The following is a 72,089-nucleotide window of genomic DNA, read 5'->3' on the forward strand; positions in this document are numbered from 1 at the left end:
TTCACGTTGGCCGAATATTTGCTTGTAGATCGGAGGGATGGTTAATTGGCACTGGAGTCCAATTAGTCCGATTAGGACGGCGTGTGGGAGAGGAACATCCTACATCTAATTTATTTTCAGAACGAAGCAGCGTAATGAAAAACATTATCGGCATTATAACAATGCGATGTCGACCCTTTTTTTGTAAACTATAGCGTAGTGTATACGTTGCTTTTAGCAATCATTTTTCACGTCTAAAGCAATTGACTGATTGTCGTGTACATGCAAATACCCAATGCTAATTTGTATGGTTTAAAATTTGAAAGAAAATTTTGGAAAAAAATTGGCAGAAATGTTCTCTGACCATCAGACTTCAAGATGTAAAAATGAAAAATAAAAAAGAAACTGAATAAAAAAATGTATTGTCACAATTTATGCTTCACTTAAGTATGATGCTATTCATACACTGTAAAAACTGCGGTGTTAAAACTGACACCAATTGGTGTTAATAGAGGACCACACTATGAGGTGTTAAAATTACAGCCTAGAGATTAAACATAACACCAAAGAGTGTAAATGTAACAACAAAAGGTGTTGTAATAACTTCCATATGTGTAAAACTAACACCACCAGTTTAACACCAGTGTAAAATAACTGGTGTGGTCCTCTATGGACACCAGTTAACACCACAGCTTTTGCTGTGTACAATACACTACCCTCACCTCATCAAATAGTTGTAAAACAAAAAGGAGAAATAGAAATATTATCACGACGGAACCATAAAAATCAGACAATAATTTTGAAACTTGAGTAAAACATGCTCTGGGCGTGTCGGTGTTGCATGTCATGTTTGCCAAGGTTAAAAAACGCCGTCCTGATTTTAATAAGGTCGTAAATAATGTGTCTTCTGATGTAAATGGGAGAGACAAATTCTCGAAGTCGTAATTTCATGATCTCGAGTTTCCCTCCATAAATCTTGTCGGGAAAAATATTAAACTTCACTTCACCTATGAAATTAAACTAAGAGATTGATTGGAGAGCAATATCACCAATCTTGAAATATATTTAAGCTTGGGTTATCTTATGCTGTGCTATCAACGCTCCATTAAAAGTAAAATTTATATTGGTCTCTACACAGTAATATTCGATACATAATTGCAGATTAACCATGTTAATCATGGGATGTTGCAAGAAACTTACGATTAATTGCTAGTAGAAAGAGATGGTCCCTAAGTCATGTGCCTTGCGAGTTTGTCGTTGATTGTTGCTCTGTTCTTTTCAACACAGAGTGTAGTCCGAGTTCCTACAACTAAAATTGATCAATAATTGAAAAATTGCAAGATTTGCGATTGATTGCAAATATTTTCTTGCAACACCCCTTTAGAGAGAGGTAATTATAGGTGCCATGTGTTACATGCTTAAAATTTTACAACGCCATGAATTTAATTTTTTGTTAGCTTTTAATGGGATGTCAATTCACGCAATTATGGAATAACCAGTTTCCTTTCATGCACGGATTCTGATATTCTGGTCATTTTATTGTATTGCTCTTCATTTTTTAGGTAAATTTATTAATCCTATACCTGTATATGGATTTTTATTACGCATTAAAAAAAACAATGATTAGGCAATAGGCCTAGGCCTATTTCTTTGAGAATCTTGGAGTAACTGAATCGTGAGCTCAAACTTTTGGACATTTTATGTAAAAAGACATGAAAATCAGACACTCCGAGCAGTTTTTGTAATCATAAAAAAGATGAGTATTCAACTAAAAAAATAATGCGAGATCGAAGTGCGAGCTGATACATAAAACCAATCGAATAATGTGAGCGCGAAACGCGACACTGAAGTTTGTGATATTCCGCCCTGATAACTGAACATTCTAAGCATGTTTTGTAACGAGGAACAAGATGAGTATCTTACCAAACATTGATTGATACGAGCTCGAAACGCGGTCAAAAAGAATGTGATTTTCTAACTTAAAATGTATTTTGTTTTACCTTAAATGGACACATTTTGAAAAAAGGGATTTTTTTTCCTACAGGGATTTTTTTTGTGTGTGCTCCCCCTCCCGATTCCGCCGCCCCCTGCCCTCTGTCTTATTATTAACCTTTACCCCGGTTAGGCATCCAACCACTTGTCTTTCGGTAATCTCCCATTATTACTGGGGAAAAAATGACAAGAAGAATATGATAAGCACAATAGTGGTAGGTAAGACGAGTCAGAATGTCCGGAGTATTAACTACGAAATGGGGGAACAAATTTGGCTCGGTCTGGGAGGGACGGCCCCCTGCTGGTTAATTAGTGTACTCTCAACGGAGAGAGATCCATTTCAATTTGTTAATTGCTTTTCAATAATTTACGGCGAGGATTCAGCGATAGATACGCCTCCCATCCAGGGTCCACGGCTGTCCTCTCATGTACGTTATGACTATAAACAAAAAATCGGAATGAAATTTATCGTTGCGTTATTCATGGGCTCATTTCGGAGAGTGCATTTGTCATCTTTCATTTTGCATGTTTGAGTCACCGCAGTATCTACATAATTTGACAAGAATTTGTGTAGTTGTTAAAAAGAAATCCTCGGTGTTGTTAACAACAGTGCTCGATAAAGTCATTAGAAGTAGCATTATCTGCGGGAGAGGGCAACCCCCCCCCCCACCGCCTCTGTCGCTACTGAGAATTTCCCATTTTGAAACGAGATGTTTCGTGTAGATTATAGGGGAAAGAATAACGTGATAGAAAGACCATGTGTCATCTGCCTGTGTATAACAAGTAAGATATAAGACTATAGTATACGAAGAAAAAAAATACAAATTTCACTTTAAATTACGTTTAGATGGAAATGAAAAGGAATAAACTATCATGAAAAAGGATGCCTTCATTCAAGTTCAGTTTCAAATTGTGTTTCATGTAGTAATTGAGCAGGTGAAATAATACTACTACTAATAATATCCTGTTAAGAACAATCAAGTTTCCCCTTATTGTTTGTTTTTATTTTTCTGTTTTATTCATTCGAACACAACACACTTCTATGCTGATGGGGGAAATTCAGTTCAACTTGAATCAAATTTCAATTTAATTTGATATTTTTATTGAATTCTCAATCCAACGAAACCAAATTCTAACATATACCAGAACAATGTGGACATAAATAATGATTTCTTTGAGTTAAACAATTTACAAGTGGAATATCTGTCCCACGAAAATGGAAAATATATCGCATATCTAGGCCAGAAGATCACTATAAAGGGAACAGGTCAAACTACTTCTGTCTTGGAACAGAAAAAAAACTGAGCCCAGAAAAAATCCAGATCTCGCTCCAGTTTTTTGGCAATGAAAAATTGTTTTCATATCTGGGTTTTAAGAGGAACTGCGGGATGATGGACCGTTGCCTAGCAACAAGATGCTTAAACAATATCTTTCTTTTATTGTTTGGTGGTATTGGGTTTCGCCTCAAGCAGCAGGCGACAACGTATAACATTTTTGTTGGGGATTTCATGAGGAAGGAGATATGGGCTTTGTATATATAATACTAAAAGAAAAGGGAAAGTCGAGAAAGTTGTCATTTTCCGATATGCATGAAAAAAGTACAAATTGATATGTGGCTACGTATTTTGCGGTTTATGGCATGCGTGAGAGGGGTAAAGTATGAATATATTATGTTTGGTTTGTTTAGGAATTCGCTTGATATAAATCCTTCGGGTAAAATGAAATTATTCATGACTTGTGGATTAAGTCCATATTAGCAACAAATCGGTTTGAAAAAATGGCAAAAATCTTAACTAAAATAAAAAAGTGAAATTGTCATCAAAATCCGATGTAAGAAAATAATGTCATTCAACTTTTGCTTATCTGTATTACACAATATGGGTTATATGCAAAAGAGAGAGCTGAGGCCATCACACATTAACTATTTCCTTTCATTGCATGCAGTGGCGTACAGATGGGGGACTTGGGGCGCTTGCCAACCCCCCCCCCCCAAAAAAAAAATGAAAGAGAGAATGGTAATACTATTTTGATATCATTTTCTGAATATCATGTCAAAATCTATCACGAAATTTGATTTTTGTAAATGTCGAAATTTTCGCTCGCTTGCTTCGCTCGATCGCCTCAATCGCAAATCTTTTGGGGGTAAATTTTGCCCTATACGCAATATCTGGCCCCTCAAATTTTTGTTTGGCTAGAATATTACATGAACTAATAATTTATGCATTTCATCATGTAGCTCCGATCAGTTTGGAATTTCTTATGTTGGTATGACCAATACATTAATGTGACCCTTGCTAAGGTGGAAGTGAGCGATTTTATCATGAAACTGAAACTGAAACTATGATTTAGAAATAGAAACACTTTCAAAATACACTTGCATTTGAGAATTACAGGACGAGTGTCGAGTTCACGTAGACGACAGTGTCCTGGTGATACTTGGATCGAGGAGTGGGGGTGGGGTATTTCCATATAGCAACTGCACTACCCTTTTGGCATCTTCTTCCATCGCTCCTCTCATCCAATCTTACCAATCAGCAAGGAGTCACCCTTAAAAAAAATCATATCAGAGATGGTTATTAATACCATCTGGCTGGATGCGACGACAAGGAGTAAGAGCTCGGAAAAATAAACCGAGGTGCCCCCGCGGGGCGCAGCTCTCACTCCACTCCTCATTGGGGAATAAGCCCCCCCCCCCGCTCCCTATATACCACTTGTCAGATAAGTATATAGGGTAAGTGGTTGGGGAAAGATGGAAGAAGGGAATGAGAGAGATGGGAAGGGGAAGTGTGAGAGTAGGGGGATAGGTGGGGTCAAGGGAGAAAGAATAATAGAGAAAATAGGAGAAGGGGAAAAGAGAGGGAGAGAGGAAAGAGAGAAAACGGAGAAGAGGCATGGAGTGATGGGGGCTTTATGTAGGATGGGGCAGAAACGGGACAAAGTGAAGGAAGAGGATTGGTGGGTTTTTTGTGGGGGGGGGTCAGTGGGAAGGACTTAGGATCAAACAGGGAGGGAGAGAAAGAGAACGAGAGAAGGGGAGAGAGAGAGTGGAGATATGAAATAGAGATGACGACAGACCAGTGAATAACAATGTCATGGTTGAATTTTTGCAATTCGTCATCGCTTCCGATTCCAATATTCCTCCTTCCTCACTTCTCCTCCCTCCTCCTGTGAGCAACCCTCCCTCTCATCCTCATCTTTAGAACACGACGTACCTCATAACACGCATTAAGACTCTTACTCATCCTCTTTAACATGCCTAATGTCTGTCTCAACTAGGGTTAATAAAGTCCAGCCGACTTAAAATACCCATCATGCACCATATTCTGATTAGATTCATAATCTAATTCAGTTCAGGTAGGTTGTTGTTTTCGGATCTCCGGTCGTAATGTACATTAGGGAGTATTTGCTCCGCGATGAACGACAGATTCAAAAACACAGTAAATGTATTGGAAATCCGTCGAAATAATGACAAAGAACAGCTGGGAGGTCTTTGTTGAAAATTGATGAACAGGAACAGCAGTTTCGTCTTAAGTTTTGGAGCTGACGAATAATTGCAAGAGACCAGGACGAAACTCTGTTTTGATTCACCAATTTTCGACAATGACTTCTGGGTTGTTCTTTGTCAAGAAGGGCATTTGTTATTTGTTCTTGAATCAGTCTCACATCGTGGAGAGAAATTGTCCTATAATATGTATGTTTTAAACCCTTGTTACACTTTTTCCATTCTAAACTAATTTGGGAAGATTCTGTACTATTGGCAGATTAGGAAAATGTCCAATTGAACAATTATTTCTCAGTGGATTTGTGACGGAGTATATAGTCACTTTTGCATACATTTACTTTTGAATATTTTTGTCAGGGTCTAAAAGTAAAATTACTGTAAGAGTGTATGATGATAGATGATGCTCTTTGAATTATCAATTTTTCTCAAACATGTCAAAATGTTACAATGTATCTTTAGTCCGAGGGTCATCTTTTATATATTTACACACGTTTATCATGTTTATCATGTTTATGATAAACGATTCTGTATGGATTATGATAGAAAATATGACATTTTGTGAAAATGGAAGAAAATAAATGTTTTTTTGAATCGAAGTGAAATCACAAAGAAACTAATCAAAGTAACCTGTTTCACCCGACCTATATCATCTCATTCCTATAAATAATATCATATCACAACACCTGTCAATGCTCATGTTGTGCCTCTAAAAATCATAAGAAAAAGAAAATCATTCTTCATTTCACTCTCCCTTCACCAAAAAAGGATTGTCGTCTATCTTCATTCCCTGAAGAAGCTCAAAAACAATGTGCTATCTTCAATTCGATCTCCCAAGTCCGTTGTTTTCCCGCTGTTGTTAATTTCCGTCTTCCCCGCCCAGTTCCTGGTTGTATTTTAGTGATGAGAGATACCCCACAACGTGTTGAAAATGGAAATATATAGTCAGAGCCAGGAACAAGAGACATAATCAAAGGAATAAAAGGAGAAATGCACTTGTTTTTTTTAAAGGGAATTGAAACCTTTGGAACAAGTAGGCTTGTGTCGAAACAGAAAAATCAAAGAATAAGAACAAAGAAAGTTTGAGAAAAATCGGACAAACAATGAGAAAGTTATGAGAATTTGAATATTGCAATCACTAATGCTATGGAGATCCTCCCATTGGCAATGTGACAAGGATGTGTGATGTCACGTGTGAACAACTTTCCCTTTGATGGACTCTAAAATACCCTCAAAATGTCTCTTTTTGCTTTTTCTTATGGTGATAAAAACTCTTTATCCATGAAAGATATATAAAGATGCATGTTATCCTAAAGATGCAATATCATTGTAATGTTTCATTTTTGTGAGTTGCAAAGGAAAAATAGAAATGAATTTGAATTTGGAATATGAACAATTTAAGTATACATGAATAAATGGAGAAGATATAGCAGAATATGAAATGAAATTAAAGGTGAACATCAAAGAAGAAATGTCAATAGCCCCCAAACCCTCCCCTTGATAACAGTCCAATGAACCGGACAGATTCTCGTAGAACCTAAAGCATAAAACATAAATTATGTTTTTAAACAATGTCTTGCTTGCTTTTTATGCTCACAATAATGTGATGAAAACTGGTGGGTATGGTTGTTGCTGTTTTCGTCATTGTTCTTGTTGTTGGTAGGGGTGCTGGGGTGGTGCTGGTGGTACTGGTTACGGTGTTGTTGTAGTTGTTTGTGGTGGTGTTTTGCAAATTCGTCAATTCTGACTAGCACTGCCTTCTGCTTTTTAATATAAAAAGGGCAATGAAATTAACAGGATTTGGGGGAGGGGAATACAAGGGATTGTCAAGAAAAAAATTATGAGATGAAGAAAGGAAAATGAACAAAGAAAGAAAGTATGCAAGCAAAAAATATACAAGTGCGAATTTAATGAATAATACATGAAAACCGTAAAGAAACGGACATTTAAAAACCATGAAGAACAAAACGCGAGGCACAGCATTGGGACTAAGAAAGAAGTATACTTCCGCTTTGAGGACATAACTGAGAAATGAAATGAAATCATCGATATACTGTCATGATTGGGGGGAATGCAAATAGTACAAGCGGATGCGTAATTGCTCTAAAATAGAAAGATAATAGGAAAGAACAAATAAGGAGGACTGAGATCTAATTTCAAAGATTATTATCTTCAAATTGATGAGGTTGCCATAGCAACTGAAGATCTCTCAATAGACTGGTTGATTAAAATCATTATGATAGAATGACTTGTGTCTTGATAATTGAAAGCAGATGCCATAGTCGTTTGTCATATTTGTTCAGTATGATATATAACTCGTATGTTGTACATTCAAGGATTGGTGCTGTTGTATTTTTATGAGATACGAAATACGATATAACCATGACAACGTGGACGTGAATATAAATTGTCATCAAATTTATTAAGGCATGATATTTTTCTGTTGTTTCATTTATTTTTTTTTATTTATGTGGTCAAAACTTCAAATAATAAATGTATGAAATGTGTTAATATACAACATACAAAAAAAGCATAAATAATGATAAGTATGTATAGTCTGCACATTACAAATTTTCAAGAAACGAAAGGACTGTGGGGTCAGGTAGAATGTTAATATACAGTTTTTCATAATTCTGTTTTTATTGAAAAAAATCCAGAAAATCGCAATATTAATATAAAAATTATTGCATGATTAATGTACAAAATCAAGGAAACAAGAAAAAATCAACAAAATAATGAAACATAGCAGGACAAAGACTAAAAAGGGTGAGTTCCGTATTGGATTTAAGCCCTAAATAAAAAAATACACCTCCCTTTCTTTGGTGTGCACAACCTATTTGAAACAGATGTTAATATAAAGTTCAAAATTGATACACACAATGAATTTGAACAAACCAAACGGTATGAATGTCATACAACCTCCATGACCTTGTTCACTATTATTAAAGTTATTGTTTAACTTTGTGAGCAGCCGATTCAAAAAATTCTCAAACCAAGATGTGTACAAGTGCATGTATTAGAACTAATAAACCCTGAAAACAACTATTATTTAGAATGAAAAGCTAAAACTACAAGGCAAACCCCGATTTTATAAATAGGCTTCTTATAGACGCCTAAATAGTACACATAAGTGTATGTGATGAAATTAAGATGGTGTTTCCGGTCACTTTATATTTCAATCTTTGAAGCCTTGAATAATTATTTTTGAACGCAATTTTTTCTGGGCTTCATTTTTGTAATATCACAGACACAGGTGACAAGTGTGACCTTCTAGCTCAGATTTAAAAAAGTCAAACCAATGTTACCAATCACTTTAAGTGGTCAGTTATCAAACAACGATTTTAATATCTGAACAGGAATATTCAACTTCTGATAAGAGCCCAAGAGTAAAAAAAACCCAATAAATGTAAGAACATGGCGCTACTACCAGCTCCATGGTAAGATATTGAGTGTCAAAATTATGTTTAAAATATAAAAATACCTGATGGGTTCACATAAAAAACAAGGGTTTATAAAGAGTTTCAATGTGGAGCATCTCCGTTACACAAAACAGCTTCCACTATCCATGGTATATCATGTAGTATCAAGCATGCCCAGTAGACAGAAATAGAAGCAGTAAAATGATCATTGAAAAGGTTTAAAATTCATTATCGTCATTTCCGATTTGGATATCATTATATTTGTCTTGATCGAGTTATATGTCAAGTGAATTCTGCAAGAAATATGAATAATAAAAAAAAAAACTTCCATCCGAATACTGGTTTCATGACATTTTCTCCTGCGATAATTGCTCCGCTATGAATTCCATATACACATAAACGGAATGACCAACTTCACAATCCTGGATTGAACATTTTACCCTATCCTAAACCTATAACCCTATAACATAAATCCCTATTGCAACCCTAACTCTCTAACGAAATAAAGCCCGGAGGAATTGTCGCCAGAGCAAATGTCGTGTCACCCCGTATACTGCCCCCCTCCCTCCCGCACACACACACACACGAAAAAAAAAGTTGCAAAACAACAACTTGGAATATTTTCTTCAAAATACCAATCCCATCTCCATGATCTCTTGGAATGTTTACCCCCCCCATGCACAGTCTGACAGTGTATCTCATCTACAAGCCCGCCCTCACCCCCCCCCCTCTCTTCCACTCGCGTCGATTGCTTGCATGCCTCTGGAAGTACCCATCGTCCCCATGGCGTCTTGAACTTGATAATTCCGACTGTCACCCGTAAATTTATGTTGCTGATGCTTTTGTAAATAAATGATATTATCACAGGTGCTGGTGGATCGTGCGAGGCGAGGTGCCTCCGAGATCCTTCCAAACATGTCAAAATTTGGAATGGAGGTCTCTCCTTCTCTTTTCCCTCCCATTGTGATGGATGAGTGATCCCAGTGGGGGCGTCGATCCTCAAAGACCCCCCCCCCTCCCCTCATCCGTATACACGATCGATGGTGTGATGCTCATTCTGTAAATATTTTAGAAGCATATTTTGCCTGTATATGTTTATCATTGCAAACCTACACTCGAAGGAAAAATTATGGAAAAAAAAGCCAGATACTTTGAATTCGTAAAAAAGATTGGATCACGGACCTTGAACCGCCATTGGAGGGTTTAACATGTTTAAAAGTAGAGTATAAAATACACAAGAGTGAGGTCCCGAATCTACCATGTCTATATATGATGGGATGAGAACGTAAACATGGTAAAAGATCGGAACGGACTAAAGCTGCAAGAGTGCATCAGCATGACCAGAGAATAGGCCTACAGGCCAATCTTCTGAACTCGGGTTTAACCAGAGAACGCCCTGGTTTTAATTTAAAACTCTGATCTAGCCTAACCAAAAGTGGTACAAATCACGAACAGTAGACATTGTAGACGTGAAATTTGTCAGCCCGTTTGACACCCAAATCATTCGTCTGGGAACAATAACCAAAACAGTTTTCTTCATCAAGCGTGAAGAATGAACATCGTAGATATTTAAAGGAAACATAACATTTTCACAATTTCGGCTTTCAGTAATTTTAACACAGAGGTATACATCATCAATTATTAGATCATGGCCTATCATGCCCAAGTTAAAGGACAAGTCCATCCCAACAAAAAGTTGATTTGAATAAAAAGAGAAAAATCAACCAAGCATAACACTGAAAATGTCATTAAAAAATCGGATGTAAAGTAAGAAAGTTATGTCATCTTTAAGTTTCTTTTTATTTCACAAATCAGTGACAAGCACATCGTGGTTGGAATGCAAATGATGAGACTGATGACGTCGTCCAATCACTTATTTCTTTTGTATTCTATTCATATGAAAATATAAAATGTTCTAATTTTATCCTTATTGTCAAATAAAAAAAAAACAATCGATTCCTCCATTAACATGTGGAATTAGCATTGTTGGAAGCTATGTGGTTCAGTCAAGAAGTTGGTCCTTATTGTCAAATCTTTAAAAAATAAAATGTTGTGTAATTCAAACAATAGAAAACAAAAGAAATAGTGAGTGAGGAACATCGTCGACTGTCGTCTCATTTACATGTCACTGACTTGTGCGTATCTGGTTATGTGAAAAATAAGCGAAACTTTAGTACGTCATAACTTTCGTATTTTACATGAAATTTTCAATGTTATGCTAATTTCATTGTTTCTGAACTTCAGAACAAGGGCACAATGATGCACAAGAATGACAGGATTAAACTTTAATCATAGCAAGCAACATCTGAATCGGAAGAAGGTATTTTGGAGAAGTTTTTTTTATCGGAGTCTCATTTCGTCTATTTTATTTCTGCTGGTAACCGTTTTATATTATATCCCTAAAATTGTTTTCATACCTGTCATTCATCAGTTCGAATCTGTCTGCCAGCGTTTAATAAACTTTCGTATTTTCAAATAGTTGCTGGTTCCATATACGCATTCGTCGGTACTTATCACCTAGATAAGTTCTTATTCCATGCACCAGTGACGAATTTAGGATGGGGGTATTTCCGGCCAGGGTCGACCCCCACACCTTGTTATAAAAATTAGTGTGGTAATATTGTGTTTTTGTTTTTGTTGTTTATTACAATTAAGTGCGGTCTGACGCACGTTCCTCAATGCTCTCCTTCAGTCTTCCATTTTTTTGGAGAGAGAGAGGGGGGGGGGGGGGTGGCTGGCTTCGTTACTGTCCGTTCACTGTGGCCTAGTGGTCCAAGACGCCTGACTGGACATTCGAAAGTCCGGGGCTCGATCCCCGGCCGTGGTACCTGTATGCCCGTGAGCGAGACATTTAGTCGACAGTGCTCCGTTTTCTTGCATTCAAATAAATGGAAATGCTATGAACATTCTTGGTAACCTAGGTGTGCACTTGTTACTAATAAGTAAAGGTGCCATGGCCGAATGGTCTAAAGCGTCTGACTACACATTTGAAAGTCCGGGGTTCGATCCCCGGTCACGGCACCTCTGCCCCTGAGCAAGGAATTTGGTCGACAGTTCCCCTTTATCATGTATTTCAATGAATTTAAATGCTACATGCGTTCTTGATAATTAGGTGTCACTTGCTCTTCTTTTTCTTTTAAGAAAGAAAAAAAATCGGGGTATGGATAACGCTATATGCCAATAAAATAACAACAAATCCAGTGATTTCATGTCCCCTACCGCACAAATAAATTATTATCAGCTAAAGCTCTTGTGGTAAAAGAGTGTATCTTTCAAAATGCTTATTTTCAGATTTCCAGACGTTTCTCTTAATATTTTTGTCAGATGGCAAACATGTTTACAAAGTCTCTGTCATTACCTCTCTCTGACGGAAAGCAGATTTTATTTTCTTCGATTTGAACCTGCCTGCCAGGCTGGCAGCCATCAATACGTGGTCTTGGACTTGACGCCTCGGGATCATAATTTGACACAATGACAGGCCACGAAAATATTAGGATTTCGATGTCAAATGAAAAGGGATAGGGTCTGGGCGATTTCTTTCTTCTTTTTCTCAATTAAGTTAATTTCAATTCTTTATTTCATTTCCAAATCAAATGTATAATAAAAGTAAAATAAATCAGATACAAATTAACGGATTGGTGTTTTAAAAAAAGCAGTATAAAAATAGAGCATATCGAAATGTAAATGAGGGGGGTCCACTAAAAGTAATTCTTGTAAAGTGTGGATCCCCCTTGAAAAAAAATTACTTGGTACATAATTATAGTGCTTCCTATTATAGCAAAGTTAACCTTAGTTTGTATACGAAAAATGCATAAGCGGAATGTGATACGACACTTTTTTTGGTACTTATGTTTTTCATTAATCGACCATTTTATCAATTCATTAAGTTATTCATTTAATTAATTAATTTATCTATTTTGTTCATTTATTTGTTCGTATTCCTTTGTGCAACTTGTTATTGATTTATTTTCATCTTTTGCCAGGGGAGCCCATTCACCAAAAGTGATCCTCCCTTATAACCCCGACCCAAAATCGACTTTTCCCTGAACATGCCGGACCTCTCTTTTACCATAAATCACGGAAAATATAGCTTCTCCGGCGCGAGATAGAAACGTTCAACTTCTGTTTATATATACTTCGATTTGGACCATTTTGTAGCTAATAATTGAAATGTTTGGAAGATTTTCGCCAGAAGAGAGTTCAACCATGTCGACGCATTTCTGTTGTTAGTTAAGGTGGGTTTATAGTGAGGAGGAGGGATGATGGAGAACATAAAGAATATGTAAAATGTGAAGATGTAATAATGGGTATTCATTATTTTTTATGATGTCAATGGTAATGTGTCTCATCGTCACATAATCTTGTCGAATAAAATTGTACCCACGTTGATACTATCTCTACAGATCGAATTCCCATAGGTCTATTATGTTTCTAAGGATAATGACGGCGGCATAACATGTAGCTACCAGGAGTTACACTATCATTGTCAGAGGCACTAAGCACTCATGTACACGTTCACATGATCGAATATTGCAAACATAGCCTGGCGTGATATCTCATTTTTACAAACATGTTTATTGCATGGTTCAATTGCAATCCCCCAACCCTCACACTGTCTTGTTCGAAGGTAGCAGCTTCTCATCGTCGGGAAGTCGCCCGAGGTCCGCCCACGGTAATCGCGCTGAAACAGCCCTCTTCTTTGTTTCATCTCCCCCCATCTTCAAGATCATCTTTCTCCGAAATAAGGGAACAGGTTGCAGAGGAAAATGAAACAAACAAACGAACACAGCATGACATACTTTTTAGCCCGAGAGATGCAGCGAATCCACTCCCGCGGAAAAATCAGTAATTTCATTATGATCATAATCATATGAGAGTAGACGGATGGTAGGCGTTAGAGCGGGATGCGCGCTGAGGAGTAATTCGCTCGCAAGCAAGGACGTCGGAGTGTTAAGGTGGGACTAGAGTATACATTTCAGTCTGACTGGAACAAAATATTTGAATATGAAAATAAATGAGAGAACAAAATATATATTCAAATTGATGAGTAATCTGTGTTTCCGCCCGTTTTTTATATGAGAAACATACAAACTACACAGATAAGTAATAAATACTGAAAAAAAATTTTTTTACAATATTTTTATATATAATCATGTACAGGTCAATTAGCAAATTTATGAAGAAGTAGGCCTATGTTACTTGCATTGTTATATGCAGATGTTTCCATTTTAGAACGAAATCGAATCGTAGTTTTTAGTTGTTATTTGCATTTTAAGAGTGGAGAGGAATATCGGCTGAAACTAAATAATTTTAGATTAAAAAGAACACACCAAACGATAGAGCTGGCTCGTTTTAGAAAAGAAGATGCCTTAAAAATACGACGTATATACGTTTTGGCATTTACTGACTTCACTGAATTCACTTTATAAGTTTTGCTTAATTTCACAAACAGTTATATGTACATCCAGATCCTGGTCGGTATATACGGAAATGAGGAGACTGATGACATCATCCAATCACTATTTCTTTTGTATTTCATTATATGAAATATCTTAATGTTTTCAACCAGCCTGAACATGTGGAATTGCCATTTTATGATTCAGTCAAGTTTGTCGTTATTGTCAAACTTGTAAAAGATTGAAATATTGTATACATAATTCAAACCATAAGAAACAACAGAAATAGTGAGTAAGAGGCACCATGAACTATTTAATTTGCATATCACTGAGTTTTAAGTAAAACTTTAAAATATCATAATTTTCTTATTTTACATCCAGTTTGAGGAAATTTTCAACGTTATCATGGTTATGCTTGTTTGATTTTTGTCTATTGATTCAAATCAACATTTATTTTTCTGGGGTGGGCCTTTAATATATTTCTCTATTTTGGGGGGATTTTATCAAGAGCACCATGTAGCAAAGATTAGCCCCCCCCCCCCCCCCCAGCATGGTGAGAACGATATGCATATAATCATAATAGCATTGAAAGTACTGGTAATCATGATAACGCTTGCTATTGAAAAAAAATGAGTGAATTCAGAAGTTAATGATACCAGGAGATGGAATATGGTCAGAAAATTTTCAAGGAATTTCCTTCTTTAATTGCCTTTAAAATGCTGGGCACGGTCACCTTGTTACACAATGGAAGATAGCTTGCTATAGCATTTGATGGTAAGGCTTGCTATTATGCGGGCAACACATTCCGAAACTCCTACATGCTCATACACTCTAACATAGTGAATAAAAATGCTCTATGAGCTGATGAGGGTATTTATGTGTCCAACCAACATTTGAATTTTCTTTGGGGCATTTATCCAATGTGATGAAAATTTTGCACATTCTACAGTAATTGCTGCATATTTTTTAACCTTACTGGATTCCGCATTGGGCATGTTGGGCAAAAATATGAATTTAAGTTTAATTTTTCTTCCATATTCGTCAGATTTCCTTTGTCAGATGTGTTAAATGACAAACTTCCGTTGGCATGGTTGGGACATGGGCACGATGGTGTAAATTCAGATATAGCTCCTTTCGGTAATCATGCTGCACTGCAAAAACTCCGGTGTTGATTTAACACCAGCCCGGAATCTATATGTCCACACCAGAGAAGTGTTAAACAACATCGGTTTTGGTATTAGTCTAACACCAGATAGGTTTTATACAACATCAATTAGTATCAAAACACCATCAGTTTGATTCCAAACTGAGTCGTTTCAATACTTCTCTGGTGTGGACATATAGATTCCGGGCTGGTGTTAAATCAACACCAGAGTTTTTGCAGTGTAATATGTACAGACAGTGTTTCATTATCGAATTATTTATTATTTCGTACGATTTTTCCACAATTATCCTTATTAGTTATAATGGATGATACTTCTCTAAAAAATTGTATTGTGTTTATCATTTAGGAGAATTGTCAATCAACTTAATTTGATTGATTAATTGATTGTATTTATTCTTTTTCATTCCAAATCTCAACAAAAGTCACAATGTAAGGCAAAACACTAAAGTATGATATACAGAAATGAAAAAAGGGAACCAACTGGAAAGCAAAGCTTGTTAGTAGGGGTTCCCTGCGATAAATAGTTAATTAAAGTATATATTTGATCAATGAAAATTCAAATCGTGAATTAAAAAGGTTTGTACAATGAAAATTTCAATTGAAAGACAGAAATGATAATTATTGGAATTTACTAATAATCTTTGAAATATTACAATACAAATAACAAAATGTTTGAATTAATATAAATGCATTAAGAATGTTGGTATACCCATATTTTCAAGTATATGCCAGCTATACATGCAGAATATGAACTTAAAGTAATGAAAATGAGCAGATCTCTCGTACGCCTGTAGAAGTAAGAAGAAAAATTAAGAAATCAGAGAATTATGAAATAATTCACTGCAATTACGATGGAATATTAGCCGAAGCAAAGCAGCTGGGTTGAATGCTTGGCATTTAGAGACTGGCTAGTAGATGAACTTGAAATAAGAACTATTAATATACCAATTCGACAAATGATTGACGTTTCATTATCATCAATAATGACATAAGCGGAAAGTACAATTATGGTCATGCTTTCTTGATGTTTATGCTGCTCGGCATGTGGAAAATATTCGACTTTTGTGATATTGCGTTCCTCTGTCTCTCCCTCTCTGTCTCTCTTCCTCTCTCTGCTACCACTCTCTCTCTATCTCCTTATTCTTTATTGTTCCCTCTTTATAGTGTCTTTGAATCAGAAGCAGAAACAATATAACGGTGATGATGGATGATGGTTATGATGAATGAATGGATGAATTATGATAAAGGAGAAGAATATATAGTAAACGCAGAAGTCTTACAGTTGGCTATATCTGTCCTATTCATACCTTCCATTTACATTTTACAATAGGAGTTTCAATTGACCAGTTGACCGAGACTGTACGTTGTTAGCTATCCTCTCATGAACATGATGACGATGCCCCTCCCCCTTTTCGTTGTCTATTTTGGTAAATTCGATTCGATTTGATTTGATTTGAAGACAAAAATGAAAAATAGAACATGACATTTTAATAAACGTAACATGTTTCGAGGTGTTGCACCTCATCCTCAGCCTGAAAATTATAAACAGAGTCATTGGTATTTATACAGTTAGGATGTCAAGTAAAATTTCAAAAATGTAGTTACATAAGATTACAAGGTGTGAATTCAATGTTAAATGGAGTGAAGTAAAAATTTGATTTCATTTACACATTTCAAGAATATAGCATTTTATATAAGAATGTTTTTGTCAGCATTTCGCAACAATAAACATAATGATAACATAATGATTAACATGATATTATTGTTCCAAGACAGAAACAAATCATACATGGACATTTTTGTCTTTTAAAAATGTTGAAACATGTATATAAACTATTTAAAAAACTCATACATTATCGCAAAAATTAAAATGTGGGAAGCGGCCATCTTAAGCTTGGAGCCCCTAAATCGTCTGTCACCGTTCCAATTCATATCATATAGATGTCTGATAATCTCTTAATCAGTAGTATTGTGCATGATAAGGATAAAACATGATAACAATATCTGCGTGTTTTTTCCTCTTTGATGTAGAACTAATTCTAGAGCATGCAATATGCACATGATAGGACAGATGAACATACTATAAGGTCATTATGTTTATTCATCAGTAGCTTTCTGAAATCCAGTTACCAATTGTGTAATGGTCAAAAAGCCCCTGGTAAAAGAAAAACAACGATTTTATATAGAGGGAGTGTGCTAGATATGAAAAAGTTCGAAATTCAAACATTCATAATGGCATGCACTGAGCTAGATATCTTCAAATCCAATAAAGGTTAAAAGAAGAAAGAAGAATGAGGAGGAGAGGAAGAAGAAGAAGAACAACAAGAACAACAAGAAGGAGGAGGAAGAGGAGGAGGAGAAGAAGAAGAAGTAGTAGTAGCAATTGATAGAGCTCATGGAATGAAATATAAAAATGAATAAAAGTAGATAGCATTTATGAAATATTGATATACATATCACATCATTTTATTTGACAGAGCGATGATAAAATAAAATTTGATATTGGAAATGATCGCTGTGGAATCTAAGATAGGATCAGTGTCGGATTTTCAGTAAGCCGAGGAAATTACTTTCATTAAATTACAAATTCTTCTTGCCGTTTTAAATTCAATCTTCCTGGCTTGGATAGAGAGTAGAGCCATTTCCCAAAGCTTGCAGAAGCACTAAATACATGATATACATATAGTTTACATTCTGACCGCAGCACGAAACTGACATATTGTAGAACTTTATATATCGTTTTTCGGTGGATGAAATGTAAAAAAAAATGTGAAAACGAATTGTAATGACTATAAGATTACGCAAAATGTACTGTGATGTGCCTGAATGACAAATTAAGGCATTGTAGCAACATGCATTCTTCATGGTATATATTGCTTTATTATGTTTTATATATGACATTAGAAGAATCGGCTTCGCAAATTATCATCATTACATGGTTGTAATCTAGCTTACACGATTCTGAAAGACAAGGGAATCAAAAGAAGAATGAATTTTACCCAGCATGGGGGTAATTATCCGCCCAACTAATTTGGGGTGATATTTTACCCAATGCGGGAAGCATATTGTCCAACAAGGAAAAAAAGAAATAAGCAGCAATTATTACTTTGGAATGGGCAAAATTATCATCACACTGAATAGATTGGAATGCCCTAAAAAATGCCCTATGTTTGTTGGAGACATAAGTACTCTCATGGAGCATTCATAGCCAATATTTTTAGAGTGAAGGAGAAGAAGAAGAAGGAGACGAAAAAGAAGAAGAAGAAGAAGAAGGAGGAGGAGGAGGAGGAGGAGAATACAAAAGAAGAAGAAGAAGAGGGGACGGAGAACGAGGTCGAGAAAGGGAGTAAGGCAATAGATAAGGTCACAAAATGGAAAATGTAAAAAAATTGATAATGCCTCATATTATCATGATTATTTTGAAACGATGTGGTCCATGCGAGCGAAATATAGTCTGATATATAGGCCTCCATGTCTGACCAAGATCGGGGAGAGGGTGGGGGATTCTACTCCCTCATTCCATCGCGCAAATCATCTTGACCTTAACCTTGACCTTTGAACTTGACATGCGCCATTCGTTGAAAGGTCATAAATTGATCTTAGGATCGAGCACCGCCTTAGATCCCTGGGTATGCGATTTATGGGTGCAATTTGGTCTTCGAGGGGTGAGAGTACTTTGAGCTTCGTTCGTATATGAGCCAAGCAATCTTGGAATGGATTTGGGGATTTCATACTACAGAGTGTACCTTAAAAATGATCAGTTATCTTTATGATCATGAACGAAAATCCACAGTAGCAAATGTCAATGAATATTTATTTCAGTTTTGTTGAATGAGCTTTCGAAACAATGAAGTAGTGATTGCTTTTAAACAACCTAAAACAAATCTGCTCATAATCTGTAATGTATAGTTACATGCAGGCCTATATATCATGTATATAAGCGTGGGGATCATTTTATAAAAAAAACAAAATTTTCTCTCCGAAAAGACAATTACTGTATACTGTTATCTAAACGATAACAGTATACAGTACTTGAGTTGAATGGATTTACTCAAATTTAAATACTTACCTTACAGGACAAAAAAAAGTTGTTTTTTTTGCAAAATTTTCTTGTCCTTTAAACAATAGAATCTATTCATTCTGACAAGGATCTTCTATCCCCTTTAAGATAAATCTTATGAAGTACGTCCATTTGGTAATATTCAAATTTTGATAGATCGAATGACTTATTTTTGCACATGAGTATCATCTATATATTTACGATAATTATAGTCTTGATAATGTTTGTATGCAGTTTGAATTGGTTTGTGGGGGCGCAGAGTGAATTTGTATAAACGGTGGTGGGGCGGTTCTGCGGCCCCTAAAATGTTGTTGAAATATTCCATAAAATTATCAAAACATTACAGATGGAAAACTTTGTGATGTTTATGAAGAAAACGAGGACGATGAAACAATGACAAACTAGAAACTCAACCAAAGTACAGTCGTGATAATTGCATATGATTCTTTGCTATCAAAACCTTCTGTATACCATCTTTGATCACACTCTACACAAAGGTTTACTCAATGTTGGGTAAATGGGAACATGCATGTTTGTTGGGTAAAAAGATATTTTGTAAATTCTACGCAATTGCCCTTCACACATGCATTTTGCCCAATATTGAGGAAAAATTAACAATATTGGGTAAATTTGTACTCTCTGTTATAAGAATGCATGTAAATATGTTTTACAATGTCCGCTCCACCGATAGTGACGACCGACTCTATTTCTTGGACCACCCTGTACCCAATGACGTACAACTAGGATCGCACATTCCATGGTTTGACAGGGATTTTTTTTACCGAACCGAATTGTGATCATACGATACAGAACTGAACCCCTAGCTTCATATCAGATGACAGTATGAAATCGAAAATCCAAATTAATGAGATGACTGCGAGCGAGTTGATGAAAAACGTCATCATATTAAGAATTACGGCTCGAGTCCTATTCGTATGCCGTGGGCATATTTATCACCCTGTCCTCAGCCAAATCGATGTGCTCTCTCTTAATCACAATCACGATATTTTCTTTCCTGTGGATATGTTTGATGAGATCGAGTAATAAAGATTTGCCGAAATATTCTGGCAACAATTATTGTCTATTTATACGTTTTTCTCATTTTGTTTTTGGTCTTTTGATTAATATTCTCTTAGTGCGACGTGTTCTTTGTGGAAATTAAAACGAAGTGAAAGTTCAAAGTGCATATCAGGAGCTCGTTATGAATTACATGTCTCCGACCTTCTTTTGTTGTTTTTAAAAAGGTTGCTTAATTACCAACAGACCAAATTTAGACAAAGTTTATGGAAACCCCCAAAATTATTTAGACACGGTTTTATTATCGTGGAAGTTAGAATCCGTGCCGCAAACCTGAAATACGCCCTCTTTCATAAATTAGCGCCTCACTGCACGTACAGAATGCATTCCCCCCCTCCCCTATTTCTAGGAATGCAGATAATTTCAGCTAAATCGAATGCAAAATTAAGTATTGAATTTATTTTCGGATTTCGTAAATGTGTATATGCATGTACAAACACGGGTGAAAAGCTTACACGAGTTGATTGAATTGTACATCTACTTTTCTTTTTTATTTTGTTGATTGAATTACCAAGGAGATATCTTCTTGGAATTACACAGTACTTCTTTTATTGGGTGTGCAAATTTGACGTTAAGGATGGTCATTATTGGATTTCAATAGGTTGCAACAGTGGCAATTCTACATTTTCAGGGAGGAATAATAAATTAGTAAGAATGAGCAACATTTGAAAATGCCATACTACCACCACCACCATCATCATCATCATCACCATCACCATCATCAAGCATTCTTTAGGTCTTTATTATCGGTACCAACATTATTACCATAATCTTTGTCGAATCATCACCCTCATAATTTACAAAGTTCGTCTCAATATCCACCCATGACTGCCGAATTTCAACTTGCAGTAGTAACTGTTGTTCACTTGCACACACATGTATTTGAATACAAACCCTTTTCCTCCCTTCTTTTACCATGTCAGATCAGCCCACACCCCTCCCTCTTCAAGTCTGTCCCACACCATGCGTATTGAGAATACACCCCCCCCCCCCCTCACTCTCTCTCTATCATGGGCAAACACACACTGTTTTCCAGAATCTAGTAAAATATATCTCGGACAAAAATGCAAGTAAATTTATTCAAAACATTTTGAATTCAATGTAACTTTTTAATGACACGTATCTTTTTCTCAATATTTTTTTTGAAATTCGGCAATAACCGAGAACATAATTTCACAGTACAAAATTACATCAAAATATGAAATCAGAAGAAAATTCATACCAGTGAAATAAACAGGGGATATACATCTAACGTATTTATTTTAACTTGTGCTTGACACATGAATTGCATCGGTAGATTTTCTCTTGACCATGATTGAAAAATATCTCATAACCACTTAAAATGTCTTCCGGTTATGTTCTTTGCCTGATAAGAATATATTTCCGCTGCATTTAAACCAGGTTAATGATTTATTAGAAAGGTGTCTTATCGAGATATGAATACGCCCACTTGAACTATACAGCACAGGATAAACAAACCTCGAATATGATCCGTTTTATTTTGTTGATTTTTCACACGCGTGTTATAATCACAGCGAGTACGAACAATCGCTTCAATATGAAGGAATTTGGCAAATAGTTGTTATCTGATTCATGCCGGGATTTACATTCCTAACTAAATGGGAAATACAATATGTAACCATGGTGCAGTAAACAGGTATAATTTATAAATTTAACAATCTTAACATTACATAATCTATGATGAAATTTTTTTCCATTTAGTGATTGGCTGTTTAATTTTGGACGAGAGATAATAGAGGAATCTCCTAAAATCCATTATTAACGTTTCAAAATTTAAAGAATCCAAAAACTTATAAATTCCTTTCTTCACGATATCAAATTTCAATATGCGCTAAATACCTTTACTTAAATACTTTGATTGGAATAACCACCCTACCGAGTCATGGCAAGCATGGAGGGGAGGTAACAACAATATATTCAATTATCAGTATCACAAATATTAAAGAAATCATTCATAAAACATAGAGCGACAAGTTTTGGCAATAACATAAACATATATATAAAATGTGAACCGCCAAACATGGTATATGCATGACTACATCGTGATAGACAGTTCAATATATACAAATAGTGATCACGGAGAAGTGCATATATAATACGTCCAATGGCTGCTCATAATTTAATACAACTCTGAGCAGTCGTTGGACGTGGCCATTTTGTGTTGACATTCATCATAGCATTTGAAATATGTACAATCCATATTCAATTGTACTAGACAGAACCATACATAGTCTTAAATAATATCTCATATTTTTGTCTAAATTCATTTATTCTCCTATAAATGTTCTTTCATCCCTTTTCGAGATGTGTTTAATAACTGTAATTTGTTCACATCTGCAAGATTTTGCGATGACGTCACATTGCTTGGTGTCGGTCTTTCCGTAACAGTCCTTTCTCAAGGTCCAGTGTCCACATCATTTTATATTGTCCTTTTCAATAAAACGTGGAACGCACGATTTCATCCTCCAAATCATGACGTCACTACCGAATCTGTGGTCGCCTCAAAAGCAACGGTTGGTCGATGGTCATCATACAGTCCAGACGTTTGGACCAATATGAAGTCTTCAGCTATATAGGATGGAGTTAGCCACGGGCTAAACCTAACAGAACGAGACCTGCAAGTGGAGACAAAAAGGAAAACAATCGTTAATACCAATATTTTCAAACAAATAACATAATGGATGCAAACATCCAACTGCCATTGTGTTCTGAACTCGCTAAAACATTTCTCTCAATGAAAATATTATGAATGGAAAGCGTTTTCCCTTCAGGCAGTTGGGCTTTTTGTGATCAAAACCCCTACATAAACATTTCCTTCACAGGTTGTTCAACCAGCCAATGATTCCGGCAGTTATTGGGTTCATTTACTGATAATGTTTTAGTATATATAATTGTTCCCATTATTTTTTATCTTTGGCGAGTTTAACAAAATTGGATCTTGATCGGAAGTTCGTTGACTTGGCCAGGACGACTTCCGGCGGAAGACAGGAAGTTGAACCAAGATATCAACATATGACTTATCTCTGTCTATGGCATTCATATCGGAAGATTTCAACACAAAAACATAATACACAATGAAGAGAAACAGACGATAATCGGAGTTTCGCTTTCGCGCGCTTCCGTGAAACCATTTGGTAGATACCGCGGGAACAGCAACAGCTGACATCAAGTCTTAGAAGACGCGCCCCCTAAATAATAATCATTTAATCTTTCAGTTTCTACATTCTCTATATTGCTTTAATCCTAATCAATTATACCCTCTTCCTGGAACTGAAAGAACCCGTGGAGAAGCGAAACGATATCACCTGTCGATTTTTCTTTCCAGTTTAGTTTCAGCTTTTAGTCAACCAAGAAGTCTCTAGTCATGGTTTTAACGTGTGAGCAGGTGCGCATTCCATGACGGTGGGTCACTCCTCTGCGGGAATCCCGCAGGGTCGCACCTCACACACTGACCCATGTTGTCAGTGATCAAATTTTCCTGACAGGGCTAGGGGGGGGGGGGGTTGCGATATAAGCGACAAGTATTTGAATTTCTCACTTCATAAACCTGCGGCAATTATGAATGAATACTGACCACGTGCACAATTCTTATTTCCAATCGATAAGGACATTTCATGAAGGCAAAATGATCGAACCTCCTTGGTAATAGAATCGACATGTGCACTTTTTTGGCCTATCGACAGGGGCAACATTTTACAAGTTAGAGTTACCGCAGCTCATAATACAGGTAACTGACCAATAGTGATGGACATGTGCCTTGTATCGTCCTTCCACAGAGAGAGTGAGTGAGTGACCCACCCCAACGATAAAAACGTGGCTATTATAATATTTTGCCATAACCTTCGGCCAATTATCGCTGTTTTCCGTGAAAGTGGCACAAAAATAATCTACCCACGGCTACATGTAAAAGGGCGACATTACTAAGACTTCTTCGAGTAGGAGGGCATTCACCTTTCAACTTCATACAAGAATTTGCACGGAGGTGGAGAGAGGCTCCAGGCCTGTCCACACACACCTTGTTGAAGGAATACGTGTTCGAACAGTTAACCTTCAAAACACCGGGGTTATCCGAGTTCACTTGAGTCACCGCGAACCATGTGATACTCCGTCCCAACTTTGAATTTAGTCGGATCAGCACGCTCTCTTGTGATTATATATGAAACCTCAACGTCATGTTCATGAGCGTGTGGGGAAATAATATTTACCAGAAATTTCTTCAACCCGTTTCTTATTCTTCTTTCTAACATCAACATTTTCTTTTAACACAGCATGCCACCGGAGCCTACTCCTACTTTATCCTGCTACCACAGGGAACAGATCATGGCTGTTGGCCAAATGTTCACAGAAGACCAGGTCTAACCCATGGGTTTGCTTGCTCTTTTAGATTCTGTTTGGAGGCTATCCATATTCTTTACATTTCCTTTCGTAAACTATCACGAAAAACCCCAGTCCTGTAAGATTCACAGGAGCAAAAAAAATAAAGCACGGACATTTTATATCCTCGCAACTTAGGAACCCAAAGGTCAACGTCAGCAGTATCAGCTGTTCCAAGCAATCACTGCCACAGTGCATTACGCCAGAGCTAACGGCGGAAAAAAAGTCAGAGCGATGATGGGCATGATGGACCACATGCGCTATTTGACTTGAAATTTAGGGTTTAGAAATAGAACAAGTGAGGGAAGTTACTGCCCTCTTTATGAACCCTAGTTCTCAGGTCATAGACCAGATTTCAGGCACAGTGATTCACTAACACTGATGTTACAAAAAAATCATTTCAACATGCATGAACATCTAGAACATGGTCTGATATTTTGCGTGTGCATACACACGTTGAAAGGATGGCGAGGTTCGCGCTTATCACTAGATCGTTGCCAACTTTCACGACAATATTTTTGAGCTTTTTATTTTTTCACGAATTACAATTTTTCAGAAGTCATGTTTTCCAGGTGAGTCATAAAGCTTACGTTTCCCTGCCCCCAAACCCGTTCAAATCTCCACCCTTGTGTGTATGGTTTGCAAACGCGTGCGTGACTGCCCGGCGATGCTGACAGATGTCCGCGGGTGAAAATAGGAGATAGTCCGTTCAATTAATCGTTTGATATCCCTTAACATTTTCAGATTGAATCAGGGCTTACCATCTGTGGTTGTATCGGGAGAAGGAAGTCCAAGCTTTGCGAGACTCGTCAGAAATCTTGTTAGCAGCTGCACGGCCTCGACTCCGGTGAACTTTCGGGAGTTTCGTAAGGGTGGGGAGTGACCTTGTTGTTACCCGGATGCGACATCATGTTCATCTGCAAGATCATAAAAAAAGAGAAAATATCATTAATGAAGGAAGGGAGACATCTAATCTATGCATACGACAGTTTGACCCCCCCCCCCTTTAGTTGAAAACATGGGTGAAAACGTAGAAATTAGCTAAACCTACTGTTGTTATCAGAACATTTCTTCAAACATTACCAAAGAAACACCAAACACCAGCAACAAAATCCATGCCTCCCGGATCGCATCTGTTGTACAAAATTGTCAAGTATTTCATTTCGCATCTATAGGCTTACATAAGATACATTATGTATTCTTTCATTATATTGATGCCTCTAGACACATGCTCACTAGCTGCATTGCATGGCTGCGATATATACACGTACATGTATTAAAATATCAGGGGAACAGATGGCCGTAGACTATGGGACTTCCAACGGCATCTGTCCCCACTTCTCATGTCACATAATCATAATGATGATCTTTGGGATATACCATGAACATGTACATGTACCATATCAAAGACTGCAGCTGAGGCAGCAATGGGTCGAAGAAAAACTTGATCTGGATATATATCGATAGCCAAGTCTCCTTCTTCTACTGTCTGATTTGGAGAAACAGCTGAAGAGGGATACGGCATCGTTTCTTCGCCCCCACCAAGAAACCTCCCACTGCCTTCCAAATATAAACCCATGCACTTGCACTATTTAGCAGTGAATTGCATATACATGTCTGTACTGTAGTGAAAACCTACGTTGCAAAAAAATGTAAGTACTGAGAACAAATTGCTAGCAGTACGTTGACAAGTGGAACAATTTGTGATGAATCATGGTCCTTAAACTATTACACCAATAACACTATCAATGAGTTTTCAGTCGAAATCACACCGAGACATTAATGAGGTCAGAGGGTATAGTATTAAGGCACTCAACTAACTAAATATGAAACAAGCAACTTTAGGCATGCTGGTTGGCTCGATTAGCTTTAGTCCTACACACCGTGTTTCATGCTGGGTTTCATTTTGTACCCCACACCCTCCATGCCGTCCCATGTTCATTATCATCTGCAAGGCATCACGAAAACTCCCTTGTCGTAAATACCTATAAATTCAGTCCCTGTGTTTCCCTCTTATCTCACTGTTTTGTCATTTAAGTATCATACTTTAACCCTAAAATGTAAACATCTATATAAATCATGGCATATTGGAATAGCAAGATCTTGCCACTTGAGGTCAATCAAAGGGAAGAAGTGATTCTCTTTGCACAAACATTTTCTTAAAAAGCCTCTTGTCTGTTCAGGTTCGAGTCAAGTACTACCAATATGGGTACTCGTTTATACAGAGGAGGTGCACCTGCTATCTCCTGTAAACCAATTAGAACTCCTAAGGAGAGCCTGTTCCTAATCAGGATTTTCCCACGATTAGAGGCCGGAGTATCGACCGGTCGTCACGGGTCCAGGGGCTCTTCCAGATCGAACCGCGAAAATAGGAGTCGTCATTTCGATAACACAACAATGCATTGTTATAAGCGGGACATCTCTAGAGTTAATGAGTATAGGCCCTGAAGATCAATGCGATCAGATAGTTAAGTCAGCAGTTAGCTTTCTGTAAAATCCGAAAGAACACATCCAAACAAATCAGATGTGGCCCTGCATGGTTTGTAGTTTCGTTGTGATCAAAGCACGGAGTTATTACATAGCTCCATAATAAATGATGAAAGTGAAGGGCCTGTAATTTATGCAAAAAGTGATTTCGTGAAATTGGAATAAGAATTACGCATTTCCTTCCTAATATATTCAGACTCTGTGCCACTGATATGACCTTTTCTCATGATAAGATTAGAAATTCGATAAATCGTTTCGAAAAATTGATCACACTCTCCAGACAGCCGGAGAAAAATACTTTATGAAGTCTACTTATTACTTCGTCTGCCGAAAGATATTTAGGTTTTGTTTTGAATAAAATTTGCCAAATTAATGCCATTAAAGAGGCTACCTGGTATACTTGGTCATCGCAAGTTGGGAAACGTTTGTTTTCACAAATCGTTTTGATCTCAATTTCATGCTATCAAGATAGGTATAGTACCAGACCATCCATAATATAAGCCTGTCAATCGATGCCATAGTGCACTTGGGACAATCACGTTTGACAGTCACTAACAAAACGAAATTTGATAACAGATGTTATAATGTGCTCACAGGCCTGTGTCCCACGATAACACATTAGTTCAATTCTGCCATTATGTTCATTGCTAATTGTCAAAACCGCATCGAGCAATGGGCGCAAATTGGCAAGGATTCGTCCAATGAGTTTCAAAATAAAAACAACCCTTCGTCATATTCATAGAAAACAAAAGGAGGTCGTGTAACACAGGTGGCTTCTTGTTTTTCAAAAATATCAACCGCACACCTGACAAAATTACTCAGCCGCGGAGAAAAAATATTGAATTTAATGTCACTCTTTGGTGTTTTGGAATGCTAAGTTATTGATTGCGAGCGAGCGCGAACAATTAAAAGCAAACTGACTTTGAGAGCTGCAGTGAGAAGGATGCATGCGAATAAAAGATATTGAGATGCCCCAATGAGCTTTTAATTTCAACGAGTGATTCAATAACATCCAATAAAGAAAAAAAATCTGATGAAAAGTATCTTTAATCGTTAAAATGATTTTCCTTTGCGACCATCTATAAATATCGAGATTTCGAAAGCAACCAATATCAAACGTTTCACAATACCCAAACGTAGAATTTACAGAAACGCCGGAAGGTCGATTTAAAAAAATCAAGGTTTTCAGACTGGATCTCAGTTCAACTGAAATTGTAATCATATCACGGAACCGCAATTTTGTCAATAATATTGACACTGCATTTTATTTGCATCTCAGTATAATGATATAATACATAATGATAGGTAAACGGTGTCTAAACAAGTGGAACTAATGAGAAATTCCGTAACATTTCGTCTATTTTTTGGTTAATTCAAATCTGTTTCTTAGTGGCTTTTTGCTAATTGGTTGAAATGGTCCAACACAAATTTGTAAAATTATGAATCTTGAACTTTCACCTAAACCTTCACTTAAAATATGAAATTTCATTATTGAACAACCTCATAATTATCTAAAGTATGAATTAATTCAAAAGATCAAAGCATAAGTCGGGATTAAATATGCATTGAATTTGTAGTAATAATAATCATCCTCTTACAGCTGTCAAATCAAACGAATTGTATTATCCGCGGCAAAGGCATCTCCGGCTGATCAAATGGTCGATAATCCTTTACATATTTCAAGTCTTTAATCTTATCGTATCATTATATTTCTTCACTAATACTATGTAATATTCACATCATGTTACCGTTTTAGGGATTTGCCTGGATTCAGAGGGCTTTAGAACATAATGCGAGAGGATTATATCGCAGAAACATGATCTGCTACTGTGCTCAAATAGTATACCACATTATGACAGAAAAAGTCTCCCCTGGAAGTGTTTATCCTGTTTATAGTGGATTTTCCCATATTTCCTCTTTTTGTATCACTATAATCGTAGTGTTACAATTATTGTTCAAATCAATGAATAATCGAGCTTTTGTTCTTATATTTGTCGGTATTCTATGGATTGTTACTAGATTGGCATGGACCAATGGCTCATAAGATTTTGCTTCTTGGTCCGATAAAGCCACAGGCTCCATAGGGTCCTCTTATGGGCCAGAGAGATTGGCTCCTGGATCTATCATCGGAGGAGCTGACCCTAGACAAGATGGTCAATTCGTCTGGAGACACAGACCCAGACGGCGTGGAGAAAGACCTTTCAAGATATGGTCCCAGTCCAACAGAGTCTCCCACTCGTATTCATTTCAAACCGTTACAGAATCATCTCGACAGAATAAGCTACACAATGGTGACAGAATATATTTATATTCTTTAACAGCTGGCAAGTCATTTCTTTTCATAAGACACAGCTGATTTTTTTTCACCCGAAGCAAAGAGATACACTACATCGTCAACTCACTTTGACCAAGCCTCTCCAGGGGTTCTGTTGCGTCAAGGGCATAGCCGTGTCTGTTAAGGGCGTATCTACATGACACACAGATGGAAGATGTGCCCTAAGGGATCTTGACGAACGAAACATTAAAGATGTCCGACTTTACAAATTTACAAAAAGCAAATGGAAATAATAAGCGGTACACCCCCTCCACCACTTCCATAAAACCCTGATAAAAATAACCATTTGTTCCAGATTAAACTCGACTCGAATGCAGAGGAATATGTGTCAGCGTCAAAGCGTTTCACTTTCGTCATAACGTTAGTGACATACCGACATGATCAAGAAATATTCCTCTTAATACATATACTTCAATTCAATCTTCTCATTATAGGTTCTGAATAAATTCGTTAAGAATCAGTGGAGCAAGATCTATTTTGATTGCTTCGCAGATGTCGCTTGGTATGTACGCATTAGCGTGATTAGGAACCGAATGGGCAATGAAACAATGGGAGACACTAAACTTGACAGCGATCTGCAAGGTGTACAGATGGTCGGAGAAGCAACTCTAAAACTTTAATCTTGATAATTATGCATGAAAGTATCCACAGGGCTACGATCACAGCTTGCCCGAAATTGCTAATGGATTAAAATGGCAACGGCTCCTGCAGAGCCCGACTTGATGTAGTCCCATACGGTCAGTTTGCTGTGAGTGCGCGGAGATGGTTTAGAGGTTCTCAGGTAATGGCAGATGGTAGGCACAGAGTAAGGTTGTCATGGGACGCTGTCCTACTTCACTCACAACTGTCGTGGTATTTCCGATTGGGAGATTTTCTCCAAGGAAATATAGGGACTCAGGTGACAATTGTTCGTCTAAGAGGGGATAATATAGCAGATATTTTGAAGAAAAAATCATAACAATAAATCATGAAAAGTAAGAAGACCACGCCCACGTGCCCAAGAAGAGGGCCATCGCCAGATGGGTAGGGTTCAGGTCGGGGACGAACGTCAATAGCGCCATCACACGGTCTTTGCCTCTTTCGGCCTGACTGAGCTGGGGAGGGAGCGAGGTCTGAAATAGCTGTTTCTATTCTTCAATAGCAATATTCCCCCCCCCCCAAAAAAAAAAAGAAACATTTCAGTTTTTCCTAAACCTCATGACAAAACAGCATAAATACAACTACTCATTATGGATTTATTGTGAATTCTTCGCACTTGCCATGTGTTTGATTCAATTAACACATTTTTCTACAACCCATTTTGAGTTCTAACCTTCAGACATGCATTGTCACCCCTTCATGATGCATTTTCCACTTGGAGAAGGATGCAACCTTCTTGCAGGGACTATTGCACACCAGGAAAACAGGTGTGTCCGCTTGAATTCTTTGATAGCATTAAAATAAACCAGGAACTTCTTCATCTCGAGCTGCAAGTCACTTCAGCCAGGTGGTCTTTCCTGCTTTCGTGGTCGGGCGGCAGTCGAGTTCACAACTTCCTCCTTCCAGTACACTGGAAATAGGTTCAAAATTTTCATTGGGCATACTTTCAATTTCAGTCACTTGGATTACAACGGGATCCTGCTTCATAATCAATACTATGATTTGACCTAGGATTCGAATGCATAACATTTGCGAAATTTCCTGATGCAAGGTCTGGAGAATAACCTCATGAACAGTGATACCGAAACTAATCATGGAAGACCAGCGGAATATCATAATCACAACAAAAGCCATTCGCACTAATAAAAAAGCATGAAGGCTTCAGAATATCAACATTGGATTTGGAGGATCGAGGACACGGGAGTGTGTACTTTAGGGCTGCGGTAAGCCCTATCAATATAATCATAAACCATATAGGGCCTATTAAATGTGAACCTAAGGATATTCCTTGATAAAACACAAACCAGGTTTTCATTGTCTTGCCTCCTACAAACGATCAATGGAAATGAAAACAAAACAAGACCATCATTTATCAGAATGAAATACAAGAATACAATTACAAATACGTTATAAATTTTGATCACATGCACAACCAGTCAAATGTGGGCGACGTTTCTAAGAACGCTAATTCACAAGGTCACACCTTCGCCACATAACCATGATAATCCTTATTAACGATTAGCAGATTAGCTATGTTTCCTTTCTCTCCCGTTGTTTTCACCACGAAGCTGAAACAACACGTGAATTCTGAAAGGATTGTTCGATGGAGAACGGGACTGAGTGTTCGGGAGCAACAGCTGGGGTGTTCGACCGAGGCGGAATTGAAAGGAGGACGAAAGAAAAGAAGGCGGACTTGGCTATGGGGTTACTTCCAAAGAACTACACAATAGAACTGCAGATGAAAGGAAATGCCAGAAAGGACCATCGCATATTGAATGGTATTACAAGAATAACTATGATACAGCTGGTCTGTCACTGACATTGTCGAGTGAAGAAAAGGCTGGTAAGTTTGGTTCAAGACAATGACGTCAGAAACTTAGTCTTTTTATTGATATATCATATGGGACATCTGCAAAATGGCAAGAAATATTGACAAGGCAAATTATTGAGGAAAACCAGGATGTGGGGCCGGTCGACCATTTAGTACAAGCTTCACCAGACATGCCAGATGTCATTCATATTTAGTGCAACTTAGTGTATCCATGGAGCTATTCATACATCTTCACCAGGGAAGTGTTATAACACTTCCCTGTCTTCACGGTGCATGGTATATGTACAGCAATGACTTAGAAATTGAAGAATGTTCAGAAATTCAAAATTAGCATGGTGAGATGGCTTCTATAAAAAAATGTATTGACCAAAATGTTAAACAGAATTATGCACGATACGTGGAATCGCTTATTATGGTATATTTTTTCAATTATGTGTTTTATTGGATTATGGTAAATGTTTGTTATTACTGGGCGCAGCGTTAGGCTGGCTTATGAAGTTATGTCATGACTATAAAGGTCGGGACTAAGGAGAGATAAACATCATGAATGCTTATTGCTATGCTGCCAACTGCCAAGCAATGATCAATTACAATATGCACACGGACGAGTACGTAGATTTTTTTTCCTAAGACTATTTTGTTAAAAAAACAATACCTGTTGTCTTTGATGATAATCACTGTATCCCTGATGATGAAAGAGAGATGTTTGTTGAGGGTAGCATTGCTGCTGATGTTGTCTCGCGTTACTCTGCGTGTGTACCCCGAGCGGTGTGGCTGGCGGGCATGTCATCTGCTGATGGCCCTGTTGCTGAGGGACTATGGTGGTGAACGGCATCCTGTTGGAAGCGGCCGGGGCAGGCATGGCCATAGAGTCAGTGATCATCCCGGTAAGCGCATTCACGCTCCCCATCATTTTCACATCGATATTCCTTCCTTCTAACGCCGTCTGCAAGTCCTGGATATAGTCTATGACATGTTGCAGGATTTCTACTCGCGTGACTTTCCTGTTCTTGGGGATTGTCGGCACCAGTTGCTTCAGTTTTTCGTAACAATCCGACATGGTGAAATTTGAGACTCCAGCGCGTTTCTGCTTCTTTTCCCCGCCGGCGTGCAGGGGGAGCGTGTGGTGGAGGCTCGCTGGATACTGCTGGTGTTGCACAGCCGTCTGCATCTGTGTTGGTTGCTTCATGTTGGCTGTGATTTTGAATTTCTCTTCCTAGTGGCTGATGGTCGCAAAAAACTTCTTCACAAGAAGACGTTTCAACGTTCTGAGCTTGTATCCGATGCTTGAAATAGATTACTGCTCTTGAGACTTGACTGTGTGGAAATTCGAAAATTAGCACTGCAGCTGCAGAGTTTTATTTCATAGCAGGATGTGACTCGGAAAGCAACTAATGAGCGAGATAATCACTTTGAAATAGACATGGGATGTATTCACTTATGTACTTTATCTCCAGATCGCAGCAGAGAAAGCACTCCAAAAACGCTGAAATTAGGACGCTTGATAAAAAAATGTCAATGAGCGACAGATGAAAGAGGTACGTGTTCTCGGTAATCAAGGACTATCGGCTTGTGAGATTCGTCAGGAATGTACTCCACCGATAAGCGAGAAAGCCAGGTATATCGCACTGTACGCATCGGTGCATGCAAAATACACACACACGTTTCAGGCTTGTACGCACGGCCGTATGGCAGGCAATAGTATGCGGGCGATATAGTGTACGTGCACTGTCGTGACGTGTGTGTCATGAGAAGTCATGCAGGACCTCGGGGACTATTTCACGCTGGGGTAAATTACGACTACCATCGCACAGCCGGACTCGACCAATCATATTGCAGCATTTGATTAATTACGGGCGATCACCTATCCCTCTTGTTATCTGTTGGCCCCATTGACAGAGGCCAATCAAAATTTATCTATAGATCCTTAGAAGATTTTATGTTCATCTTCGAGATAAGATTGCACTTGAAAGAAGCTCTATTAAAAAACAAAGTCCTTATTTATAAGCAGGGAGTCAACTCCATGATATATACTACGCCTTTGCCAATGTACTAGTACAATATATTTATGATCAGAAAGCTACACTGCAATGTCGCATTTCGCTATGCAACAGGAGGGGGCGGTGAGGGTTACAGTGCTATAATAAACCTACCCTTTTCATTAGATTTTTAAAGCTAAAAAGTAACCCAAAGTGATTTGCATCTTTATCCTTCAGGAAGATCAGGGTCATGTCAAAATATGCGGAGGGGTACACATGAAGGCATACATCCTCAGCTAGTTCGTTTTGCTCGCTCGTTTCCAAATGGTTTCTTCTTTTTTTAAAGATTATAATACCGATTTTTACTCGTGTGAAAAATACAGCGTATCGATGCAGTCTTACTAGTAGATCAAGTCATTCGAAATATCATATAGGGCCTAAATGGCGATATAAAATTATGTTTTAATTTTCATCATATTATTAAAACCCGATAGAATTTTAGTCTAAATCGTTCGAGTATATCCTTTGATTGAAATTGCACGTAGTTCAAATTAGCAAAGACGATACTGCATACCACAAGATATGTGAAGCTAATAACTAGAAATTGCCTCGGCAACAAATTAGGAATTAGTTGAGCTTAGAAATTCGTAGAAACGACTGTGACAACAATTAACGATTAACGGCTCAGCTTGAATAAAAGGTCTGTGGAATTTGTTCACTAAAAGATTAGAAATATCCCAGTGGTCATTTCCAAGTTCAACACTGAAAGCGCCAGGATGGTGATTGATGAAATGACACTCATATCAGTTCAAACTAACATGGCAAACAAACTAATTAGAGACGCCTCATGTCATGGTAGTTACTCAGAGGGGGTTTCCCAGTAAAGAAAAAGCGTTTATCAAAACAATGCAGTCACTTTCCTCTTTTATTAACACCAGAAATTTCATTAAGACCAACATAAACGTTTCAGGGTTCATAATGACATCGTATTAGTTTTCGCGTGAAACCCATTATAGACTCATAATTATGTTTTCAAAGCATATAAAGGACATTGTCATGTGCAAGTGAATAGCACATATTGCCTGTCTATCAACAGTGGTGTTAATAATTACTTAAGCCCGTAAATAAACTCAAATTCCATAATTGTAATCACAACCTTCACTATCATATTATAAGACCGAACACAAGGGGGCGACATTTCGCTAAATCATGTGATATTGATGAAAGCAATTGATAAAAACCACTTTCACTATAAAAGGTTTTCATAAATCTTTATTTTCGTTTTCAAAATTGGACCCATTAAGGAGTATTATTATAGGGGTAATCTGGGCTGAAAGTATGTATAGCTTGATAAATAGAGTAGAATTCACTGAGCAAAATGCCAAAAAATCATCAAAATCGGATAACAAATAACAAAGTTATTGAATTTTAAAGTTTAGCAATATTTTGTGAAAACAGTCGTCATGAATATTCATTAGGTGGGCTGATGATGTCACATCTCCACTTGTTCTTTTGTATTTTATTATATGAAATTAGGTTTATTCAAATTTTTTCCTTCAAGAACTAGAAAATTTGGATCGACATCTCATTTAGTGCATTGGACATTTATTGCTGCAACTTATTTCATTATTAGGGAGACATATTATTTACACAAGTATGAAATAATGAAAAAAATTATGATTTTGTGTAATAACATAAGAAAACGGAAAGTGGAGATGTGACATCATCAGCCCACCTAATGAATATTCATGACGACTGTTTTCACAAAATATTGCTAAATTTCAAACTTCAATAACTTTGTTATTTGTTATCCAATTTTGATGAATTTTTGGCATTTTGCTCAATGAATTCTACTCTATGTATTAAGATATAAATATTTTCAGCCCGGGCCATCCCTTTAAAACAGACGATGTAAGTGGTGTGAAAATGTTGTGTTCACATCTTTGGGGCAGTTTCAATTTGTGGCATATTATACTGTTAAAACGCCTAAAATTGTTCAAAAGGAATATTCCTGCTTTCTCTTTATGGTTTTAGATTGTTTTTTTTTACTGTTACATGTCGAATAAAATATAAAAGGAAATTATTTTCTCTTTCGAAAAATCCAAGATACCATCATCATTCTCTCCTCGAAGAACACGTCGTTTCGGGCAAAGTTCAGACCATTTGCCGAACAGGACGGGCAGTCCTCCTACAGCGGGGGCTCCCCCGGGGGAGCAACTTGGCAGTGACGAGTGTCAAGCTGAACAAATTTTGACTTTGTTTGATGACCTGATAACAGAGTGATGGAATTCTCAAATCTGTCTGATCGTGACAACAGACATGATTATTCCTAGTAGAGACTGAAAGAGAGAAATATAGGGGAGGGGGGGGGGCGAATGGATGTGCTTATGTCCCCTAATAAATAGGGCGAAATCCCCAAAGTCATCAGGCGAGGCAACAGGCTTTAGAACATTTTCATCAAAAGCGAACGATACCCCTTAAAATTACGCAGGCCTACAAAATCAAGTTTACCAAAACAAAAAGTTGAATGAAGACGGAAAATAATCAAACCACAGCATATCGCTAAAAATTTATCAAATGCTGGAAAGGTGATTTTGTTATTCCGTTTTACATGAAATGAATTGTTCTATTGACTTTGGATGCCTCCACTTAGAACATACAAGTAGAAGAGCCATTTTTTTTAGGTTTTCACTTTTCAGTACAAACTTTGCAAAAAAAGGGTATTTTTCAGAACAGGAAAGGACTAAACTTTCATATTAGTATGTGCTCCATCCCGGGGTTCCATGTCTGCAGTCAGAAAGGTAAACTGCCGATTATTCTTATTGCCAACTCGTCCATTCATCACATGGTCTACCTTCATTTAGTCTAATGCCATTCCGTCCATTGACATTTCGTCTTATTTGGTCTAAATAACGATTTGGTCCAATAATCACTAATCACCAGTACATCTATGACCATTTCGTCTAATAACCAGTTGGTCTAATACCCATTCTCTTTTCATTCATTTCGCCCAATTAGACCAAATGATTTATTAAAAGTGGCGATTGGACCAACTGGATAATTAGACGAAATGATGATTGGACGAAGTGGCAATTAGACCATGTGGATATTAGACCAAATAATAGTAGACAAGTTGAGTTGTACTTAATTAGACGAATTGGCATTGGACCGATTGGAAATAACCCAGTCAAAAATGTTGAGCTATACAGGTCGGACTATAATTAAAGTCGCACTCCTTGGTAGAACTAGAAACCTACACAACCCTTGCCGTTGCAAGCCAATTCGTCTATTGCCAACTCGTCCACTCATCACATGGTCTTCCTTCTTTTAGTCTAATGATTTCGGCCCATCAACATTTCGTCTCACAACCATTTGGTCCAGTCATCACTTGGTCTAATCACCAATTCGTCCATGACCAGTTGGTCTAATATCTACTCTATTTTCATTCATTCCCCGTCCAATATTCCATTAGACCAAATGGTATATGGACTAAATGGCTATTGGACGAAAAGGTGAGTGGATAAAATACATGGCTACACCATGTGGATGTAGACGAGTTGGTAATACCTTGGTCACATTTGATCTACGGCGGCCGTACGGCGAGTCGAAAACAGTCGTTTTATAAGTATTTTCATTCAAACCAACTATATGTAGTTGGACAAAAAAAATGTTAAAACGGCTGGTTTCGACTCGCCGTACGGCCGCCCTAGAGCAAATGTGACCGAGGTATAAGTGAACGAATAGGCATTAGACCAAAATAAACCGTTCACAGCTGTGCAGACGAACATGCCAGTAATCCAAACACTCCACCTATTCTTTATCGGAGGTAAACCTGTAAACATGCCCATTCTAAGCCCCTACACCTCCCTCCAAAATTATTAGTCTCAAAACAAAACCCTAATCAAACGATTCGGTATTTATGTTGGATGATAATGCTCCGAAACATTGCATTTGACATTATAAATGAAAAAGGGTGCGTCTTTAATTTATTTGCTAGTCCGCTCGTGTGTCTCAGAATGTTAACAGGGAAAGTTTCATCACTTTCATGATTTGAAAAGCTTGTATGGTCCACCTGTAGTGGCATAGGGTTCGTATTTTGAGAATAAGGGTGTGGTGGAACTCCACTGGTTCCCGATGACAGGTGATTAATTGGCCCTCCTAAGCCCCCCTCCAATACTACCAGAGCTCACGGCGACAGACCGGCGCCACGATCCGTGACGTCATCCATTCATCCACCCACAATCCGATAGCAGACGGGCGCCGGGCTGGCGGTCGCCATAGCAACCCAAACGCCAATCACCAACATCAAAGGCACGCCGCAGCCTGAATCAATTACTAACAAACTATCGAGAGCAACGATAAATGGCTTTTGGGATCGCCACTTTGCTAAACTGGTGGTCGGGTCTTTGGGGGCATCCACTATTCACACCCGTCGACTGCACACCTGCACTCCCCGCCTAAGACGTCGCAAAGTCTTTTATTCAGACTTTAAAAAGTTCGACACTTAATAAAGTCGTTACACCGGCAGATTGAAAGACAATACACCAACTTGAATAACTTCCAAATACACAGTTTCATATCATTAGAGTGCATTTATATTATCTTTATAAAAAAAACCCTCATAAACATATAACGACAGTTGGTGATTACAAATGAAAACTTATGCGAGCTCTTAGCTGGAATCGCATAGACTATTTGACGCCTCGACGAATTACGACCATTCAATCCGTCGTATTTTCATTTGACGTTAATTACACGTTTCGGCACCACTTAGGGGACTTCTCTGGACCAGCGAAATTGGGGGAAGCCCAAAACTTTTTTACACGACGATCCCTGAATCTTTACTGACCAGGGAATCGGGAAGTTCCCTGTCCTGACCATAAAGGCGAAGTGGCGGCTTTGGAGAAGGGGCTAAACTGGACTATCCATGATCCACATTGGGATCCACATCGGATGAATTTGAAAATGAAGGAATGAAATACAGTATAGTGAATACGAGAAAGAAGGTCCTACCCTGGTTATTGGTGTCCTTAAACTATGCCTACATCGGAACAAGTAGGCCATTTTGAAACCCCAAAAGGCACTTATCAATTAAAAACGCAAGAAATTTGACTTTGACAACCGCTGTTGTTACAATTAGTTCCTTCTTTTAGAACTTCCATTTACTGATTTAGGGTCAAATCTTTGCTCCAAGACGTATTCATGGTACAGAGTCGAGATGAGCACTTTCTTCTATGACTGAACCATGTGTAAGTAGCTCCATGGAACCATGTTGGAACTTAGCAGGGGACAGCAGGTGGGAGATTATAAAAAAAAGGTGTATTATTTTCACACACTTCTATCATCAGCAGTACCAGAATCTGAAATAAACAGATGAAATGAAAGGTACCATATTATTCTACAACATTCCAAATATATCTGATTATAAAGTTCTATAGGCCTATATTATATTAGAAAAAGTGACCATTAGGTCATCTCACTAGCAATTCCTTTGATACAGACACATTGTTCTTTAACTATTCTATGATGCATATTTACAAAGTAGACTTATGTCCAATGCGTGAGCAAGCACAACGAGCGAGCGCAACAAGAGAAAAAAAAACGACCTTTTCACAAGTGACCAACCATTGCGTGATTTCGAAACGGCAAATAAAGATACGTCTAGCTAGAACAAGGAAATGCGATTACATGTTAAAATATATCGGTTTTGAATACCGATGAAACATGCGATACAAACTAAACCTTTGAATTGAAAGATAATTATACAGATAAGGAACATATGACTCGCTCCGCTCATTAAAAACTTCCATGAAGAAGCGTTATCGTGTTTGCACGTTTCCGCGAACGGAGAGGATCAATTTGTGGAAATATGAAGTTCAAAATGAATTGTTTCCTTCTAAACAGTCCACCAAGACAAGAGAACACATCATGTTCAGAGCGTCTCGAAAATGCGACCATGTTCCTGTTTTTACCTATTTCTGTCGTTTTGCTATTTGGAGAAGAGAAGTTTTGAGTCTTGATTATTCACCTGCCGTTTTATGTTTCATCACCTTTCCAATAATGCATCATAATGATTACATTTTCCTGAGCTTATAATAATTTGGATGCAGCTTTCATGGGGGGGGGGGGGGGGTCCTGACTCATTTGACTCGATACCAACGGGGAACAGACTTCATTTTCTTTTACACAAGTGCATAGGACCGACAGTAGGCCTATATCCCAAAAACAAAATTTGGATCCAAAATTAGAGTGACACGTTTTTTTTTATGTAGGTCGATGTGGGAGTGAACTGAAAAGTATTTATCGCCTGTTTATACAACGAATGTTGACATAAGTATTTATTGGGGAGTGCTGCGAGCAGAAAGCCACCTGGTTTGTTTGGTTGTCAATGCGAAACATGGACCTACTAGTACTACCCAGCCAACGTACTCCTCAATTAATATATTGAAAGAAATCCTTCTTTTTTTTAGAACAAAAATACTAGGGCGTAGTAGGCCCATGGAGCTCTATGGTAAGCCTATGTAAAATAAATGTTGGCCTAAATTTCAGTGACATCATCGTGTCAAGTAAACATCAATGAGTTAAATGATGAAACGCGAAACGATAATTAGGCCCAGGGACGACTTCTCGTTACTAATCTACTCATTAGACCATTTGGCAATTGGACCAAAGTAGTAGCAATTACACGGCCGTCAAAAACGAACTAAAACGAACACCCCTCGTCCTCAATGTAAATAGAACAAACGTGGACAAAATATTAATTTTTTGAAGTGATAGATTTTTATTCCAGGAGAAACATTGTTTTTTGGAATTGAATTTCTTTTTGCTTGACAGATTTCGCATGTCGAGCCACTCTACATCATCGAGAACCAATCAACCCCCTCAATAGGGGGGTAAGAGTCCGGGCTCAGTTAAACTGCCTCACCGTCTTTTCTTTAGTAAAGTATTATTTTTCCAAAGGTCGCAACTTTACTAAAAACACCTGTGCACCTGGCCCAGCATCAAAGCCGAGCTCAATTATCTCACTCCCTATAAAAGACTTGTCGTAACTCCGCCAGTTTACCTATCACCGGTCTGCCCCGCCTGCCCGGCGCCTCGCCTATTGTTTGGCGTCTCTCGTTATCTGCTTAATGTCCACAATACGGTTTGTGGGGAGAAAAAAGCAAGCGGATAACACAATTCAGGAGGGACACAAGAATACACAATTGGTGTAATAGTCATTGGTTGTCATGTCTTTGGCGCCAGGGATAGGAAGGAAATGGGACGAAATCAGTGGCGAGGAGTCGAAATGGGAGAGCGGAGATTTATTCCAAAGCTTGAACATAATGACAGAATAAAGACACACCTGGTTCAGTTCCCATGGGATCTTGCAAATTGGGATTTTTTTTAATTGACCATCACATCATCGTAATGATAATCACCTCTACTGGCGACATCATGACCCAGTCCAACACAGAGTTTAAATTCGCATAAAAAACATCTTTCTTTTAAAGGGGAAGTTCACCCTGACAATAGAAGTTTATTGTATAAATAGCAGAAATATATTGCCGAAGGTTTGAGAAAAATCCATCATAGAAAAAACAAGTTATCAGAATTTTGATTATTTGATTTGTGACGTAATTTGCGAGCAGCTTTTCTGAATATCGTATAAAACAAAATAATAAAATGTAATTGTCTTAGAAAATTGAAAATGTTTTTACTGCACATTGAGTATATTCAATAAACAAATTGTTTTACAGCCGTACCTAAAAATCATCATGAACCATTAAAAATTAAAATTTATACATTTTATATTGTACAACATATGGGGCAGCTAGTCGTTTATGACGCCACAAATCCAAAACTTAAAATTCTAATTAATTTCTTAATCTTCCATAGATTTTCCTCAAACCTTCACCAATATTTTTAATCTTTTTTTTTATTTTTAAAACAAACGTTTCTTCGGGGTGAGCATCCCATTTAAACGTTAGCTTGGCAACTTAATTTCACAAATCATAGATTAAAAATTACTCTTAACTTTTAATTGCATCTTGGAAGCTGTCGTTTCGAATGCGGATGGGCTTATTATATTTAGGTTAATCCCGGAGGTTAATTCAAAACGAAAAGAATATACATTTGTGTGTGAGCAAAGAATGGATGAAGTAGTCCCGAAACCATGAAATTTGCATAACTGAAAAGAGGTTAAGTTAATTCTCAGATAAAATGAAAGAGAATTGATAAAAAAAACATATTGAGTAATAAAAGCCAACTGAATAATATAATACATTCATGGGTGAAATAAACAAGATTTTTTTTTTTTCTAAATAAAGGTCAATTAATTTCCCAACGACAAAAAAATGCTTCCTTCATTTCCTTTGGTTTGGTCCTTCTCTACGTAATCAGGACACAATCATGGTGCATTAAGCTTTTTGATTTGCAGACGCACAAAATGATAAATAAAAAGAAATGAATATGTAAGTCAAGTGTTCGAAGGGTTATAAGTGTATGGGGATCCATACTGTGAGCGAGTAAGTAGGTCTGGTTAACAGCAAATATAAAACAAAAAAAAAAAAAAAAAAAAAACACGAATCGGTCAACATACTGTCACTATACACGATTCGAATGATGGAATAGTTCAATCAAGGAGATATCTCCTTGGTTCAATGTAATTCACACTATTGAACCTTGACCCAAAAGGCTTGGAAGTTGCTAAACCATGAAAAAACAAGACTATAAAAATCAACGCATACATTCGTAATTCCGAAGCTTTGTTATTCTGGAGGTTCGGATATTCCGAAGGTTCGTAATTCCGAAGGTTCGTTGGTACGGCGAAAACGAAATGAGGTTCGTAATTCCTAAGGTTCGTTAATCCGAAAACGAAATGAGGTTCGTAATTCTGAAGGTTCATTAGTCCGAAAACAAAATGATTAACGAACCTAATTTCGTTTTCGGACTAACGAACCTTCGGAACAACGAACCTTATTTCGTTTTCGGATTAACAAACCTTCGGATTCGGAACATCGAACCTTATTTCGTTTTCCGATTATCGAACCTTCGGAATAACGCCACAAATGTTCGGATTAACGAACCCTTTTGCGTTTTCGGATTAACGAACATCGAGGTATATGCAATTTACGTGTTTCGAAATTACGAACCTTCGGAATTACGAAGTGTAACCAAAATCAATGAGGATTTCTTTCTCTTTTGTTACGTAAGAAACTAATCAAACACCTGGACCTGTGTGACCCGAAACCAGATTATGTTTGTATGGAAACGTTTACTTCGGAAGTTTTTGATACATTCTCCGGTGACACCATGGTGCGAGAAAAACGTTCTAAATCCACTTGACCGCGACCTCTTTAGGTACAAAAATAATCGATACGGGTTTAACCAGGTCATCGTAATCCTCATCCCATGACCTGGGCCCTCTTAATCGGAAAGGGCCTGGTGGAAGCACCCCTACAAAAGGCAGTTTGGATGTGTTTTCAACCCATTGAAAGATTTGTGTTCGGGGCTGAATAAACCCGATTTAATCCGGCACCAGACGAGATTTACCCCATTTATTGTTAACGTTCCTTCTTCATTGTAATCACTGCAGCCCACTTGATGTCGCTTACAATAGGGCAAGTGTTTCCGATCGGGGCGGTCTATGAACCCCCAAAGAATAAATTCTCGAAGACAGGTTGAAGAATGTCGTGAGACAGTGCACTCCCTTCCCGAAATTTCACACAAAATTCTTCAACCTGTGCATAAATCTGTGACCCCCCCCCCGGGGGTGTGAGGTGGGCAAGTCTTCCCTTGACCATGCCTTGACCAATTGATGCCCGTCCATTTCTAACCAATCAACACACTAGCTACTCAAATAAATACATACATATATATATACACACACACACACATTTAATGATAATTATATAACTACGCAATGGGTAAAAAAATGTTTATATGCGGGGGGGGGGGGCGGCAAAGCAGAGCTCAAACAAGGCATGAATGTAAAGATTCCCTGATATAAGAACAGATTACGAATCATGATATACTACAAAAGATCCAGAGATATATTTTTTCAAGATCTTGTAAACTGGTTATGATCCGAATGTCTGTACTGTCTTGGGATTTAAAAAATGGAGATTGCCCCCATTTACCGTGACGGTCGCCACTGGACTATTGATGTGTTAAGGGGCCTTTTTTTGAAACAAGTACACATCTCCTTACCAATAATATTCATGCATATATCATTTCCATTTATTTGAAAGCAGGATAAAAGAGCATTCTTGATTAAATGCCTTGCTAACGGGCATAGGTGCTGCGGCCGGGATCGAACCCCGGACTTTCCATTTATAGCCAGGCGCCTTTGACCACTCGGCCACGGCCCTTTCGACCTTATGCATGTGACATGATAATCTCATAGCGCCCTCACTCAGAGGATATAGGACTTGGCGTAAACGGAGTTGTCAGAGATGCGCCAGCTGTAGATCACAAACGCATATAGCAATGATTTCAACTTCTAGGATGGCGCGATGGCGTCAATACTTGAAGGTCCATGTAAACTCGAAACAGCCTTGAAATAATAAGAATTAAATGGCAAGTCCAGCCAAGGAAAACATGATTTGAATCAATAGAGAAAGATCAAACAAAAATGTTGAAAATTTCATCAAAATCGGATTTAAAATAGGAAAGTTATGATATTTCGCTTATTTTTCACGAAACAGTTATTATGCACAACTCAGTGATATGCAAATGGAGAGTTGATGATGTCACTCACTCACTATTTCTTTTGTTTTTTATTGTTTGAATTATAAAATATTTCGATTTTCACAGATTTGATGATAAAGGACCCTCTTGGTTGAGCCACAAAATAAAAATATTGGTCATTCCACATGTTCAGGGAGGAATGAAACTTTGTTTCACGTGCCAATGAGGAGAAAATTTAAATATTTCATATCCAATATAGTAAAATACAAAAGAAATAGTGAGTGGGTGATGTCATCAGTCCCCTCATTTGCACACCGATGTGCATAATATATAACTGTTTTGAGAAATTAAGCAAAACTTGAAAATGTCATTACTTTCTTATTTTAGATTGGATTTTTGATGAAATTTTAAGCGTTATTCTTGTCTAATTTTTCTCTTTCTATTCAAAGCAGCTGGGGTAGACTTGTCCTTAAAAAAAACCCTGTTTGATAATAAAGAGATCATTCTTCCGGCCACCAGACAGCTTCTTCGAGTGAACGCACAAAAGACGAAGCAGATGGGGGGGGGGCGTTTCATGAAATGACTTGTCTGACGTTTTATCCGACAGTTACCAGAGGAACAACGCCTCTCAGCCAACGAAATTCAGGGAAGGATGTCAGATCTGACAACTTGTCGGATGAAAATGTTGAATGAAACGCTCCCGAGGAATTGAAAAGAATGGCTTTCTACAGGTTCTAGGTAGCCTGTAATCCGGGGGGGGGGTCAAATATATTGCTGTACAAACGCGTGACGCGTGGACTCGTTAAGGGTATCAAAACACAATTTTTCAAGAAAAAGGGTGGTTTTGAAAGACTGGTCAATGGTCAATCGCGGGCTCAAACGTAATTGGGTATGTTTTTATTTTTCCAAAAGCTTCTTTTTTTTAAGACTAGAAAAACGTGTTTAGGGTAGGCCTATGTTTTTTCCCCAAGCTTTTTCCCCGAGTTCATTTTTGGCGACAACTTGTTTAGGGGCCAAAATGTCAGTAAATAAAGCCCCCCCCCCCAAAAAAAAAAAAAAAACTTGTTTAGGGGGCTATTTTGCACACAACGAAAAACTCATTTCGGGTTGTTTGGAAATTTCAAACTGCGCAGCCACAAATTTCGAAGTCTTTGCCACATCAGGCGTATCGCTTGCGTTCAGCGTAACAGCGAAGAATAACTGCAGCCTCCGAATAGATTATAGGCTAGGTTCAAGGTCAGTTGGATATGTATCTTGATATCAAAACACATTGAATATTAATGTGGGAAGGTTTGCCTGTATTTAATCGGACACATAAAGCGCATCACTCATTAGTGAAAGTCTCGTCCGCATTAGGTTCATTTATACAAAATTGGCAATAAAATCTTTTGTGTGTTACGCATTAAGGCCTATGGAACTATAAAATAATTCTTTCGGTACTACAGACGCAATTCTCAAAGCGGTGGACGGCGTTCCGGTAAAAGAAATTTAATCATAATTGTTAACATGAAAGGATGTTGTTGACCATTCATTTTGATAATAGCCCGGCCCAATATTTCCGTTCACGAAAGGTTCGTTGCAACACGTGAAGAGCCCGCAGCGATGCGCCGCTATACGCGCGGACAAGCACGAGCTAGCGTGAAATGACAGCGAAAGAATTCATATTTGTAACTTCAAATGTATTTGTTCTATTCGAAAGATCGATGCACTCGACTCATAAATGAAGCACGTGGCACAGTTCTTCCCATTGTATGCAAAGTGCTATGAAACAAAAAACGGGAATATGTAAGACATTTACAGAGCGTGACCGCGACAAAATGGGTAGCTATGCCCCGCCATGATGCACGCTTAATAACATGTATTTCACAAGAATTGGCCCCACGTGTTTGATGTTATTGTGCAAACTCAATATCAAGGGTATTGTAATTGTTGAAAAATTAAATAATAGGAAGAGTTTGCTTGGTGTCTTGATATTGGAGGAATAGAATACGCAGCGTGCAACTTTCTTGTAGCGGACACGCGCGCGTGGAAGTCCTTTCCTGTTTTAACGCGCATCGCGCATACTGCCACGTGCTTCAAAGTGGGTCGACCATGACTTGTGACTGGGCGATAATTTCAACCAATTTCCCGCCATATCACCCTACCTTTCATTTCTATTTTCTGCTCTCTTGTCCGCTCGTCTTCCACCTTGCCTGCAGTTAAATTTTCCCACGGCTGTTTTTTGAGGCTCCATCTCTTCATGCATGCCGCGCCCGCGGCCAGCAGCAGTGGTCGCTATACAAGATCACCAGCGAACAGGGGCCTTTGCCGACTGCATCCTCTTTTCACCCGAAACGTTTTCCGTCGGACCATGTCTGCGAAAGTACGGGGCCAACTTTATGAAATCAAATATGGAATTGCGGTAAGCTAAAATGGGGATACGGCATTGCAGGTGCGTACGAGCATGGACTATGGCTCGAGGCAAGAAGGGGTGTCGGGGCGTTTACTTTCTTCCGAGATGCCGGTTGTCCAGTTTGGAAAAGCGTAGGTCCATGGAAAGAGCTATAAGGAAGAACGGAGGCGATGAAAGCACACAATGTTGCAGCTGCATGTCCATGTGGGTGTGGTGATGGTCATTATGGCAACAGCTTTTGGGTATTACGATTGTTTCCACGAAGCAATCCATAACTAAATCGAGCTTGAATGTCACTTCTGTAGATAACAATTTGCCCCCCCCCCCCCAAGTTTTAGCGCATCCACGGTTTGAACGGGATGGGCAAGAGCATGGACCTACTCTTAATTGGTCCATGGTTAGAGCTTGGAAAGTTGAGTTTGTTTAGCCTACCGTGGACATATATCATCAGTGATCGGGAAATAGTCATCGAACTTCAGATCAGCAAAACTTACATCTGGTACCAAAATAATAAAAGACACAGGCCCCATTATCATTTTCAACGCCATCATGCATGGAATAATTAAATGGAAACAAAGGCAATGCAATGGTCAGATGGGCGTCAGGGAGAGGACCACGATTCGTTATGTGAAGCATGGACCTAGAGTAGCAGGTCCACGTGTGAAGAAAGGGTAACACTGCAAATATCAAGTATCGAGAATCAGCATTTGAATTCGCGTGTTGTTGTTTATCCTCGTAACCGTTATAGGGAGGTTCAAAGCTTGAGCTTAACACTTCCCTGTTTCATGTTCACTCAATTTTCAGATGACCACATAAAAAGAATTCATGTTCACACAGGGGTCACGAGTTTCCTATATTTCCGTATATTCCGTATCCCGGGATCGATATACGCTACACCACTCTCAAAATGTAAAGTATAGATTTATATTTTCCCTTCAATCGTAAGGTGATGATAATCAAGTAATATCCAAGACTATTCCTCAAAATGCTCAGCTGGTTTTGCAACGACCCACCGCAGTCGCGTGCCTGCCTGTTATCTGATAGGAGGTGGCACGCGACCGACCCATTCATACCCCCAGCATGCCCGATGCACAACGCACCGAGGCGTATCCACCCCTCTTGTCTTCAATACAGGGTTTCTTGTGACAAAAGATCCAAGGTAAATAGTATGAGATTAGGGGCACGCGAACCAAGTTTGCATTATAATAAAAACACAATTTCCCAAACTCTGATTGCACCGACGAGGAACCCGTCTCGTCCCCAAAGTGCTTCACAAAAATGGACAATCAGTGCTCACATGCCCCCTAAGTTTCATTAATCGGACATGCAAGTTTGTATTGTTGAAATGTTTAATGTTTCTTTTAATTTAATGGGAAAGTCACCTCCATCAAAATTAATTTCAATAAGGACAAACAAACAATATGACATGCATGTGGTGACGTAAACCGATCCGAGTAGTGGTTTAAATGATAGCAAGCATGGCGAGGGGGGCGTTTTATTTCTAATACTTGTTAAGGGTAGGGTCAGTTGCGTACTTAAAATTTTCAAGGGGGAGGGGCAAATTCGTTCGCCAAAAAATTTGACAAGCAAAAAATACTTTTTTAAGATATCAGAAACAAGTCGCAAGGAAAATCGTAAGGATTTGCCATCATGTAGACGTCTGACGTCATAATAAGTGAACAGGTGAGTAATCATGTGTCAGCTGATTTTTTTTCAGTCAGCGGCACTCTAAAAACAATCTTGATGTTTAATTTTCCGAATATTATAGATAAAACTAATCTATGGACCAAATTTGTAAACGCCTCTACCTCTTTAGAATACTTTACTCTGCAGTGCTGCGAAATATGTGAATACGGCCTCGAGTTAATCATGCTGTGGGATAGTGGTGTAGAATTTTCCTTCATGTAGTACATGGACCTTTTGACGTGTTTTTGTGTTTTTAAAAGCATGTTTGCTACAACAAAAATGCTGATAGTTTGAAATCCAGCACACGAACCTCGATTTTTTATGTTCAAATCTCTTTAGTATACCTTCATCTACAACCATACACAATTTGGTGGAAATGACATGGGTTTTGTTTCATATTCTACTTCATAGAAATTTAGATTTTTGTTGTCGTCTTTCACACCTCATTTTCAAAATTGAAGGTGTTGCTACTCTTTAAAGAGCAATCTGAATATAATGTAGATGGATTCTGACTGAGTAATAGCATGGAGGTCCATGGTTATTTAACATTTCGATCTCGTGGGGTCTAAAAATGCAAAATTAATTTTTATATCTTATTTTTCGAGACCTTCCAAATGGGGAAACTTCAAAGCTCGATATAAACAAAATCAAGCACATGAACCCATATTATTTTTTGAATATTTTAATATTTAGGTGCTAAAAAAATGGTAAAAATTACATGGATTTCATTTTAAATGTGGAACGTCCTTTTTGGCATAATTTATTCAATTTTGAAGTGTTACCATGATTACGAAAAGCTTATTTCGGAGGCCTAGAAGGTAACATTCTTCAAAAAGCCACAAATTTTGGATTTTGATAAATGACCACAAGACTGATTACTATGATCTAAACAAATAACCATTCAATCATTTTCCTTCACATAATTTGCCTGATATTTATACTTCCTAATTAGTGGGGATAAGATTGCCATCACGGTTTAAGAATTAAAAGCGCTTTAAAAATCTATTATTTATTTCAATATCTGCAATGTTTCTACCCCACCCCCCCCCCTCCCGTCGGTCGGTCGCTCCGCTCCCTTGCCGAGTGTACCGCTTTTGACAACTATTCAATAATTATTAAAAAAACGACACTATTATGACAATACTGAAAATACTATGTTCATTGAGCCTAAATGACTTTGGCTTGATCATTGTGACCCACGAATCGTACAAGTACTTGATTACCCTTCTGACCATGTTTCATGAACTATATATATGATGATCTCTAGATCCATAAACTTTCAAATTTATGATGGTAATTCATCAAGGGAGACCCTAACCTGACAAGCTCTGCACGCTTTTACATGGGTTCTCCCTGTCTTCCTTTCAATTCTCTGGTGGCCCTGAAGGGACATCGCAAATAGACAAGATCGCGAATATTCACGACGAAATTGGCGACGAAATTCACGACGTCGCGAATTTCGTCGTCAATATTCAAATTGGCGACGTCGTGAATTTCGTCGTAAATAATTCGCGACGAAATTCACGATGTCGTGAATTTCGTCGTGAACATTCAAATTGACGACGAAATTAGCGACGTCGTGAATTTCGTCGCCAATTTCGTCGTGAATGAATATTCGCGATTTGGTCTATATGCGATGTCCCTTCAGGGCAACCATACAATTCGGAACCCATGGAAGAACAGAACAGTGCACGCCCGAAATGGACCATCCTCCAAATTTTACATGATTTATACGATTATTTAAATTTGAGCATGTACTTATTTTATTCATTTTATATGAAAATAGATACAAACAAACAATACTTTAATTATCATTTCGTTGTGTTCCCTTTTACACTGCCATGATGCTTTGTGATTATACTGATATGTATTGCCAGAATTTAAAATTACATTTGTATTACACACGTATATACAGATTGAACATTGTTGAAGGAAAGACGGATGAATAATATACCCCCAACATGGCCAAAGTTTAAATGACCACTGATCTTGGTCATGTGACCTGAAACTCACGTAGGATGTTCAATTATACTTGATTACTCCAAGTTCATGATGTAGATCCATACACTTTCAAAATTATGATGACATTTCAAAAACCTATCCTTGGTTAAGATTTCGATTTTGATTCGCCTAAACTTGGTCTAGGTTCATTGACCGTAATGAACCTTGGTAATGTGACCTGAAACTCGGGCAGTAATACTTGATCACCCTCATGTCCAAGTTTCATGAATTATGATGTTGAAGACGCCGTCGGCTATATGAGGGGAAAAACGAATAGCATGATTTACTAGAAATCGAGCAGGCATGTACTTTACTGAAAAATGATTTGGTTCCAAATAAGGGCTGGCATTAAGTTTACCTGCTCATGCTGCTCGAACGCCTCAAATTAGCGTTACTAAATTTTGGAAGAAGGCGTCTGATGAAATTAATGAAAATTGAAATTCGTGTAATTTGACAAAATTATTAAAGAAAATAAAAAATAAGTGTCATAAATCATTTTGCACCATTTCCATTCACACATAATTCAAAGTAATATAAATCATCATAACGAATGGACATCATTACACCAACCTATGTAATAGTTAAAAATGTAATTAAGAAAGCAATTTAAACAACTACAGCGTATGTAAATGGAAATGACCCTGGACCTCATTGGCTCCCAAAATTGCAAATTTAATCAAACACTTTTTTCCCGACAGGCTACAGTGCAACATGTAAATTGGCAACGATGAAGGGCGGTAAATACTGCGGTGGTCCAGGCTGAAAATATTTGATATTAATACACAGAGCAGAATTCCCTGAGCAAAACGCTGAAATTTAATCAAAATCAGATAACAAATAATAAAGTTATCAGCTCACCTAATGAATATTCATGACGACTGGTTTTACAAAATATTACTAAATTTTAAAATTCAATAACTTTGTTATCCTATTTTGATGAATTTTTGGCATTTTGCTCAATGAATTCTACTCTATTTATTAAGCTATAAATACTTTCAGCCTGGACCACCCCTTTAACACGTGTTGGTGTGAAAGTTCGTGTCAGTTGTTCCACCATGGTTCCACCAAGTTTCAACCTTGCACTCTTCACAAGGTAAACACTCGTGCTGTTTTCTGTTTACGTAAGTTGGCGCCACGACTGCATGGGCCGGTATGCTTTCTAAATAGACAATCTTGAAATGAAGCCTCCAGACCATTCACTGGGATCAAGATACACTTTACCACCCTACTCAATGTTGTCATAATATGTTGACTGCTAATGATAGCTTCTGAGGGTGGTGATATATGGGCGAGGACAGATTGAATTTTGTAAATGACATCTTCTGAGGCCATAAGGCAGTCGAGATTTTTTCTGAACTTGACCCCCCCAAACGCACCTCCCCCTGGTCCCCCAATGATGTCTATAATGAGGTGAAAGTCTATTCGGTCAAAAAGGCCCTCGCCACAGAGCCCAACACCCTTCCCGTTTTTTTTTATTTGGTTAAAGTGATTGGTTAACATTGGTTTGACTTTTAAAAAAATCTGAGCTAGAAGGTCACACTTGTCACCTGTGTCTGTGATATGTTACAAAAATGAAGCCCATAAAAAATTGCGTTCGAAAATAATTATTTAGAGCTTCAAAAATTGAAATATAAAGTGACCGGAAACACCATCTTAATTTCATCTCATACACTTATATGTACTATTTAGGTGTCTATAAGACGCCTATTTACAAAATCGGTTTTTGCCTTGTAGTTTTATAGCTTCTCATTCTCAATAATGGTTTTCAGGGTTTATTAGTTCTAATACATGCACTTGTATACATGTTTCATCTTGATTTGAGAATTTTTTAAATCGGCTGCTCACAAAGTTAAACAATACTTTTAATATGCTCATTGGCTGTAAGTTAGTCTGCTTGATACAGCCTAGCTGATCTTGTTTTCTTTGCAGAGAAGTACACGGTTCATTTGTGTATACATTTAAAGGGTACTCCGGTGTAAAATTATTTATATGGAAATAGAGTAATATTCACCGAGCAAAATGCCTAAGATTTCATAAAAATCTGATATCAAATAACGGAGTTATTGCATTTTAAATCTTAGCTATCTGTACACGTTATCATGAATATTCATTAGGTTGGGCTGATGATATCACAACCCAGGCCTGTTATATCCCCACTTTTTTTCATGTTTTACACGAAATAACAATTATTTCATTTTAATACAGGTGTAAAGTCTCCCTTATGATAAAATAAGTTGCAGCAATGAATAAATACTGTATTAAATCAGTTACTTCGTTTTAGTTCTTTGGGGAAAATCTGAATAAACATAATTTCATATTATAAAAAAAAAAAACAAGTGGGGATATGACATCATCAGTTTGCTCACTGAATATTCATGAAGACAGACACACAACTGTATCATTGAAATAACTTTGTGTGTGTGTGTGGGGGGGGGTGTATGTATAGTTCACAGATTATTATCATTGTAGGCCTAAATTAAATTGTAAAGCAATTCTTACCGACCTTCCCCGTTTACCTATATACGGAACCTTCTGCTCGCTCTAGAAGTTCTCGAATTCACAATTTTGTGACAGATATAGGAGGGAACAACAAAATACAAATCGGATTATAATTGAAAAAAAAAGGAAGACAAGTTCCGCTTAAATTTAGGTCTCAGTCAAACTCAAAGTCAAATAGGGGGAAACACAGGTGCATGTTGACACCTAATTGAGAAAAGCTCCTATTGTGCTAACTCAATAACATGGGTCTTGCACCTGTTTCATGCTTTGATTCGGACGCACGTGTATTTTTTCATCCGGATTAAAAGTTTATAATCCTTTTAACATTATAATAGTACGTCATATTTTTTTACAGAGGCAGTGGTATCGTGGGCAAAATGTTTTGGGAAGGAAAACTGATAATAAACCGCAAATCCTGCATCATCGTATGAAAATTGCGAATGATTATTGTTCTTTAGGGATGATAAAGGACATGGACTTGGCCTAATATGAAAGATTCTTAAGCGAATGAGAGCCTAGCATATAAGATGTAAGTTATTGGTCTTTGCCATGGGTCGACACTAGAGTATTAGGGATATAAAATGTAAAGTACAAGTCTACCCAAACAAAATAGTGATTTGAATAGAAAGTGAAAAATCAAACAAGCATAGCACTGAAAATTTCATCAAAATCGGATGTGAAATAAGAAAGTTATAATATTTTAAAGTTTCACTTAATTTCTCAAAACAGTTATAAATTATGCACATCCTGTTTGGTATGTAAATGAGGGGACCGTTTACAGCACCCACTCACTATAATTTCTTTTGTATTTTATTATATATGAAATATAATTTTTTTTTCTCGTCATTGTCATGTGAAACAAAGTTTCATTCCTCCCTGAACACGTGCAATTCCATAATTTTAATATTTTGTGGTTCCAGCAAGGGGTTCCTATTATTGTCAAATTCGTATTAATTGAAATATTGTATAATTAAAATGATAAAAAACAAAAGAAATAGTTTTGCATATCACTGAGTTGAGCATGGAACTGTTTTGTGAAAAATAAACGAAACTTTAAATGTCATAACTTTCTTATTTACATCCGATTTTGATGAACTTTTCAGCGTTATTCGTGTTTGATTTTTCTCTATTTATAGAAATCTTTTTTTTCGGGGATGAAATTGACCTTTAAATACTACAAACGGCTTCGATAGGGCATGTTTACTCGATCTTCTTTTTCGTGATTTACGTCAGCAACGTGCAGAAAATCACAGATCAACAGGCTATATCCAGAATTCAGAAACTGGCAATTTGGCGCGGTTCTAGACTATTGTTTTTTTTCTGGGGGGGGGGGGGGTCTGGGGGCTTGAGTAATTTTCGACGTTGGTTTATTCTAATACAATGAAAATGGCATATTGTGGGTAGCCTTATACTGACCAAGCAGCTACTGTCAGCTCTCATGTCATGCGAGGGGGCATGGCGACCGAGCGAAAAAACAACACATTTGAAAATGCTTGAAAATTTTTCATCTATATAACATGCTTGATGGGTTAAAGGTAAATGCTAGTTTTGGTAACGATATCAAAATGAGTTCGTACAGAATCCAATGAAATGACCACCAAAGTGTCTGTTTGTATAAATAAAACGCATGTGCCAAAGAATTCTGGAAGAAATTGTGTAATTGCTGAGAAATCAGCAAATAAGCACAGGAATCGGGTAGGGCGTCGGGCCCGACGCTCTAAGCAATAATTATACATTGTCCCACGTGCGCTTATCTGTGTTGGGGATCTTCGGTGTGAACATTTTTTTAGCGTAGATTTCAAGATTTCACAAAGTTCAGTTAATGTAACTGTACCAGATCTAGATCCTCGATGATATACTGACAATTAAGCCTTGTTTTACAGACTTTCTCATGAAATCAGTGTTTACTGCAACTACTGGAATTTCTCTTTAATATATGAGGCATTGAGGGGGTAGGACTGGTCATCAGGAGGAAATGGGTTTGGGTGTTACTCACTCCAGGCGTTTATTCTCAAAATTTAGAGACTTTGAACATAAAAAGGTATAATAGAACATGGCAAGAGATGGGCCGATGACACCCTTTAAAAATATTACGAGGGAATGTGTTGACCAGGGAGAAAATGTTTGAATAATTTGAATAAAGTAAAACTTGCAGGTGGAGCACTCTATGAACTTTATGAAAAACATCTGAAAATGCTATTAAAACTTGACATGAAAATACCATTAAAGATATAAAATTGTATTTTTTTGTGCTTCACGTGCAAAATCCTGCAATATATTTTTTTCGAGCAGATCGAGCGCGCCGAAAATGTGGGTGTTTTGTCTTTACCCCTCTCGCCACCCGAAAAAACATGGAGAGACATTCCTGACTATAAACTGTATGTTTTATTAGTTCAGCCTCAATCGGGGAGTATTATGTCGACAGACCCCCCCCCCAAAAAAAAAAATATTTATAGATATTATATATATATATATATATATCCTAAAGAATGACAAAAATCCGGAGCGATTTTGACAAAACACGGATATGTTTAGAGTTAAAACTTCAATTTTATGGCATAAGAATTGTTATACTCGTGGAGTTGTGCAAGGCAGTCTACTATATTGCAGGAGATCATAGACTTCTTACACTTGCACTGAGAGCATTAATGTATTCTGCATTTAGATGCTATTTTACGAGGGAGTGTTTAGCGACCGAGTGAGAAAATTTTCGAATTTATTAGTAAAAATTTTTATTTTAGAATTTGAGCACTTGACAACATGAATGGATACTGCATTAATCACTACATTTTTATGCGCATATAGGACCTACATATATGTATTTTTTTCTTAATGGTCGGTTTTTTCCCGCGGGGGGGGGGGCTTCCATCCCTATAAATGCATGTAAAATAGGATTTTTAAAAAATCCTTACGACATTGCTAAGTGATGGCAAAATGCCTGCCCTGGGCTCTGATACAATCGCAATCTCACTGTCAAGGGATACTGACACCCTTGTAACCACCCCCCCCCCTCCCGCAACACGCACAACACACCACTCCTGTACACCGTGTATATAAACCAATCTCTTGTCGTGGGAACAAGCATCATTAGCACACTCATATTATTTTCCTCTCCGTGTCTAAAAGAAGAAGGAAACTGTAGAGAATAGGGTAACTAGTGGTGTACAATGAAACTTCACAACCATTCTTCAAACGTAAAGTTGATCTTCCTAAAGTGGTGTGCAATTGAATGCATTCCTTAGCGGCCCGCAGACTGGCGCTATTCATTCTCGCCGACACTCCGGCGCCAGGCCACTCGGCTTCTCCGCACACGTGCACCTAGGCTCGGCTCACCAAGTACACATGGGCTCGCTCAAACAAACGCCCGCGGGATGAAAATGGGGTTGTTCGAGGGGTGGAATTTTGCCTCTCTCAAAATAAGTGTCCCTCTAGCTCAAAATCCCATGCGTTTTATTTCAAAGCAACTCTTGCAAACGCGGGTGCAGTATAAGCGTTTTCCGTCATTTTTATTTTTTCGCTTCTGGTAAGGGATAGGAATAATTATTGTTTGTCGTAGTTTCTTAAAAATAAATAACACCAAATGAACTCATTTAAAGTCCCGGGTTCAAATCAGCTTCGCGCGTCAGGAGTCCAGACTGGCGTCCCTCTCACCTATCGATTGTTCAAGGACGATGTCGCCTGCTACCGGGCCGTACTCTAGCTGCTTGCCAAAGATAGCCCCAGACCTTAGATCTGACCTTGAGTAACTTCAAAACTGACTCCGTATGTCGAAAAGGGAGTAAAATATTTTTTTCAATTTCAAATGCAGAGTGCAGATTCAAAAAAATTGCGCGGAAATTCGCCAATCGATCATGTTTTTTTCTGGCATTTTAGACATTCATTGGCAATCGTTGCAGACTATCCACTTCATCATCCAAACGCGGACTTCTCGGGAAATCCCGGACACTTTTCCGCGAGTCATCGACTCTTAAAAAGTTTCGAAGTTTACGAATGGGCTAGCGATCCCTCCCCTATCGGCTTTTGTGTTTGTAAACATTACTATCGGAATGCGGCCAGTCCCATTCAGCACCCCAGACAGCCCGGCGCCTGCCGAAGATTGGGAGAGGGACAGGCCGATCTTCCAGCATCAAGCAGACATGATCCAAAATGACTCAAAAATTTGAACAGTCTCGCAGTCACAACTCCCTGTTTAGAAGTACCTCCAACTTTTGATAAATTGAATGAAATTAATGTTTAATTTGTCTTCGATACAGAAAATGATAAGGTTTGTTTCGTCGATTTTTTTTAACAAGTGCACACCTAGTTACCAATAATGCATTTAGCATTTCCATTTATTTGAAAACAGGATAAAAGAGCATTGAAGATTAAATGCCTTGCTCACGGGCATAGGTGCCGCGGCCGGGGATCGAACCCCAGACTTTCCATGTATAGCCAGGCGCCTTAGACCACTCGGCCACGGCACCTCCCATGCATTGTTAGATGCTTTGTTAGTAGATGGGATATCATGATCGTGCAAAGACTTAAAAACCCACATCATGGCAACCATAAGGAGCACCCCTTTGGTAGTCTACAAATGTAGACCCACATCTGCAGTGTGTGTACCTCAGCTGATTCAACGAGTCTGCATAGCAGACTAGGTCTACTGAGGCAGTAGACCCACATCTGCAGTGTGTGTACCTCAGCTGATTCAACGAGTCTGCATAGCAGACTAGGTCTACTGAGGCACCCTTTCAGGCTGGTTTGCTTCGCAAACCAGTAGCAGATCCCACCTCACGAGCCATTCAGAGTCTGCATAGCAGACTACCCCTTTGGCTGGACGCGCGTTTCCGTTTTACACCCTGGCGAAGGCATTTTCCGGAAAAGTAGCCAAAAAGCGACTAGTGAAGAGTCTACACACGTTGCTGGTTGCATGCAGCGTGCGACACAGGCGAGTCCACCACACTGATCTCTATAAAAAATCACCACCGCATGCAATTTGCACAATACTGATCAGAGCACAGAGTTCCTCGGCACTTCATGTACAGAGAGAGCGGCAGTCAGGAGTGAAATCCGAACATGCTTTTGCAGTCGCGTTGTTTATGATAGTTTTTTTTTCTAAAAATAAATTATTAACTAAATGAATAGAATGACAGACAAAATCAAAATAAACAGATAATTATAATGGAAAGACAAATTGAAGTTTGATGGATTGATACACTTAGAAGCTGCCGAAAGATAGAAATAGAAGACTGATAAATAGATAGAGACAAGATAGACATATATAGATAGATAGATAAAAATAGAGAGGGAGAGAGGTGGATAGATAGATAGAAAGAGAGAGAGAAAGAGGGAGAGATGGATGGATAGATAGATAAATAGAGAGAGGGGGAGAGAGAAAGACAGAGAGAGGGAGAGAGAGAAAGAGAGAAGGATAGAGAGATAGAGAGAGAGAGAGAGATGTAGATAGAAATATGGACGGACAAAGAGAAAGAGAGAAAAAAGACAGACGGATGCTAGAGAAGGAGAGAGATAGAGAATTTGAGAGACAGATAGATAGATGTTAGATAGATAGAAAGATAAAGAATGAGAGAGACAGAGAAGATAGACACTACAGATAGATACTCTAGTTAAAAAATAGATAAATAGATAGAGAGAAATAGAGAAAGACAGACAGATGGATAGATAGATTGATAGAGAGATAGATAGAGAATTTGAGAGATAGATAGATGTCAGATAGATCAAGAATGAGAGAGAAGAGCGACAAATTAACAGATAGATACTGTAGTTACATAGGTAGGTAGAGAGAGAGAAATAGAGAAAGACAGACAGATGGATGGATTGATAGAGAGAGATAGAGAATTTGAGATAGATAGATGTTAGATAAAGAATGAGAGAGACAGAGAAGATTATTAGATAGACAGATACTGCAGTTACATAGATAGATAGAGATAGAATTTGAGAGATAGATATATAGACAGATAGAGAGAGAGACAGACATCAGCAAATCGGCAAGGCAAATGAACCTGGAAAGCTCAGCTTGCAAGTACGGTATGTTCTGCGGATAACTTCGGTGAGGACTTTGGATCGCGCGCCCAGCTGATAATGTAAACAAACGTAGACGTAGACTCTTCACTAGTCGCTTTTTGGCTACTTTTCCGGAAAATGCCTTCGCCAGGGTGTAAAACGGAAACGCGCTGGCTGGACAGACATGAACAAGAAATCGCAGAGGGCGGGCAACATAATTACATTTCAGAAAAAGTTACAGTTTGTCTTTCTATAATAGGCACTATATACTGCCCTGAAACTATAGACCTATCCTAAAGTAAATGGGTAAAAAGTGCGTATTTTCGCGCAGTCATTGGTAATACCAGTCCTTTTTTAAATATCATTTCACTAATTTTAGCTAATTTCCCTTGGTATATTCTCGACACAGACGATAAGGGCCCAGGGCCAATCATTTTTTTTTCTTCATATTTTCCCCCTGATCTATCACGTCAAGAGAGTGTCTGCCCTATTTAAAAATCGTCAACTCGCACACGTGTCCCGAAAATTGAAGTAGACCAAACAATAGATATTACATAGGAATGGCTGGGCCATGACAATACCTAGTCAATAGATAAACACTGAGCCCTTCATAGTCTTCACGATCAGTCTCGATCACTACCAACTAACATTTTAGCCTAAACTGACTACATGTTATTTGTACTAAACCCGCTAATATCATGCAGAATTTACAATATTTAATTCGTTTTCATTTCGACTTATTATATCAGAAAAATCAGGGAGTCTATGAAGCGAGTTTTAATATTTTGTATACTTACGGGTCTCCAAAAAAGACTATTCCGAGCCCATTTGGGATTAAAAACAGGCAGTGTGAAGTCGATTATTCAGAGTTCTTTTCTGTGACATTGAGTGAAGATTTTATTCCATTCTTCTTCGCCATGTCGCCTTCCTTCTTTCTCCCTTTACATCTCTTTTACGAGTATGACTTTTATCGAGGAAGATAAACAAACTTGGAACGCAAATAGCTCACAGGTGCGCGTTTTATCGCAGCGACCATTCTTAGCACGGCCCACGCTGCCGACTCGTATAGGGGAATGAACCCTGGCAGAGATTAAAAATCGATTTCTCGGAGGACACTGAAAAGCGGGACAGGAAAACGCCCTCTCTTTGCGTTGATTACAGTAAATGCCAAAGTAACACTGCAAAATACAAAAATAAAGAAGTAATGAAAAGTAACTGCCCCAAAATTCTAGTGGTTGACATGTGTGTCAGAGAGACCCTTCTCTTTTCCTCTCTGTCATTTCATACATATACGAACATATATATATATATATATATATATATATATATATATATATATATATATATATATTTATATATATTGGCGACATCTTCCCATTTCCATCAGCACTGTCGCCAATTCGTCTACTCAATCTGTGCTGTCAGGTTGATTATATATTCTTGGATCGACCAACCAAAATCTTCTCTGTATTGTGCTTTATTAAAATACATTAACACATTCATGTTGGTCAATCACCAGTTCGTCTCAAAATCAGTAATTGGTCTAATATTCGTTTTATTTTCATTCATTTTTGCCGAATTAACACTTCATTGAATTCGACCAAATGGTCGATATGGACTAAATGGCTATTGGACCTGGTATTGGACCAACTGGTTGTTAGGAGAAATGGCGAAAGGACGAAATAGCAATTAGACCATGTGGACATTGGACGAACTGATGGTAGACCAAATTAAATGATAGTAGACGAGTTGGCAATTGGACGAATTGGCATTGCACCAAATGACGATAAACCGTCAACTCCACAAGCAATTTTACTTCATAAAATTTACTGCGCATGCGTTTTTTTTTTAATCACCATGACAACATAATCACCAAGTAGCTTCATAAATGATGTTATGAGATGCAAATTGCGGGACCAAAATAACTCGCGCATCCACGGAAATCCCACGCTCATGATGGAGGCATTTGACCAGCTGGCGTCCAATGAAAATATTTGATTTCAAATCATGACTTTTCACAAACCCTCAAAGATAATAATGGTGATGATGAGTTATACATAATGGGCATAATTGGCATAATAGCTCGGCGTCCTTATCCCCCACATCACTTGAAAACAATACTGTTATAGATAGTAAACGTGGGAAAGGGACGTGCAACCATACAAATACAACAAACTTTCCCACGATCGTGAATAGGAAAGTTGCTTTTCTATAGGCATGCACCTGCTACCCGGCAAAAGCACCTGTATTGTCTTCGAGTGCTTGACTTGGTGCCTCTATCCATCGCCATCTACCCTCCCATACCTCTGGTAGCATTGCGACGCAGGGGATCAGATTTGCGAGGTACGTTCACATGATAAAATATTCGAGTGAATGTGGTTTTTAATTACACTGCCCGGCGATGCAATAAGCATGCGACAACATCATTCTATACCTGTTCAATACCACCCCTTTCCCTTTCCTTTTTCCGTCGTTCTCAATTTCCTTCTCTTTTTACTCTCTTGAACTACATACACACGGAAATTTGGTAATATCGGTCATTAGAAATAACCCAAAGTTCGTTACTTACTAAAGAAATCATAATTTATTGACTTTCTTTCGAATGTGAACGGGTCAGCTAAGCCTGATCCCCTCATACCGTACAAGTGGATCTGGTGGATTTCGTGTTGTAACGCACACGGTGCACCTGCTGCTCTGGAATGCGTACCGACACGTCCCAATGAGTCAGCTAGCCAATCAGAGCATCGGTATGCTTGGCGAACAGGTGTTAGAGCGCGTAATAAACAAAACAAGCTGTTGTCTCCTGTAACGTCTTCTTTTCAGAACCGGTTCACTGAAGTGAAGCGAGCATGGGAATTCTGATGTACCGTATGTACTTCAAATTATTGGATAGAAGTCAGTAATTGTTTAAAACCACTTTTAAACCGCATTTCCCCCCTTCTTTTCTTCCGGATCCTTTCGAATATTCAGGATGGCGACAGTCCGCAGGGGATGATAATTTAACGGTTAATAATTTGAAGTTCAATTATTAAAGAGTTCTTTAGAATTCAATACCAAAATGATTTAGGACAGTGATTGTGCAATTTAGATTGCTTGGATATTATTAGCCTCTTGTCGAGGCCCTGTCGGCTGCTTTCCGAGCGAACATGGCGAAGCAAGGGAGAGAGCGAAGCAGAGCGCTAGGCCTAAATCGCTTCGCGAATTAGGAAATCCCCCCGGGGGGGGGGCACTTCCATTCACAAGTGGATACCATGCGCGACCATGGGGTCTCGAAAAGCACCCTAAACACGTAATTTCCATATTCTGAAAATGCACCCCTTAACAAGTATTGGCGTGTGAAACCCTACCCCTAACAAGTATTGGAAACAAAACGATAGCCTTGGCAAATATTCCCTGAAATGAACCCCTAAACAAGTACAGGAATGTTTTATTGTTACGGGTCCTTCGGTCGTCGGCTTACCTTATTTGGTTTAGTACGACCCAACCTTCTACACCTCGCGCAAATCGGACTCTAAACACGTAGTGCTGGGGCAAAAAGGACACCCTTTATAAAAAAAAATTAATTTTGTTTTATCATCCCCGCGAATTTGACCCTAAACACGTAATTTTCCGAGCAAAATAGATACCCTTTTTACATTATTTTTGTGTTTTTGACACCCTTATCACGTTACGTACGTAACGTGCCCTATCGTGAAAAAGACATCCTTTTTACGTGTTTTTTTGGTCGCGCATGGTATCCACTCGTCAATGTAAGTGGCCCCCCCCCCCCGGGGAAATCCCTCGCTTCGCTCGGGAAGCAGCCGCCAGGGCCTGGACAAGAGGCTAGGATGTTACCAGCAAATAAAATCTAGTTTGACTTTTTTCTTCGAGATTCGTTCCTTGCCCGATATCAAAAAATCTTTGCGGCACCAACAAGATTATCTATCGTTTCTCTCCCGTTAACAGAATACAAAGTTAGATTCACTTTGGCTTACTCTTAAGCTTTTGAATTAATTATTATTTCTAGGGGGATATTGATATATTTCTTTGAATATTTTCATTCAGGCAAAATTAATGACCAGCAAACGTGTAGACATGCGGTCTTTGGCTGATGTCATGATTAAAGTAAAAGATATGAAGGCCTACAAAACGCATACATAATACATGATTTTGAATGGTACACAAAGCATAACATTTATTTGAAAAAAAAATCAGAGAAACCTCTTAGTATTACTGATTACATTACTGTAGGGCGGAAGAAAAATGATTAGGATGATCTAGACGAAAAATTGTGAATTTATTGAATCATTGATGTGAAAAGGGGGACAGATTTATAATGGTCATTGAAAAAAAACACATAGAAACTAGAATTTAATTCGTCATGCGGACGAATTAGGTGGTCTGTCATGATTTGTCATTCAGTGTCGGCTAATGTATGAAATAAATCATTTAGATATATTGATAATCTTGATCGTGGACATCCTAAGAATTAGTTTTGACCATTGCTAATGATTTTATATATATATATATAGATGGATGGAGTGATGGATGGAGCGATGGATGGATCAAGTGATCGATTGAGAGATAAATGATAGGTGGTTACATTAATAAAACATAGATAGACAGACAGACAGACATATAGATAGATAAATAGATAGATAGAGACAAATAGATTGATATAGATAGATAGCCAGACAGACATACATATATAAAGATAGATAGAGACAGGCAGATTGATGGATATATAGAACGATAGATAGATATACATATCAAAACAGATAGATATGTTATATTAGACAGAGAGACAGGGATAGATAGACAGATACATATACAAAGTAAGTAAATAGATAGACATATATATGGATAAAAAATAGATAGATTTATAACAGATAGCGGATGGATGGATATGATTAGATAGATATAATATAAGAAAAAAGTAATTATAATCTGTTTTATTTTGCAATATTTTAGGTATTAATTATTAGAATTGTTATAACTGATCATGCACAAGAGAGTACAAAAAAAATTCATGTTCACCCGCGGACTCGAACCCCTGCCCGCATGATTGAATGAGATGCAAGTCTGACGCCTAACCGATTGAGCTAGCATATTTCCCATAGACTTTACACGTATATAAGCAAATTTGAGAATTACAATTCCAATTTTGCAAGTGAAATACGGGCATGATCCTGGCATCTGATCAAAAAATGAAGGGCACACTTCCGAAAGCTTAGAATCTAAGCTACAACATACTAAAAGCTTAAAGAAAACTGACAAGAAAAAATGGAGATATGGCTCACGAAATAGCGGAATGTCGAATCTAGTTTTGAGAAAAAGTCATGTCCCATAGAGATTACACGCAAAACACATGTGATATGAAAAAAACAATTATAATCTGTTTTATCTTGCTAAATTTTAACTTTTATACCTTTCAATTATCATAAATGATCATGTAAGAAGTGGCAAAAAGAAAAAAAAAACTGAAAAAAAAAATCATCTTGTTCACCCCAGGACTCGAACCCGCGCCCGCATGATTGAATGAGATGCAAGTCTGACGCCTAACCGATTGAGCTAGCATATTTCCCATAGACTTTACACGTAAGCAAATTTGAGAATTACAATTCCAATTTTGCAAGTGAAATACGGGCATGATCCTGGCATCTGATCCAAAAATGAAGGGCACACTTCCGATAGCCCAGAATCTCAGCTACAACATGTTAATGGCTCAAGGAAAGCTGACGAGAAAAAATGGAGATATGGCTCACGAAATAGAGGAATGTCGAATCTAGTTTTGGGAAAAAGTCATGTCCCATAGAGATTACACGCAAAATGAGGAAAAATGACATGCCTCTTTTCATCGCTGTTTTACGCAATGATGCGTTCCTCAAAACGAATATTCATGTAACTGAGGAGAAAGAGTACCTTCTAAACTACAACATATCGAAATCTGGGCGAAAAATAATTTATATTCGAGAAGTTACAGCCAAATTTGCATAAATTTGATGACGTCATTTTTGAATAAATGAAATTTTTAGTTTGGGCGCCTATTTGATGACGTCACGAGATAATTTAGGGACAATGGTGACATGAAATCAAATTTACAACTCATAATCTATCGATATATGAAAAAAAAATTGGGGGTCAACGGACTATTTAAAGAGCTACAGTGAATTTGCAATAGGCATGTTTTTGCCCATATATGGCCTATAGTGAGAGCTCGCGCGCACACGTGCTGCAAAGTTTAATTTCGTTATTAATGGTTGTAGAAGGTTGATCAAGGTATCAAATTGCTCAGAATTTTATTAGCAATGCAATGATATTAAAAGAAACGGTTTTTCTGCGTTGCGTTAAGGTGTAACGCGCGGAAACGCGCGCGCATATGTGCGCGCGCGCAAATTTTTGAAATGCTTAAAATGACCTGAAACGTACCCAAAAAAATTTATAGGTCATTTGGACGATTTTTTTACCTTTGACGCGCGCGTACGCGCGCGTCATGACCTCTACATGACCTTTGATGACATTGGCATTTGACCCCTGACATGAAGTTAATGTCATGTAAATATTGTTAATTTTTGATAATTGATAATGAAGATATGATCAAATGAAGAATTTTACAAAATGGTGCGTAGATGACGTCATCATGACCATATGACCTTGAAAAGCTTATTTTGCCGTCTCTATGATAGATTCTATATATGACAAAAAAATCAGCAAAATTGATTCAGCCAATTTCGAGAAAAGTTGGCGACAAAAAATAGGTACAATGAATAAAGATAGGAAGAAAGAAATAAAGAAAATTCTGACGAAATCAATAGGTGATCTGTCATAGACAGACCACCTAATAAGAAATAGACAAAATGGAAAATACATGTCGAAAACGAACGCCATAGAAAAAAAGTAAATAACAAAACTTTTTAGACCAAGATCAGCTGCAACTTTACATTTCATAAGATGGCGCTATTCAGTCTTTCATTTAGTATTTCTTTCGTGCACTAAATTACACATTTTTACACTTTTTTTCGCTTTCGCAGCCAAATCATTTGCCCATTTCAGCTTATTAACAGCCAAAATTTGGGCAGGCCATCGCTGAAGTGACGTAAAATAAATATCATATCACATCAGTGTGAAACCACGCTAAATGGGTTCGGGTATTTTCATTGAGAAAAAAAGAAAAACGCAATAACTTTTGAAACTTTAAATCGCATGAATGAACAAAGAGAGGCGATTTCATAAGATCTTAATTCTTTACATGCTCGCGGGGGAGGGGGGGGGGGTTCAACTTTTTACTTTGCTTGTCAAAATCAGCACCCCATAAAAAATCATTCCCAGGGCCCTCGCTGGACACCCCCCCCCCCTCAATGCATGGTTTATTTATATATATATGTATATGATTAATAACTTCGCAAAGATGATAGAAATAAACGTCAGACATCACAGATTTTCAATCAAATACCAATGCACTCGATCCATGAAGTTAGAAATGCCGAATAATTCTCATGAGGTTGGGGCGACGTATCAGCAGTACCTATCGGATTTCTCCCGGCGAGTCTGGACGTCTACCCAACACATGGCGAGTCTGAGGGAGTGATATATACTGACGGCGTGATAAAACCATGAGATTTGCATCCCACGTCAAGACTCAGACCTGGATAAAATGGGGAATATGTTTTTTATTCGTGTTTCGTCATGCATGATTTCTAAAACAATCTAATTCTTTATCGACCGATATTTCATCGATACAATGCACCTTAAAAAGGAGGAATCTTTAGCAACAACCCCCCCCCCCCAAAAAAAAAATAATTCAGGGACCAGACCTCTAAAAAGTTCTTTGTCACTTCATGTACCTATTACATATCGGATACTCTACTTACTTCAGAGGTTGTTTCGCTGATCTACGTTAGGGAATATAGTCAAATTTCTCTCTCTTCTTTAAATAACCGTCCAGAAGGCCTGGCTATTCCTGTCTTTATGTTAAGATGCTATATATCATAATTTACCGTCTCTTCTGAGGATTTCCTTTAAAATTTCTTACACCATGCCCACCATCCCCATCACAAATGGAGCCAACGGCTTACATAGTAACGTAGTAGCTCCATGGTCCATCTTATACAACTGCAAAACAGATTATCGTGAAGATAAAATGAGACCCTTAATTAGAAACAAAGAAATTGAATACGAAATTGCTAAAAAGAAGGTAAACTTTTTGCTCACTTTCGTAAATGAAGATTTGACTTTGGAATATTCTCTGTCCGTACTTTTTACGCGCTGTAAATAATTATGTTCATTATTATGTATGGTCGTAAGTCTCTTGATTTATTTGCAATTTTGTGTTTGAATGAATATGTTGTTCTATTCTTAAAAAAATACTTAATTAAAAAACTTTTTTTCATTTTTTTTACTAGCTATCTCGCTAAAAAAATTCTCACTTCCCGAGTTGCTCCAAAATGTTCATTCCCCTAATCCTATCAATGTCAGATATTTGATTTGGTCTTGTAATAATTACTAACGCCTGACAGGACACCCGATCTAGTTTCATAACAAAGATTTCAGGTGACGAAAGATGATCTCTGCCGTTTCTACGATCAACAATAGACGCATAAACTTATCGGCTTTAACAATCTGCGTCTGTCAGTCAAAACGTCTCTACGAAAATAAAACTTGGTCTTGAAATCGATCAGCACTTGATCGGATCGGAGTGACGGTGATCGTATCGTGTTCGGTCTCGCCGTCGCCGTCTGCACATGTTTGAAATAAATGAGATGCCCAGTGGTGAAAAACAAAATAATTGCTTCGAACCTGACAGCAAGGCATGACTGTGTATTCGTATTGATTTCGCATCTTTGATTAATTCAGAGGTATACTTTGGATGTTGATTGACTTAAAATGTGCACCTGCGAGCAAGGATTGTGTTACTTGTTTGGATAAACGATTTGCCTCTATATGACTAATATCAAATATTACTCTTTTGAAAATAGAGTAATTGAGGATTAGATGGCTTTGTCATTACATGATGTCTGAATCCTTGTCGGTATTGTCTCGATGGCAATACTGCAGTCAAGTTTGTGTGAAGATAGTATTATTCTTATTTATTCATTCATTTATTTTATTCTATTTTATTTATTCATTTATTTACGTATCATTATTTTTTCCCTTTTTTATTGGGGGGGGGGATAAGTGCTTGATGTTCAACAGGTTCCTTTCTGTTGAGTAAAAAAACACAGCTCGAACATATTCTAGGACATACATGTATACGTATTTGCATGGAAGGATAACGTTTCACTATCATTGCAGTGGAATAATGATCCCAATTATGAAGGGAAACAACATAGGGTTAATTGTTTTGCCTTTTCAACATGAAACTCTAATTTCATCATAGAATGTGATATAATATTCAACAAAGTAATACTTCATCCTTTTATCCTTTCATTTCCATTTCTTTCTTATTCTTGTGTTTTCCTAATTTGTAAAACCTCGGGTACCAAGCCCCCTCCCCCCTCAAAATATATATATATATATATATACAACCCAAGGACCTAATAAAACGACATGAAAATCTAATTCACGCAATATTCCCATCAAATTCAAAGTCAATGGCTATTTTGAAATAAGGTTTCAGCTGGAGAATTATCAACAATGCTAATATGTCCGCTAAAGAGGGCGCTCGACCACTTAAAATATGGCCCAAGTTGTATCACTGCATTGAACGCTACAAAGTGGTTCTGTCGTTTGTATGCATGACGATTGTTAACATGGTTGTAACAAATATAGGACGCTAAACATTTATTCTTGTATATTTCAGGCATTTCGTCACATGATTAAATGGGTAAACCGACATTTACTAAAATTTGTATAAATTTTATTTAAAATGTTGTAGAGATCAGAAAGCTTTCATTGGATAAACCTGTAAAACATTAAGTTTCATCTGATTCCACATATACATGCCACATACCCAATTACAGAAAATAATAAAAGTAAACTGAACTAAAGTATTCCTTATATTATATATATAAATTTTATTTAAAAATCATCATGTTGGCTCATAATATGATAAAGGCCATTATTGCAATACAAAAAATTATATACACAATCATAATCACCACAATACCTATAAAAACATACATTAGTTTCACGCAAGAACCAATATTGGATAACATGAAAATTTCAACAATATTTCTATTTTTTTTATGGAGTCTGATCAAGGGAGCATTTCATGAACAGTTTTGTGGTTGATTTTCTACTTACTAATTTGTTCTTAGCCAATCAGATACAAGGAATTTCAGTACCTTATGATCTCTTCCTAAAAATCACTGACGGCCCCATGATACTATGTTCATGAACCTTGTCAAATTTAGAGGCCTACAGGGGAGCGTTTCATCAATATTTTCATCCGACAAATTGTCAGATCTGACATGATTTTGATTGGCTCAGAAGCACTGTTCCTATGGTAACTGTCGGATAAAATGGGACTTGTCGGATAAAGCATCCGACAAGTCCTTTCATGAAACGCTCCCCTGATATCAATTCAAAAAGAAAAAAGGTTTGTCTACAGCATTTCACTATGAAGTGTATTATAAGAAATTGCTCCGAGATGTCAACAAGTTTGGTTGTCATGATTACTTTCAAATCCATATGCATAATAAGAAAGAACTTAGGTGAATTATTATCTAATCATCTTTTACAAATATGATCAAAGTATGTCAAATATTTTTTTTACTTCATGTTATTCAAGGAAAATTATCAAGCTCCATCAAGTTTATGTATCTAAAAGCTGTGATTTTGTATTTCAATAAAAGGTACATATACAGTACTCAACAGTTACATGTGCATATATTTCAAATGTAATATTAAAAAATTAAAATTGCTACCTCAATAAAATTCATGTGTTCACACATTAGCATTCCATAATGTGAACAGATGTACTTTATTGATTACATGTGTGCAAACATAATTAACATTTCATATTATTATGAACAGAATAATCTGACACAATAAAAGATATATATTAAAAAATAATTAATGGAATAAAATACAGTAATCTCTGATAAAACCATCATTGTAGGGCAAGGTTACCTCAAAGAATTGCTTTTACTGTTGATCAAACTTTTGCTAATGTTCATCTCATTTTCATAATGAGTCTGACAACTCCCTGCCCCCCCCCCCCCCCCGCCTTCACCAAAAAAAAAGGCCCACAGAAAATTATTGTCAGGCCAGGGTGACTTCACATTTTAATGCCATAAGGTACATAGCCAAGACATAACAAGGCAATCTTCCCCTTTTTCTTGTAGCATTCTTTCAAGATGACTCATGGTCAGTCACAGACATGACCCGGAGGAGACAAAGCATCGGAGGGGCACAGGGATGTTCACAAACAATACAGTGCCCCTCCAATCATCGTCTCCTCCTGGTCACAGTTCGCCACTGCTCATGGTAAAGAACAAGCACAGTTATTTTCTGATCTGTCCAAGTCTCATTCAATTAATCAATAAACAGGATGAACTGGTGGTCTTGTTCACATCCCCCAATTACCACAAGAGGCATCTTTTTATGAACTTGATCATGAGAACTAGGGAGGGTTAGGGCACATGCTGAAAAAGACCTAACAATAGCATTATAAAGAGAAAGGGGGGGGGGAGAAAGAGAGAACTCTGTGACCCTTTCAGGGTCACCTGAAACCCCAAGGTCTTTTTATGAAGGTAAGTTGAGGCTTCAATAAAGTAAACAATACACAAAGCGAGATAGAAGTGAATAACTATTTCCAAGAATAACCTATTTCAGATTACAGACCTTATCAAACCTGAAACAATAGATACATGTTTGTAGTAAAAACAAATATTAGCAAACAATAGAGAGCGAATCTGGGAATATGATAACTTGTAACAGGGAGCTGTAACTCCTGTTATTTACACATAACAATTCATAACAAAGAAATTTGTAACATTCCACTTGGCTTTGAAATCCCATTTGGCAAACCATTCTCCTGCTGAGGCGATGTACGGGAACCCATTACCAGTTTAGAATTTAAAAATATAAATGATGAAGCTCATGAATTGCTTGTGAAAGTTCTAAAATTTAGCACTTTGCCCATCTCATACATTGTATGTGTACCAGAGTCGATCAAAGGAAAGTTAGATACAAAACTTCAATATTTGAGAATGTTCCGATCACTTGCCCAAATTTAAATTACCCATCATTTAATCATTATTGAATCTTTGATAATATAAAGTTCTTTGCCTGTGTATGTTTTGGCATATTTTTCTTTTATTTTTGCAATTGAAAAAAGTATGTAATGACCAAACTTTGTGACCGTGTGTTCACTCATGAAACACATTACAATACATGTATCATCACAATGAACACAAGAGTTGCACAGATATGTGCAGAGTGCATGAAGTCTATTGTACATAGAGGCTGTTCTCACTACGTTCCTAAAACTAGTTTACTGGAAACTAGTTTAGTGGAAACTAGTTTAACGTGTAGTGAGAACGGTCAAAGCAGTCTTGGAAGCGATCTTCCAAACCAGTTTGGAAAACCACCTCGCGATGTAGTTTTCAAGATCGCTTTGCCTCGTTAAACTGGTTTGAGCGTAGGTGAGGACACAACCGTTC

The 72,089-nt window shown here is 37.8% G+C and overlaps 1 protein-coding gene across 1 annotated transcript; it reads right to left on the minus strand.

Moving 5' to 3' along the window:
• Window positions 1-21,658: 21,658 nt before the first annotated feature.
• LOC121431399 (protein extra-macrochaetae-like) lies at window positions 21,659-33,996 on the minus strand. Its single transcript, XM_041628962.1, has 3 exons — window positions 32,930-33,996; window positions 25,744-25,899; window positions 21,659-23,223 (listed from the first exon to the last, which is right to left on the minus strand). The coding sequence occupies exons 1-2, from the start codon at window positions 33,461-33,463 to the stop codon at window positions 25,804-25,806; spliced, it is 630 nt and encodes a 209-aa protein (XP_041484896.1). The 5' UTR covers window positions 33,464-33,996; the 3' UTR covers window positions 21,659-23,223; window positions 25,744-25,803.
• Between the last annotated feature and the right edge of the window lie 38,093 nt (window positions 33,997-72,089).

This window comes from Lytechinus variegatus, chromosome 17 (genome assembly GCF_018143015.1).
Source record: "Lytechinus variegatus isolate NC3 chromosome 17, Lvar_3.0, whole genome shotgun sequence".
NCBI classification, from domain to species: Eukaryota; Metazoa; Echinodermata; class Echinoidea; order Temnopleuroida; family Toxopneustidae; genus Lytechinus; species Lytechinus variegatus.

Coding starts and splice junctions, on each gene's coding strand:
- LOC121431399 (XM_041628962.1), bottom strand. CDS start 33,463: ATGAAGCAACCAACACAGATGCAGACGGCTGTGCAACACCAGCAGTAT. Junction 25,900..32,929: donor ATTATCATCAAAGACAACAG/GTATTGTTTTTT, acceptor ATGATCTTGCAG/ATGAACATGATGTCGCATCC.